This window comes from Apteryx mantelli, chromosome 23 (assembly GCF_036417845.1).
Source record: "Apteryx mantelli isolate bAptMan1 chromosome 23, bAptMan1.hap1, whole genome shotgun sequence".
Lineage (NCBI taxonomy): Eukaryota > Metazoa > Chordata > Aves > Apterygiformes > Apterygidae > Apteryx > Apteryx mantelli.
The window spans coordinates 10,181,451-10,251,597 of NC_090000.1; the positions used below are offsets into that span (position 1 = coordinate 10,181,451).

General features: G+C 55.7%; 1 protein-coding gene across 1 annotated transcript; it reads right to left on the reverse strand.

The window, feature by feature from the left end:
• Positions 1–2,766: 2,766 nt before the first annotated feature.
• On the reverse strand, positions 2,767–50,510 carry LOC136993995 (antigen WC1.1-like). The gene is made up of 16 exons (XM_067310034.1): positions 50,444–50,510; positions 49,320–49,388; positions 47,612–47,744; positions 46,899–47,185; positions 45,534–45,851; positions 45,137–45,451; positions 44,350–44,702; positions 41,194–41,221; positions 12,968–13,282; positions 12,219–12,533; positions 10,832–10,969; positions 10,012–10,107; positions 9,486–9,569; positions 8,799–8,951; positions 4,262–4,454; positions 2,767–2,854 (listed from the first exon to the last, which is right to left on the reverse strand). Exons 1-16 carry the CDS (start codon positions 50,508–50,510, stop codon positions 2,767–2,769), a joined length of 2,952 nt encoding a protein of 983 aa, XP_067166135.1.
• Between the last annotated feature and the right edge of the window lie 19,637 nt (positions 50,511–70,147).

The following is a 70,147-nucleotide window of genomic DNA, read 5'->3' on the forward strand; positions in this document are numbered from 1 at the left end:
AGTCCAACCCCCCCTGCTCAAGCAGGGTCATCTAGAGCATATTGCACAGGACCCTGTCTGGATGGCTTTTGAATATCTCCAAGGATGGAGACTCCACAGCCTCTCTGGGCAACCTCTTCCAGTTCTCAGTCACCCTCACAGTGAAGAAGTTTTTCCTCATGTTCAGATGGAACCACCTGTGTTTCAGTTTGTGTCCGTTGCCTCTCGTCCTATTGCTGGGCATCACTGAAAAGAGTCTGGCCCCATCCTCTTTATACCCTCCCTTCAGATATTTATACACATTGATAAGATTCCCCCCCTCAGCCTTCTCTCCTCTAGGCTAAACAGGCCCAGCTCTCAGTTTTTCCTCATAGGAGAGATGCTCCAGTCCGCTAATCACCTTTGTAGCCCTACACTGGACTCCCTCCAGTAACTCCATGTCTCTCTTGCACTGGGGAGCCTAGAACTGGACACAGTACTCCAGGTGTGGCCTCACCAGGGCTGAGTAGAGGGGAAGGATCACCTCCCTCGACCTGCTGGCAACACTCTTCCTGATGCAGCCCAGGATACCATTGGCCTTCTTGGCCACAAGGGCACATTGCTGCCTCATGCTTAACTTGGTGTCCACCAGCACTCCCAGGTCCTTCTCCGCAGAGCTGCTTTCCAGCAGGTCAGCCCCCAGCCTGTCCTGGTGCATGGGGTTATTCCTCCCTAGGTGCAGGACTCTGCACTTGCCTTTCTTGAACTTCAGGAGGTTCCCCTCTGCCCATCTCTCCAGCCTGTCCAGGTCCCTCTGAATGGCAGCACAGCTCTCTGGTGTATCAGGCGCTCCTCCCAGTTTGGTATCATCAGCAAACTTGCTGAGGGTGCACTCTGTGTCTTCATTCAGGTCATAGATGAAGAAGTTGAAGAAGACTTGGCCCAGTACTGACCCCTGGGGGACACCGCTAGCTACAGGCCTCCAACTAGGCTTTGCACCACTGATCACAAAAAGGGTATCTCCAAAAATAAAAAAAATGGGACTCCAAAAAGGGATGGTGCTTCCCCCAATGCAATGCCTATCCCACTGACAGCAGAACCAGGAGAAAGAGGCTCTGTCCCGGAGACCTCCCAAGAGACAGAAGCAGGTTTCTGACTCTGGCCTTGAACTGGATCTCCCTGACATCCCAGGGGGAGTTCTTGGGCACCCAGAACAGGCTTTCAAAATGGGACATAAAAGTCCTGGCTGAAGACAAGCGAAACACTCTGATGTTTGGCTCTCCCTTTCCCAAAGCAGGTAGTCTATCCTTCCTTCGTGGAGTACTGACACCAAGATGACTTGCCTTGAGGGTCGAACCCTGTTCTGTGCAAACTCTCAGCCCACCTGACTCAGTCCCCAGCTCATTAGATGCACATGGGACAATGTCATGGGCTTAGGTACAAGGGGCTTAGGCTTCAGGCATCAGTGGAGGGTTTGGGCTTTGCAGTTTGTGGTCTTAGGGAAATTTTTTGGGTGATGGCTGAGTGCTGGGCTTTGTGTTTCTGCTGAGGGTTTTGGGAATGGGCTCCATTTGTGGCCTTGGGGTTTGGGTGTGGGTGGGGGCGAGGGCTAGAGCCAGGTCTGGCTTTGAAGGCAAGCCAAGAGGGGTAGGCATTAGCTTCAGGCACAGGGTAAGAGTGAAAGAAAGAAATTAAAAAGAAACTAAATCAAAGAAACAGTTTTTTACAGTTTTCAGCTTTTAACACTCTTTGTATTCCTATCATCCTGCTTGTTCTTTTTTTTTTTTTGTTTTTGTTTTTATATGCTGGTCTTATTTTGCTGGGGATGTTTTGTGTGTGTGGTCTTTTTAAGGACAATTATTTTCAGAACTGGGGTGGGATGCAGTCACAAGATCACAGAGATCTGGTGCCAGTGTAGTTGCCTTGGTGCCCTCTGCCTAGCCCCCATCTGTAGCTCCGAGGGGCTCCAGTCTCCCGCAGGTCCTGTGTGAGAGCTGCCAGGCCCAGGCAGGGACCTCAGATACACCAGGACCTCTCAAAGTGCCGCTGGATGCTTGTGGTTAGATAGCTGAGCTCTGCCTGAAAAGGTGAAGAACTTAAAAAAATTTAAAAAAAAAATATTTTAACATGTTTTTATCAGCTGAAATGATTGACTAATTTTAATGAACTGTCAGTGTTTTCCTTTGATGAAATAATGGAAATTTTGAGGAAGGGAATGAATCTCAGGAGAAGAACTATTGATCTGCTGCTGAACTTGCATTACTACTGCTCCGTCTTATGCTGTGGTTTTAATCTCGCTAATCTTTCACATATTTCCCCATACCCTGACTACATTGATCGTTTCTAAAGTCATCTTTGCATCAGACTTTTTGGACATATGAACTTTCTCTCGTGTCCCACTTTTCTTCCTCCCCTTACTTTTAATTCACGCAGAAACCTCTCATCTCTCTAGTTGCTGCTTTGAGCTTTGGGGAGTTGAAACTTGCCTCGTTTTTCAGGAGTCTAATTGTCTCATTAGTAAACTCCTTAGCTACGTTTTCCTCTATCCTCTTCTCTCTCTCTGTCAAAAACATTTCAACATTCCTTGTGGCAAGTTCCTTGGCGTGTTGATGGGTCCCACTGCGGGCCATTACCAACAAAGCCTCCCCAGGGGCTAATTAGAGCAGGAAGCTGAAGGCACTGATTACAGGTAGGCAAAGGAAATGTGCAGGTGGCTCTGATGCCAAGGAAACCTTGATGTGTTTTATCAGGTAGACCTGCCAAGCACTGATACCCAGCCCCTGGCTATGGTGATCCTTTCCCTCTCGCTTAGCTCAGAGCTCTTTCTGGGGGCAGCGTGAGGGTGGGGGTGTGCAATCCCAAGTGCAGGACAACGATACGGCACCTCCTGGGCTCTCTGGGGACGAGGAGGCAACAAGGCCCCAGTGCTGTAAGGATATGGCATCTTCTGGTAGGCCTCAGTGGCAGAGACAGCAGCCATAGCCAAGAGGACAAAGACGTCAGTTCTATCAGAGGCTTTCAGCCTTGGCAGTGCCCTTGGCTGTCTCAACCACAAACTGTCCTACACTGTCCCAAACTTGGGGCTTTTTCCCTGTAGCCTGTAGACACCCAATCTGCTTCCCCACCTTGCTCTCACCCCTGGATCTCCCCACCTTTACTGATGTCTCTCCATTCTTGCAGGTCTTTACACACAAAGCCATGGGTTCACCACAGACTTCCTTTGGGTCACCTGTCACCACAACACAACCCTTCAAGTGACATGCCTTTTATCTAACATCCTGTCTGAACCTCTCAAGCTACAGACTGTGACTCTTTCCCCTTCTCGTGCTGCTTCCCACTACCAAGAAACCCTCCATCATCTCGGAAACCACCCTTCAAGCAGTCGTAGGCTACTACTATACTGCCCATAGCCTCCCTTTCTGCAGGCTAAAGAGGCCCAGGTCCTTTAGCCTCCCCTGTGGGTGTGGTTATTCCTCCCAAGGCACAGGACTTGCCACTTCTCTTTGGAAATCTTCATGAGGTGCTTGTTGTCCAAATCCCCTAAGTTTCTCAAGGGCCCTCTGGACTGAAGCTCCTTTGTGTCAAAAGAACCTCAAACCAGTGCCAATGGGGAAAGGGTAAAGAGAGGTGGGCTGACTGTGTGGCAGGATGGTAAAAGAGATATGCTTAGTAAAGGGGAAAAGGAGAAAAAATGAAACAAAATGTGAGGAATAGAATTTATCAGGGCTGTTTGTAGATACGTACCTGAAAGCCTACATCTGGACAATGTATACGTGGTCTAATGAATACCAAGAAGAGGGGGATAATCACTTCCCTTGATCTCCTGGCTGGTTGGGTGAGGGGACACCCACCCAAAGCCCAAACAGGCACTAACCAAACTAACCCCAGCTTCCCTGAGGTAGGAGTTCGAGCAGGAAAGCTTGAGGATCTGGGGGATTTCACAGAAGAACTGCCCAATGGCATTGTGTTGGCAGAGTGGTACTGAAAGGTGTTACTAGCGTGCAGCACAGCACTGAGAAAACCACTGCCCCAGGCAGCTGCTGCCATTTTGACACAAGCTCTGCTGCCCGGGAGGGTTCCATAGTGCAGGGGTTTGCAGATGGCAATACAGCAGTCATAAGCCACGACAGCAAGAAGAGAACCCTCTGCTGTTATCAGGAAGACAAACAGAAAGACCTGGGCAGCACATCCTGAGTAGGAAATGGCCCTGGTGTTCCACAGGGAATTGGCCATAGATTTGGGGACAGTGGTGGAGATGGAGCCAAGGTCAGCAAGGGAGAGGTTGAGGAGGAGGAGGAAGTACACGGGGGTGTGGAGGTGGTGGTCAAAGGCTATGGCTGTGATGATGAGGCCATTGCCCATGAGTGCGGCCAGGTAGATGCCCAGGAAGAGCAAGAAGTGCAAGAGCTGCAGCTCCCATGCGTCTGCAAACATCAGGAGGAGGAACTCGTTGAGGGAGCTGCTATTGGGCATTTGCTTCCTCTGGACTTTGAGGACTGTCCAAGGAGGAAAAGACATTGACAAGTTAGGAGAGACCTCTGAAGGGGGGAAAAAAGTTCCATTTCTCATTAAAAGCACCACATTACCTCTCTTTATTGGGAGGATCACTGGGCAGGTACCTTGCTTGAGCTCTTGTTTGTGCTGGCAGAGGGTGTCGTGAGGAGCAGGGACCTCTGCCCCTGGGCTCTGGAGGAGTCCGTCCTGCTGTACAGCAGGAGGAACTTGGGAATGGGGGTGAATAGCTCTGACACTCGCTATTTCTGTCAAAAGGATTCACTGTCACTTGGTGCAGAGTGAGGAAAGCTAGTCTGCCGATTAGCCTTGGTACCAGCTGTCCCATGCTCGCACCTCTCTGAGCTGGAGGATGATGTCACCCTAAAAAGAAACCAGCCACTGCTGAGAGCAGAGGAGTCCAGTTATGAAGTGCAGATCTCCAAACTTCTCTCCCTTTCTCAGAGCACCTGAGGGAGGTCTCCACACTCCCCTTCTAGCCAAGGACACACAGGGCTCTTTTCAGCTGCCCCTGTACAGCCTCCCACCACCATCTCTGTACTCTTAACATCTCTGCAGCTTCTTCATGCTTCTCTCGGATATCAGAGAGATGCTATGAGACAGATGTGCCTTTCTGGAGGGCAACTCAAAGTCTGGCAGGACACCACAGGGAAACAGTCAAATGTCCTACAGAGGGTCTCTCCTTCAGGGAGGGTCAGTTCATTTCCCAGCCCCATGGACTGGATTTCCTGGAGCCACGCAGCTTTGAAGGGGGCTGGGGCAATCTCATTCCCATGCAGGCTCTCTGTTGCACAACTTGCAGCATTGGTGTCTGAACTGCACCTGAAACCTCCCAACCCTTGAAAGCCCGAGAGAACAGGAGCAGCATGGGTAGGAGGGAAAACAAGGAGCAACATCATGATCCTGCTGCCAAAAGAGGCAAGGAGAGCGAGACAGACAGGCACTCAGGAAAGTCTTCACCTTTACCCAGTTGGGCAGGCCACCTTGCAGACAGCGATATTGCAGGGCAGTCACTCTCAGCCACCCTGTTGGGCAGCATGAAACGGGCCCGTGGAAAGAGAGATGTCCCTCTCCTCAGCCAGAGGTCTGGCTGCAGAGGAGGCAGCTCGTGCCCTGGACTCCATGGCTGTCAGGGCAGAGGCTCTGTTGGGTAAGAGAGGGGACATGGGGGGCTTTCTCAGAGGAAGGTGTCTGCATCAGAGGGACTGACCATGACTTGCCCAAATCCATCTGCCCATGACAATTCTTTTAGCAGTTCCATCAGCCTCAGAGCTGGCTGAACAGGTGCTTGTCCCACAGCAGATGGGCTGAGCAGAGCTGGCAGCCCTAGCCCTTGGGAAGGCAGTTTGGTGCTCGCCCCAGCATGGCTGTGAACAGCAGGTGAGCTCACCACAGAAGCTCCTGCTTGGTGCCATAGGGACGAGCAAACCAGGATCCAGTGCCCAGGTCGTGGGGAGGTTTGTGCTCCCATCCCCTGGTTTACAGAGGTGGTGCTCGAATCCCTGAGCTACAGGGCCACCCTGCAGCCCGGCAACAGCTCTATGGATGCACTGCCACCTCAGAGTGCTCCAAAGCTGTCATCTTCCTCCTGAGCTTCCCCTGTGCCCCAGGAGAAAGCCCCTATACTTCTTCACTCCAAATGTGGAAAGCCCACAGGAGAAGAGCATTCCCAGAGTGAGACCTCGTGGAGATGGGTGATGAACATGGCTGCTGGAAACACAACCCCCATCCCCACGGGAAACCCCTGCTCCTACTGGGCTCAGGCTCCAGCCTTGCATTTCCCACAGAGAGAAACAGGCAGGAGGCTGTTGACGGAGGGGGCTGTCTCAGGGCAGGGGCTGCCAGCAGGGAGGCTCCAGGTCCCGGGGCTGGAGGTGGAGTCTGAGCCCCAGCACCCCAAGGGCCCCCAGGGTCACCCCAGCCCTGCCCCACCACCCTGGGGACATTCTGCTGACACCATCTGTATCCCACAGCAGAGAGCAGTGCATGTAGGGCCAGATCCAGGCAGGAGGGCAGGGCAGACCATAAGTGTGGCCAGTGCAGCCCAGCTCTCCTGCAGTGTAGCTGAGGGCTGGACATGGTGACTGAGTGCCCACCAAGCCCCTGTGCAGCTCCGATTGGGACAGCAGCTGATCTGGGATGACCGAGAGGAAGGAGCAGGGTCCAGCCCTTGCTTACTCTGCACTTTGGCGCTGAGGTCTAAATCTCCAGGGCAGAAGAGGCTGGTGAGAGGCACCTGGCACACAACCAGGTCCCTGCAGAGCAGGTGTGCTGCCCATGGAGGGTCAGCACAGGGCCCAAGGCTGGAGGAGCTCCCAGCGATGCCTGGGGAAGCGCTACCATGGGAGAGGGTGCTGGTGACAGCTGCCGGCTGCCTCCTCTCCTCGAGGGCAGGATCCTGCTTTTCGCAGGCAGCCAAGCTGTGGCTGTTCCCAGTGGGGAGCCTGGCTTTCCCCTGCCCTGGCTGGGGGAATGGAGGGGACACTCACAACCCCCACTGCTGGGTGGTGGCTTGGCTGCTGGGGGAGAGGGGACATGTCCCTCCAGAGACCCAGAGCTGAAACCCTCTTACAAAGCAGAGGCAGCGCTGGGCAGCACCGGGACTGGGGGAGTTATCCTCTGCCTCCCCAAGACAGGCACCAGACCCTGGGCAGACGCATTTGATTTTGTCTCCCAGCCTGATGGTGCAGGCTGTGGGGAAGAGGTGAGCTGTGCTCTGGCTGCTGGGCAGGGAGAGCTGAGGGCAGTCGCATGGCCCCATGCACTGCAAAAGGAAACATCTCCTCCCATCACTGCCTGCTCCCGTCCCCCTGCGCCCTACACACAGATCTCCCCCTCCACAAACCCCAACTGGTGCCCCAGGCGAGGCAGCTCCTTCTTCTGCCCTTGCAGCCCAGCAGCAGGAGGGCAGAGGGTTGGGGGTGGATGGGAGCAGGAGGACGGGTGTCCCAGGGCTGCCCAGGGCCCTGGTGCCTCACAGCCCCTGCCAGGAAGGAGCCAGCTCAGGCTGTGCCAGGTGTGCTTGAGGGTCCACGAGGGCTGTGGGAGCGAGGAGCAGCCCCTGGAAATGGGAGTCCCTGTGGAGCCAGAGGAGGGGAAATCCCAGCTCTGGGTGCCCAAACAAGCTGCTCTGTACCATGTGCCAGGGCAGCGGGAAGCAGAGCTGCCTCCCAGCTGCTATGGGCAGGTGATCCCCGGGTGATGAACCCCTCTGGGTCCGGCTGGGGTGTTCAGGGCCCTGCTGTCACCTCCGGACACACGTCTGTGGGGCCACAGCCCAGAGATAACCCTGTCACTGCAGCTCTGTGGTGGCCTCCATGCCTTGGGACCAGGGTGACCCTGGTAGAGCCCCAGGGAAAAGAGCAAGCGGGGGCACTCTGGTGGGGGAGAAGACTGGCCCTCCCCGCCCAGAGGGGCATTACGGGACCCTGTAGAGAGACCCATTTTGGGTGGAAACTCTGTGTGTGGGTTGCAGGATGGAAATGTCTCTGCCAGCAGGAATATCCTCCAGCTGGCCTATTCACTGTTATCGCACTCCAGGGACCATGGGCACTTGCAGGTGCACAGCCTGTCTCAGAGCCCGCTGTTCCCAAGACGTGCCCCTTCCCCACTGCTGGTTCTTGGTGCTTTGCTCTCCCTGATCAGCCTTGGGGACACTCCCGCCACCCGGGGAGGGAGACACCAGCTCTGGATCAAACCTCCAAAGGGTTTAGTAAGAACAAATACCAATGCACGGTGTAAAAATATGGGAATAAAAATAGAGGAAAGGCCCAGCTGTTTCTGCTGCCAGTGGAAGAAGGGAGAGCGCTCTCTGGCACTCATGGCTCTCCCAGCTGCACAGGCCTCTCTTCTGTCGCCGGTGCACCCAACTGCACGGCAGCGGTGGGCTCCCCTGGCCCTGGGCTCAAGGACCGTTTGGCACCAGGGCCCTGTCTCTCAGGCTTGGTGTCCTCATGGGGATGTGCCAGAGCTGCCTCTTCAGCATCATCATACCCCGTGTCCATGGGGGGCAGGGATGGGGTGGCTCTCTTGGCTCCGGGGGCCCTGTCACTTCCTCGGGAGTGCAGGCTCCACCCTGGAAGCAGCAAGGACACTGCATTGCAGTTTTCCCCATGCGGGTGCCCCTCCTGGGCTGTATATCCCCTTCCTCCCCCTCCCCTCACTGCCCCGAGACATGCAGCCCATTATCCCACCCCACTTTCCCCACCAGGAAAACACCTTGGACAGGATCCCTCCCCGTCCCGAGAGGTCGGGCTCTCAGTAGGCAGTGACACTCTGGGCACTGGGGACGGCACCCCAGGAGCCGGCAGCACTGCCTTCCCCCTCACCTCTCTGTGCCTCCCTGGGCCCGTCTCCCTCCTCTGCTTCCCTGGGTGCTTCCCAGTCTTGCTGCCCAGGAACAAAATCCTCCCTGGGCTCAGAGACTTCCTTGGCATCATCATAGTCATCTGCTGGGTCACCTCTGGGCAGGGTGGGAACATCTGAAAGGAGAGGGGAGCTGTTGGAAATGAGAAGAGCCCTCCCGCAGAGCGGAGGAAGGAAGGAGGTGCCCGACCAAGGGGCTGAGATGCTGGTGCTGGCAGGGCTACAGGAGACCCTGCGTTCTGCCCACCTCCCCTTGGGTACAGGAGTGTGCGTGCGGCAGTGGGGATCCCTCTCGCCCAGCCACAAGGCTGGCAGTGTCGGGCTCTGCCCTGGAACTGGCTGTGAAGGCTCCCCGTGTGCCTGAGGAGATGTCGGGCCTTGGAGGCACGGCTCCTCGGGGTGAATTTGGGACCTGCTGGAGGCAGGGATGGGTTGAGCACGGGAAGTCCCCATGCGACCCCTCAGGGCACAGGGCTGCAGGTACCCAGATCCGCTGGGCACATCTGACCCTCGCCCGCTCAGGACAGCTCTGGAGTCACACATGAGGGCGATTCCTCCCCACCACGACAGTGATACTCAGTGACACCGCTGTCGGTCACACAGCTACGGGAAGGAGAGATCGACCCTTCCTCTGCCTCCCCCTCCATTACCTGGGGCTGACCCAGCACCGTCCTCCTCCTCGCTGTCCCCAGGGTCGGGCTGCAGCTTGGTCAGGGACCCCTCTGAAGAGGAGCCTGCGGAGAGGAGCAGCGGGTGTTATCGGGGTGAGCTCTGCTGACCCTGCTCATGGCCAGGGCTGCTGGGAAGGGGGACCCACACAGCAGGGACTGCACGGGGAGGAGGGCTTGGGGCTTGCCCTGCTCCCATGGGACAAACCCCATCTCAAAGGGCCTTTCAGAGCTGCCCTAGGACGGCCCCTTCTCTCACCCACCAGGTACAACCCCGGGGGTGCAGCAGGACAAGCAGAGAGGAGCTGTGCCCCTGGCTGCGATGGGCAGAGCTGGTGGGGAGGAAGCTCCTCTCCTGAGCCCAGCACTGGGCTGCTCTCCCCACAGACCCCTGGCCCCAGCGCTGCGGGGACCACTGGCCCGGGAGCTGCCGAGGTGCTGTCCTGGGTCAGGGCTGAGGGAAATGGCCCTGCAGATATGCTCCCTCCCAGCAGCGACCCACACTGACCTGAGCGACCAAACTTCGCCTGTTTCTCCCACGTCAGGCTGTAGTCAATCTCCTGGTACACGGCCTCAGAGAAGGACTCCAGAGACCTCCTGGAGCCTGGGGACAGAGGCAAGGTCGGCACAGGGACATGGGGACAGGAGACTGGACCCCAATGTGCTCACCCATCCCTTCTGCCTGGGCCAGCCCAGGACACACCCCATGGCCTGGCCCCACTGCTCTGTCCACTCATCTTGGCCACATCCCTGCTGACAACAGCATCTCTGTGCATATGGTCTGGGGCAATGGCATCCTCACGCTCTCCCTTCAGAGACAGCCCCATGCCCCTTTTCACCCTGAGTCACTCCCTCCTCAGACCCTGGAGCAGCTCCCGCAGCTCCTCTCCCTGGTGAACTTCCGTTCTCTGCCAGATGGCTCCTGGCATGGGTGCGAAGGGATGGACGCAGGGAGAAGCCCAGGGACCAGACACCTGCACACAGAGACCCCCTGCCCTGCGTGCCTCCCAGCACCGCTCTTGCCCCACGACCTCCCCACCAGCTCTGACCAGAGTGGGGCCAGCAGCACCCTCAAAGGTCTCCCGCTGCTCCCGTCTCCCCCAGCCCCTCACTGCTGTTTCTATCCTCCCCCATCACCATCTCCTCCTGCGTTTGGACTCTCTCCACCCTGCTTGCTGCTGTCCCCAGCCAGACAGTGAAGGGGCAGGGACAGGGCAGGAGGCAGCAATCCCACCCCAGCTCTGTCTCTGCCCCTCACGGACACCCCACAGCACCCGCAGGGCTGCCGAGAGGCGTCGCCCACCTGGGACCGATGGGGAAGGACCCACCTCTGCGCTGAGCTCTGGCACTTCTCACTTGCCCCACCAGCAGGGCCAGGATCAGGCACAGCAGGGCCCCCAGGATGATGCAGATGATGACAGGCACTGAGATTCTCCTGCTATCCTTCTCATGGCCCCGGGGCAGATCTGCACAGGCAGGGACATGAAGGAGGCAGCTCCTGGCCTGGGGGAGCTGGGGACCCAGGGACACCCCACTCCTTACCCCCCACACATGGCAGCAGGGGGTGGGGGCACAGAGGTGGGTCACGGGGCAGCTCCCACACTGCTGGCGGAATCACAGCCCTCCCCAAAGCTACCTGTTCCCACCCCAGGGCCTCCTCTCCAGGGCTTCGCACCCCAGCACAGAGCCCCTTCTCTCAGGCTGCAGCTCACAGCCTGGCCTGGGGAGATCATCCTCCAGGGAGGAGGAGAGTTTACCTGCTCGGGGGGGTGACATTGTCGTCCCGGGTGGAGCTGCAGAGCAGAAAGAAACAGAGATGTCAGAGCCCCTTCCCTCAGGCTGCAGCTCACAGCCTGGCCTGGGAAGATCAACCCCCAGGGAGGAGGAGAGGTTACCTGCTCGGGGAGGTGGCATTGTCGTCCTGGGTGGAGCTGCAGAGCAGAGAGAAACAGAGATGTCTGTGGGTGTGTGTGTCAGCGGACGTACCCTACAAGTCCCCTCTGAACTGCCCCCGTCTGGGTCCCTGTGACAGCACCCAGGGCCTCTGCTCTGAACCATGGGGAGGACAGCACCAGCAGCCCAGGGGATGCACCCAGGGAGCTGCAGGAGTCCCACGGGCAGAAGCCTGAGGACACCCTGCCCCACAAACTGCTTCAACCTCCCAGTGCCTCCTTGATCATGCACAGCAGCCAAACCCCCCAGTAATTCAGTGTATACCAGCACGGCACTCAAGGCTCACCCCCAAAGCGACCATGGTTAGCAGAGGAGCAGACGGATGCTCCCAGAGGGGAGGCTTTCCTGAGCCAGAGTGCTGGCAGTGCCCGGGGCAGTGCCTGTTTTCCAAACAACCCACAGCCACCAGGACCGGTGTCACTCTTCCCATTCCCTCAGCAAACCACAGCCATGAGCAGGATGCTCTGCCCAGACTTTCCAAGCTAAAAGCTGGTGGTCCTGGTGCTCTCTATTGAAAATAAAGAGCGACAGGCACCTCCGAGAGGTGTCCAAGATGAGGGCGAGGAGACCCTGCCTGCAGGTGCCTCTGCCCCTCCTTGGGCTATGCGGGGAGCTGAGGACAGCTATTGCTGATGAACGTGGGTCACCCCGAGAGCTGAAATCTTGCTCGTGTCACTACCAAGCTCTTTCTCGGCATTGCACCTTGCTGAACAGGGAGCAAGACTTGGTGTGAGCTTTGTGCCCAGGTGGCTCCAGCATTACCATTGCAGGTGATGTGGGTCTCTTCTTGTTGGTCATCACAAGACTGTGGGTTCCAGGGAGAAGAGGGGCACTGCCAAAAGGAACTGTTCCTCTTCCCACATTCAACACGATCCAGCCATGTAGGGCCAGACACCTTGCCGTACTGCTGGACTCTTTCAATGGAGCCTTCATCTCCACAGCCCAGCTCTTTGCACACCAGGGACACGGTGTCGAGAGTCATTGAGTTGGAGCAAACACTTCCCCACGTCCCGTTGTAGAAAACCTGCAGGCGCCCAGAGCAGCCATTGCTGTTCTCCAGCCTCAGGGCCACAAACTCTGGAAGGAAAGGCACAAAGTGGGGGAACAAGGTGGTTCTGGGGTGCGGAGAGAGAAACCGCAGGCATCCCTCACAATCCCCCTGGCTGTTCCGCAGCAGCCAAGGGCAGGAGAGTTACTCCAGGAAGCAGGGACCCTTCTGGACACCCCAGCACTCAGACAGGCAGAGGGCACTGCCAGCAAGTCACCATTTCAGGAAGGGAGCAGAGAGCAGTCCCTGAGGTGCAGCAGTGCCCTCCCCTCTAGCCCCTGCGCATGGCTGTTCTCTCTCCGTAACCCTGAGTAAAGGCCGGTGGGGACTGTGCATGGGTGTCCCTAGGACGGGGGCAGGAAGGGGGCTTGGGACAGCCAGGGACAGTCCCGGCCATGCCCTGCTCTCCCCTCATCCCTACCTCCCCACGCAGCAGGCTCCCACCACTGCTCCCAGCACACACCTGAGCAGACAACTCCTGCATCCTTTTTGTGGGGGCAGTTGTGCTGTCCCCAGGTCGCAGCAGGGCAGTCCCAGAGAGCAGCTTCATCCCCAGAGCAGTTCACATCATCCAGCCAGATCTGCCCGGAACCTTGCCCATAACGAGCAGAGCCGACCACCTCCACAGCCACCCCGCAGTCCAGCTGGTGGCAAACAACGGTGGCGTCAGACAGGTCCCAGGAGTCATTGCAGATGGTCCCCCAGGTGCCCTGGTAGTAGATCTCCACTCTCCCAGCACAGCACCCTGTCCCATTCACCAGCCGGACCCGCCGGCTCCCTGCAGCCCAGAGAAACCCCGGCTGTCAGGGTCTCACGGCCCTGGGGAGCACAGCGCAGCAGGGACTGTCGGAGTGACTCACCTGAGCAAACCACCCCCACGTCCTCAGCAGTTCCTGCTGGCGCTGCCTCAGGCAGGGAGATGTTGCAGAGGGTCAGGCGAGCCTCCTTCCCTCCACACTGGACCCTTCTCAGCTCCACGGGGCCCGTCCCTCCCTCAGGCTTTGGCGGGTTGTAGGCTCGCTCTGCCTCTCCGCACTGGAGCTGCCGGCACACCACGCTGGCATCGTTCACGTCCCACTCGTCATCCAGGACTCTGCCCCACGCCCCGTGCAGGGCCATCTCCACTCGCCCGTCACACCGGCTCCCTCCGTCCACCAGCCGCAGGGATCCCAAGGGCCCTGCCCAGAGACAGGGGAAATGCCCTGCACCCTCTGCGAAACCAGGCAGCCCTGCACCCTGCCATGTGTCTCCCATTTCTGATGTCCTTGGACACCCTGGAGCTCACCCATCTGTAGCCAGCTCACAGTGAGGAGCTCAGGGATGGGAGTTTTCCAAGGCATTTTTTATTTTCTCCCGTCACTAAACCTTGCTCAGTCATACGCTGTCATTGCTCAGGAAGGTGCAGAGATGGGAAAGCATGGGAGGTCTGGGCAAATCCCAGAGACACCACATATGTCCTAAATGGCACATATGGAGCAGCTCCAGCAGGAGGAAGCAGTGGCCTAGCCAATGGCCTGGGTAATGGACAGGACGAGCACAAGCCTTGCTCCCGTCTCCACCCTGCGGCTGGCACCTGCTGAGATAGCCGGGGAAGAGCCCGCATGTCTCTGCCCTTCTGCATCCCCATGGATCGGGGGGACTGGGAGCTTGTGTCTTTGGCAGGAAGCAGAGGGAGGGGGGCCTTTCTGAAAAGACACATTGAGTTTGGGGTATATGCTGCAAGAAGCCAGGGCAAATCCCAGCCCTGCTCTGCTGCTCAGCCCCAGGCATTGCTCCTGCTGGGCGAACCCAGGGCACTCCCTGCAGGCGGTGGCATCAGGGTCTCTCTGCAGGGCTCTCTGCGGCTCTGGGATGGGTCTGTGTGCTGCAGGAGGGAGCAGAGGGTCCTTTGCAGCCACAGTGAGTGGAGGTGTGCCCCGCAGCCTCGTCCCATGCCTGTGCTGCAGGAGGAGCACGGAGGAGGCCAGGCCTGATGGTGGCCCTCAGCGCCTGAACCACCTGCCTTGGGGAGGCAGAGATGCCTCCTCCCTGCTCGGTCCTTGTCTCTCACAGCGCAAAGTGGTCTGCCTGAGCAGGCAAAGCCCTTTGAATCCCTCCGTGGAAAGCCAGGGTTGCTCCAGGAAGAAATACACGTTCTTGTTGCCTTGGGCTTCCCTGCTTTGTTGGCTTGCTGTGTCACACACAAGGGGCAAGTTGGGCTAATCCTGCGTTTTCCCTGCACTCACCTGAGCAGAAAACACCAGCATCATTGTCATGTGAGCACTGGGAGGCCCCCAGGGCAGTCACAGGGCACTGTCCCAAATGGAATTCGGTCCCCTCGCAGTGGAAGCTCTCTCTCCAGACAGGGCCCGTTCCTCTCCCAAAATGCCCTCCTCCAGGAACAGACTCAGCAAATCCACAGTTGAGCTGATGACAGAGAACGTGGGCGTCGGAGACGTCCCAGCGAGACCCTAAGCTCCAGGGCTCACTTCTCCACTGGCTGCTTCACAGAATCACAGAATGTCTGAGGTTGGAAGGGACCTCTGGAGATCATCTAGTCCTACCCCCCTGCTCAAGCAGGGTCACCTTGAGCACATAGCCCAGGACCCTGTCCAGACGGCTTTTGAATATCTCTGAAGAAGGAGACTCCAAAACCTCTCTGGGCAACCTGTACCAGTGCTCTGCTACCCTCACAGTAAGGATATCTTATTTAAAGCACCCTCTTTGTAAGCTCCCTTCAGATACTTATACACATTGATAAGATCCCCCTCAGCCTTCTCTTCTCCAGGCTGACCAGTCCAAACTCTCTCAGCCTTTCCTCATAGGAGAGATGCTCCAGTCCTTTAATCATCTTAATGGCCCTTTGCTGGACTGGCTCCAGTAGCTCCATATCTCTCTTGTATTGAGGAGCCCAGCGCTGGACACAGTACTCCAGGTGTGGCCTCACCAGGGCTGAGGAGATGGGAAGGATCACCTCCCTCGACCGGCTGGCAATGCTCTGCCTAATGCACCCCAGGATACCATTGGCCTTCTTGGCCACAAGGGCACATTGTTGCCTCGTGCTTAACTTGGTGTGCACCAGCACTCCCAGGTCCTTCTCTGCAGAGCTGCTTTCCAGCAGGTCAGCCCCCAACCTGTCCTGGTGCATGGGGTTATTCCTCCCTAGGTGCAGGACTCTGCACTTGCCTTTCTTGAACTTCAGGAGGTTCCTCTCTGCCCACCTCTCCAGCCTGTCCAGGTCTCTCTGAATGGCAGCACAGCCCTCTGGTGTATCAGGCGCTCCTCCCAGTTTTGTATCATCAGCAAACTTGCTGAGGGTGCACTCTGTCCCTTCATCCAGGTCATTAATGAAGAAGTTGAAGAAGACTGGGCCCAGTACTGACCCCTGGGGGACACCGCTAGCTACAGGCCTCCAACTAGACTGTGCTGCTGATCACAACCCTCTGAGCTCTGCCATTCAGCCACTTCTCAATCCACCAATTCACTGTCCACTCATCTAGCCCACACTTCCTGAGCTTGCCTATGAGGATGTTATGGGAGACAGTGTCGAAAGCCTTGCTGAAGTTGAGGTAGACAACATCCACTGCTCTCCCCTCATCTACCCAGCCAGTCATCCCATCAGAGAAGGCTATCAGATTGGTTAGGCATGATTTCCCCTTGGTGAAGCCATGCTGACTACTCCTGATCACCTTCTTTTCCTCCACATGCTTGGACATGGCCTCCAGAATGAGCTGCTGCATCAGCTTTCCAGGGATGGAGGTGAGGCTGACTGGCCTGTAGTTTCCTGGGTCCTCCTTCTTGCCCTTTTTGAAGGCTGCAGTGACATTGGCTTTCTTCCAGTCCTCAGGCACCTCTCCTGATTGCCATGACCTTTCCAAGAAGATGGAGAGTGGCCTAGCAATGACATGCACCAGCTCCCTCAGCACTCGTGGGTGCATCCCATCAGGGCCCATAGACTTGTGGATGTAAAGTTTTGTTAAGGAAATTTCCACTCTACTCTACTTTTGCAGAGAAAGAACTGGCAAGGTCCTGCGCCCTGCAAGCAGAATATCTGACCTTGCCTTAGCCCTGTTTTTCCAACAAAGTTGAAGAACTGCAGAGAAGCCAGTTCAATCCAGCCAGCAGCACAAGAAATTGTTCAGAAGCAACACCAGAGGAGGTGCAAAATCAGCTGATGACTAATTTTAAGATGGACCATTTAAGGCTGGCACGAAACTATCTCCTACTGTAACACAGCAAGGGGATTGGTAGAACTAAGAATTGTGGGTAGATCTGGTCGATGATGTAGACTAAAGTATTGAATATGTTAGAACTTGCTATCGCTTAAAAGTTGTAAACAAAAAGCTTCTTGGGGTCCCTTCTTGTGCTCCCAGCCAAGAGGCACTTTACTGCTAGCAATAAAACTTTAAAAACTTAGAAATGTGTTTCTTGCTGCTCATTACTGGTGTCTGCGAATGAACAAAAGAGAACAGCGAATTTTAACAGGGGAAGGGACCCCAAACACCCCTAGTGCCCCAGTGTCTCCTTCCCTGTCCCAAGTGTCCCCCTGTGTCCCCACATATCTCCATGTCATCACCCTGGTCCTAATGTGTCTCCCATGTCTCCCCTGTGTTCCCCTGTCCTCCCCCCACTCCCCACATGGACACAATGTGTCCTCCATGTCCTGACCCAATCCCCATGTGACCACTATGTGTCCTCCATGTTCCCAGCCTGGCGCCCATCTGTCTCCTATGTGTCTCCACATCTCACCTTGGTCCCCTGTTTCCCCACGTGACCACCAAGTCCTCACATCCTCACCCCAGTCCCCAGAATCCCAGGATGGTTGAGGTGGGACGGGACCTCTGGAGATCACCTTGTCAACCTCCTGCTCCAGCAGGGTCACTGAGAGCAGGTGGCCCAGGACTGTGTTTCCCAGGCGGCTTTTGAACATCTGCAAGGATGGAGCCGCCACCACCTCTCTGGGCAACCTGCTCCAGTGCTCGGCCACCAGTATTACTGGCTGACTTTGTTGCTTCCAGAAGGGGTCCGCAGCTCCTTATGGCACCCTGCAGTTCCCTGACACCTCGCGGCGCCCACCCTGACCCCATGCCTGGTGGGACACCTCACCTCAGTCACCCTGAAGGTGCCCAACCACCAGTTCTGGGGCACAGCAGAGCATGGGAAATCCAAATTCGACCCCAAGAATGGGTGTTTGCACCAAGAAGGGGTCAAACACTGCAACTTGGGGGTTCTGTTCTTGGAGACATTCGAATCTCGAACGGGCCAGCCCCCAACCTCCCACATGGTGGGGAGATGTATGTGTATTTTTCTTCATATTGGGTTAAAAAAAGGCTGCAAAAACTCTCTTCTACCTCAATATTATGCAGCAGGCAGGAAGAATGAAGAATTTTTAATGTTTTTCTCCCTAGTGAATGAGAATCTCCAAATTCACTTGAACTTTTTGCTTTCTGCCTTGGAGGGAAACTCCCAAATTGGGCTTTCGACCAATATGGGACCAGCCCCTTTCGGTTATTCCCCTAAAAATACATCTAGCAATGCCAAAAGAGCAACTTTCCCAAATTTCCTTTGCTTTTCTAAAGAGCTTCGAGCAAACCCAGGAACCAGCAACTCCCATTTATGGCTATTTATATACATATTTAATCTCTATCCCTTTATAAATTTGAATGTATGAATACATAAGTAAATATCTGAATATATATTATGCATATAGTGTCATAAATAGACACATTACATATCATGCTGTATTTTCATTTAAATAAATGCAGTAGATATTTATACCTATTTCTCCATTCCTCTCTCTCTATTTCTATATGTGCATATACGGTATCTATTGTATATAGATATATATGTTTTGATGCTTGAGGACTTCCTGAGGCAAAAAAGCAGAGCAGCCAAGCAGAGCGTATCTGAGAGCACATGGGAAAAACAGTCCGGGGGAAAAAAAAAAAGCGACCAATCACAGAGCGGTGTGGAAAGACAGGAGTTGTGGCGTTAGACAAGATGGCAGTCCCTGGGAATAAAATGGGGGCAGGAACAAAATGGCGGCACCAATAGGAGGAGGACTTCCTGTCTGGATGTACTTGTGGGGACAATGGAAGGGGGAGCAGGGGCAGCCAGCCAGTCACAGAGCAGCTTGTGATCAGGTGTGTGTGTGTGTGTTACACAAAATGGCACCACATTAAGGGGGGGGGCACCACATGACCAGAAGAAGGGGTGGGACTTGCTGGGAAGGTGGGACACGTGGCTGCCTGCAGGGGGCGGGGCTTCCAATGGAAGTTGGTGTGGGGCTAATGTCACCTCTTACCCTTGGAGCAGGGAGGGAATGGCCTTTATTCCCCCCTCCCCGTGCAAACCCCTCCCCTGTGAACAGGGGACCCAGGTGTCCGGGGGGACCCAGACGTCCCAGTGTCGCTCCCCAGCTGAACCCTCTACCTGTCGGGTATGAGGGACCCAGACATCCGGGCATCCACTCCAGGCCATTCCCTCTCCCCGTGGACAGAGGACCCAGGCGTCCAGGGGACTCAGGCATCCTGGTGTTGCTCCACAGCTGAGCCCCCTCCTCCCCTGTGTAGGAGGGACCCGAGCGTCCAAAGGTCCTGGGTGTCTGGGGAACCTGATTCTCCAAGGGACCCAGGCGTCCGGGCGCAGCCTCAATAGCTGTCCCCCCTCGCCCCATGCACAGGGGACCCGGCTGTCCGGGGACCCGCTGCAAGAGCTGATCCACTGCCCTCGTGTATGAGGGACCCAGATGTCCAACTCTCCCCTTGAATCGCCACTCCCCCCCCCCACACACAGAGGGCCCATGTGTCTGGGTGGGGGAGGGGTCGGCTCTTTATTGCATGCATGCGATGTCACATGTGCTACAAGCATTATACATGTCTGGAGCATCGCAAGCCCATCACACACGTCCTAAGCGTGTCCCAAATACCCCCCCCCCGACCCCAAATCCCCTCCAGTGTCCGCCCATGTCCCAAACTGTTCCCCAGTCTCCCTCCATGTCACCACCACTGGTCCCAAGCTTCCCCCACATCCTCATCCTGGTCCTCGGAGTCCCTACATGTCCCCAGTGTCCCCCTGCCCATGCCCAGAGTTCCCATATGTCCCCTGCACCCCCATGCCCCCTGAGCCCCCCTTTGTCCCCCATTGCTCACCAATGTCCCCCTGTGTCCCCCAGATCCTCAGCCTGGTCCCCATGTGTCCCCACAACCTCATCCTGTCTCCACAGACCTCACATGTCCCCACCCTGGTCCCCAGCGTCCCTCCGTGTCCACCACATCCTCACCCTGGTCCTAATGTGTCTCCCATGTCCTCACTCTGGTCCCCTGTCCCCCATGTGTCCCCTATGTGTCCCCAGGGTCCCCATGTGTCTCCCCCATCCTTCCCCCAGTCCCCACATGGACACAATGTGTCCTCCATGTCCCCAGCCTGCTCCCTATGTGTCCCTTACATATCCCCATGTCCTCATCCCAGTCCCCACGTGTCACCTATCTGTCCCCACATCTCACCCTGGTCTCCAGTGTCCACATGTGACCTCTGAGTCCCCACATCCTCACCCCAGTCCCCAGAATCCCAGGATGGTTTAGGTGGGACGGGACCTCTGGAGATCGCCTCGTCCAACCTCCTGCTCCAGCAGGGTCACCCAGAGCAGGTGGCCCAGGACTGTGTTTCCCAGGTGGCTTTTGAACATCTGCAAGGATGGAGCCGCCACCACCTCTCTGGGCAACCTGCTCCAGTGCTCGGTCATGAGCTGGGTGTCCACCAGGATCCCCAGGTCCTTCTCTACAGAGCTGCTCTCCAGCAGGTCCCTCCCAGCCTGGCCTGCTGCCTGTGGTTATCCCTCCCTGGGGGCAGGACTCGGCCCTTTGCTTGGTTGAACTTCAGGAGCTTCCTCTCTGCCCCTCTCCAGCCCCTCAAGTTCCCTCTGAACAGCAAGAACCACTCAAGCCTGGCAGACTGTTACTGCCTGATTCCTCCCCAGTTTGTACCACGACCCCCATGTCGTGTCTCAGAGGGGTGCTGAGATGAGCTTGTCCTTTCAGAGCTCTTCATTTGGGGGACAAACCCCCTGTTTGTGGGATTTCTTCCCCAGCAAGGCTACAGGAGGAAGCTGCTCTCTGGAGATGCCTCTGTTGGCTATCCTTGGCCATTCCCAATGGCTGAAGGTATTGAAGCCAGTTATGGAGGGACTGATGGATTTTTGATGACAAGGGAGGAGTTGTAGATGTTTTAGTCGTACGCCGGGCAGAACGGGGACTGGTGGAGGCATCTGGCCCACCAGGAGGTGCCATTGCAGCATGCCTGGAGAAGAAGAGCAGAGCAGGTTTGGGGATGGTCACCAGGGTCAGCCACAGCCCAGCAATGGCCAGGCAAGATACAGCTTGGCCCAAGGGACCTCCTGCTCCTCAGCCTCTGCTCCTGCATGGCTGTGATGGGGACAAGAGGTACCAGGGCAGGGCTGAAGTAGCCCAGCTGGGAGAGTGTTAGACTGAAGATCTAAAGGTCCCTGGTTCAAGCCTGGGCTTTGGCACTGGGGTGCCCTGGTGCTCTTTTGCAGAGCCTGGCATCCAGGCCACACAGGAGCTGCAGCTCTTGCCCTTCTCAATGCTCCTGGGCATCATCAACATACAGATGACACAAGATGGACTTGGAGTCATTAGAGAGGAGAGCAGGGCAGCTTATTGCTGCTGATGTTTCAGCTACTGACTCAGCATTGCGTGGAGAAACTACTGCCCCAGGATCCAAGCTCTGGAGCCCAGGGGGGTGCTGTACTGCAGGGGTCTGCAGGTGGCCATGTGGTGGCTGTAGGCCATGACAGTGAGAAGAGAAAACTGTGCTGCCATCAAGAAGAGAACCAGGCAGCCCTGGGCAGCACATCCCGAGTGGGGAACAGCCCTGGTGTCCCTCAGGGAACATGGATTTAGGGACAGTGGTGGAGATGGAGTTTGACGAGGAAGATGTCCATGGGGGCATGGAGGCAGTGTTCACAGGCTGTGACTGTAAGGATGAGGCCGTTGCCCTGAAGGGCAGCCAGGGAGATGGGGCTTCCCGAGATGGACAGTCTCTTTATAAAGACACCCCAAGGAATGGGTTGTCCTGGATGTCCAGTTCCCAGCCCATCCCCATATCCTGCCTCATTGACTCTATGACCCATTTCCTGCTCCATGTGCATCCATTTCTCACCCAAAGTAAATCCCACCTAACTGAGCCTTTCTCCATGCCCTTCCGTGCACACCTTTCTCATTGAAGCCGTGCCACCCTTGCTCTCTCCATCACCCCAAAGATTTCCCTAAGCCCACAAACTGCAAAGCACAAACCTCCCGCTCATGCCTCAAGCCTAAGGCCGAAGCTGCTCCCCTGAAGACTCTAACTGTCCAACCATCTTGGAAGCCTAGCTCCAAGGCGTTTGGTTTCTTCGCTGCAGAGGCAGGGCAGGGTCTGTGGGGTTTAGTTTTGCAGTGGAAGCGCATGGAGCTGAGAGTAGAGGGCAGAGGCAGGGGAGGGGGAGCTGCAGGTGGAGGTGTCAGGGCGGGGCTGTAGGTTGTGAGGTCACTTGTGCTGCAGCAAGCTGATTGGTGAGGAGCAGCAGGCTGGCATTGTGAGGTGCTCAAGGGGAGGGCGGGGTCTGCCCAGGAGGGCAGAGAAGGTGGGGGAGGCCAGAGGCAGAGGCAGGTGTGCCAGACAGCGCTTGGGTGCTGATGAGGAGGTCCTCTGCATCCCCTCAGCTGACCAGCCAGAAGCTGGAGGCAGGTGTGGGAGCACATGAAAGATAAAGAGCTCTCGGCCAAGAGACAGCACATGTGTTGGGGAGGTTAGGGGTCTTCAGGTAATGGGGATGCCGCTGGCACAGGGACTGCGAGAGCACCTCTGGCAGGCCCCTATCCTAAGCCTAACCACATACCTGAAGTCCTACCCTTCCACCTTCCCTCCTTCCCCTCCTCTAGTCGCTAAGGCCAAACCCAAACTGCTGCGCTGCAGCCTCAATCCCTACCCCTTACCCTCACTCTTACCCTGTGTCTGAGGCTAATCCCTAGGCCTCATCGCTTGTCTTCAATGCTAGACCTGGCTCTAGCCCTCACCCCCACCCCCACCCAAACCCCAAGGCCACAAATGGAGCCCATTCCCAAAACCCTCAGCAGAAACACAAAGCCCAGCATTCAGCCATCACCCAAAAGAGTTCCCTAAGATCCCTAACTGCAAAGTCCCAACCGTGCACTGATGCGTGAAGCCTAAGGCCGAGCTGCTCCCCTGAAGAACCTAACTGGCTGCGCTGACGTGACGCAGTATTTATCTCTGCCCCGACCTTTGGTGCTGCCACCACAGCAGCAACGCCCTGGCCTGGCCCGGCCCTGTGCCCTGGCCCAGCCCCACACCCCAGCCCCACACAGCGCCATGTCACACTACCCCAGCCCGGCCTGAACCAGCCCCAGCCAACTGCTCCCACTGCCCTGGGCAGGGACAGGCCACTGGAGCCAGCGTGTGGCAGCCACAGCGAGTCCCTCCGGCCCAGGGTGCCCAGCCCTTGGGCGGGGCTGGCCCTGTGCCCGCCCGGGGCAGAGCTGTTCCTCACCCTGCCTGGGCCCAGGGTGCCCAGCACTGGCCCGGCCCCGGCGGGGACCTGGCACACGGCTGGTCCAGGGTGGGGACCAGCACACGTTTCCCCTGGGGTGAGCACCTGGCACACGGCTGGCCCTGGCAATGGGCACAGACCCATCGCAGCCCAGGGACAGTCCCGGGCTCTTGGCAGATCTGGTGGGGCTGTTGGCAGCAGTGGGAGATGCCTGGCCCCGCAGGGGAAACCCAGGGGATGCCCTGAGCCCCTGGACTGCCCTGGGCATGGCACTGTCCTCTCGCTGAGTGGAAATCCATTGCCAAAATCCCTAGGGCGGGGGTCACCCTGTGACAGCTGCATGTAGCAGGAAAAGAGACCTGTCTGAAGAAGGCTGAGGGGCCCTGCAGCTCCTGCTGGGCTCTGGAGAAGCTGCCGGAAACACATGGGTTAGAAATGAATCCTTGGACTTTTCCTCAGCTCCCAGTGGCTTCCCGTCTGGGAAACGGGCCACTGCCTCCTGCTCCTTCCCACTGGATCTCCTTGTACCTCCAGAATGGCAGAGCAGGCTTTGACCTTGGGAACACACTGTGGATGTCCCATGGCAGGATCTCCATGCCCTAATGCCTCTGTTTGAGATCCACACCCCTCCTGGGTCCACATTAAGGCAGTCCCCACCTCAGCTCTGCAGCTCCTGTCAGGGATGGGGTATGTTTGAGGAGGGGGATGCTGTTTGAATACACTTGCACTTGTCATCTGCATTAGGCATGGGCTGAATGGTTGTGAGTTGGCCCACCCAGAGCATGATGTGTCTTTCACTTACTTTCCAGAGACCCTTGCTACCTAGGGAGGTGTGTCTGACAACACTGTAAGGCAGCTGGTGCTGAGCCAGGTGGGTCTGCCCCGCTGGGCCTGGAAAGTTCTTCGAAAGAGCTTCTCCAAGGCTTCTCCAAAGCTTTGCAGTACAGCAGGAGTGGGCAGGGCACAGAGCACCATCATCATGTGCTGACAGATCATCAGCCTGTCCACCTAACAGTCTCATAATTCTTCTCTTCCTTCCTGTTTTCAGGAACTCTGAATTATTCAGCTTGGGACCTTCGGTGTTGTAACTGGACAAGTTGGTGGTGGGAAGCATGGCCTTCTGATTGTTTGCACACCTGTGTTCCACCTTTCAAAGAATATTGCAGAGGTTCACAGCCTCCCCAATGATAAGGCCTATGTTGCTGGTAAGAAGACAGCCTGGCACTTTTGCTTCCCCTTGGGACATCTTTGGGATGTGCACAAGTGCTGTTCAGATGTGACTGTTAGAAATTTAGAATTCCTCCACCAGGTCCTGTGAACAGCTCCATTCCTTTTTATTGTTATTATCATGAGATCATAATGCACAATACAATTATACTCCCTCTCTCTCTGACTTGCTGTAACAGCTGGCTATATGCCCAGTGTACTGGGGCTGCCTCTTCTGCTCAGATCTAGTTAAAACCCTTGGTCCATGTTTATTGCCACACCAGTCCTTGTACAGGCAAACACCAGCGTTCATACTGCCTCTTGCATTCTCCTACTACTTAGAAGTGAACCAGATGTAGAGAGCCTTGAAAGATAGATGGGGACCATAGTGAGGATGAAAACCCATCAGAGGTCAGCTTTGCTGTGACTGCTGGTCAGCGCTGCCAGCCCTGCAGATGTAGTGGACATCGGTGATGCCTGTGGGGCAGGAGGAGCTCAGAGCTGCGTTTGGAGTGGGTCTTTCCTTTCAAAGGATTCCATCTTCTCTCTTAGGGCAACATGAGTCTGGCTCCTTTCAGGGACAGGCCTCTGGCACCCAAAGCAGGCATGTTTGCTGTGCATGTGTGAGGGCGCTGGGGATGGCCTGAAGGATCTGAAGGGGTGTAGTGCAGTGCTTGTGTAATGCACTGAGTGTGGGCACAAGTACCGTGACCTGGCACCCACTTCCCCATCATGGGAACTCTCTGCCTTCTCCTCTCCTTGTCCTACCGCTGTGTCTCAGGTTCATACCAGATTGCTAGGACCTTCCCATCTCTGTAGGCAAGAAAACCTTGCTGTGCACTCAGCACATCAGTTACAGAGTGCTTTGAACTTCTCCTAGAGAGGGAGGACATCATCTTCCCGCAAGAGCTTTGCCAAATGTTAAAGAAGACAGGCCAGGAGCAGTTTCTTGCTTGAAGACCTCAAAGCTGCTGACATTCTCTTTTAGCCTGCTGAACTGCTCTGTTAGTGACTTCATTCTTCTTGTGTTGCTTCCTAGGTCGTAAGGAATTGTAAGGAGCCCCTGAAGTATGCTCACGTAGCCTCAGACATCTCCGTTCCTTGGCAAACAGTGGAGGCTTGCACAGAAGAGACCATGCGTCTTTAGTCTCGCTGCCTCGAGAGTGGCAAGAATGTTGCCCTTGTTCTGAAGGACATTGGCATGCTTGTTATTCAAGGAAAAGACGTGCAAGCGAGATTTTACAGAGACTTTCTGCAGAGGCTAAATGGGACTGAACAGCTGGTAGAAGCTCTTCTTGGGGTAAGATTTCCATTTCTCCAGTTCTGCTTCTCATGCTTTTGAAATCCTAGCAAAGTGCAAGTGAATGCACTTCTGTTGGCCTGCCATGACCTCTCTGGTCATGGGGATGGTCCTGGCCTAGAGTAATGCCAGCTTCCTGGACTGTTCTTCTCTAGCGTTCAGAGGACTTGGTGACATAGAAGACCCCGGGACTTTCTCTACTGGGTCAAACCAAAGTCCCCTCCAGCCCAGGATCCTGTTCCCATGTGCTCATGGAAAAATTCAAAGAAGAGATCACACCTATTGTGTGTTTTGCCATGAGGTGTGCACCCACATGCTGCTAGTGGTGGCCACACTGTGTCACAGAGAGAATCCTTCCAGCCCAATGCCCTTCCCCAGGTCTCTAGTGCAGGCCTGTCCTTCAGCCTGGGCTTTCAGGGGCAGCTGGAAAGGTGAGATGTGAAAGCAGTCTGAGCTCAGCCCCTCAAGGGCTAAGCCAGAGATGCAAGCAGGCTGTAGCTGGTTCCCAGCTCTGTCTCTTCCTTCTGTCTTAGTCCATGGCATTTTTTCAGTCCTTTCTCTGGGCCGGGACCATTTTTCCAGCTTTTGTTCCAGTGAGTCCCAGAGCAGGACCCTCAGCTACCCCTTGAACACACACCAGAGGGTTGGCCCTCACAGTTGTTAGCTGCTGTGTAAAGGGAAAGGAAGGGCTGTGTCACTCTGTTCCTCCATGCTGCAAAGGCAGCCATCTGAATGTTAGGAGAGACTGTGGGGTAAACACCACATCTGAGCCCTTTGTTCTCAGCTCAGGAGGCATCAACTCAAGGCAGCAGGAAAAATGCAGCAGCCAGGAACCCCAGCTAGTGAAATGCCTTCTCCTGTGCTTGCCTCCATCAACTGCTGCATTAGGAAGCACCTGGTTTCCGGGCTGAGTCTCTGGCTTCTGAGCCTTGCAAAAAGCCTGACAGGGTTATTCCCCTTTCTCATGTATTCCCCTCCAGCTGCTAGGCTGTATAACTGAGGGGCTGCTGTGAGGAACGGAGTTCTTTGTTTCAGCATTTCGGAGAGGCAGCTTCTTCTCTGAGCAGTGGAAAAGTTTGCTGCTCTTGTGAGCACTGAGATAATTTTCTTGGCATCATCTCACATGTGTCTCTTGCCTTTGCAGGTGCCAGAGATGAGGGATTCAGTCCTGTCAGGCAGCAAAGCTGCTCATTTTCAGACCCATTCTGGTCATGTCATTCTTTGCAGAGTGAGTCTATTGGCTTCTTAGCCCTGATTCCCACAGGAGATGGGAGATGTCTCCAGTGGCAGCACAGAGAAGTTGGGTTAAAATGAGCTTTCTCACAGGAACGATAGGGAAGCCCTGGAACAGTCTGATGAGGAAGCTAATGCCCCTCCGAGCACTGGAGGTCTTCCTTATGTCATTCAGCTGGCTCATACAGTCCTCCAGCATCTGGCCTAGTCTGCATATCCAAGTGTGGATTTGGGCATGCTGAGCTTTCTTCTGGGCATGTTGTGCAGCCCAGGGCGTTTCGGCTGGGGGGAATCCCTGTCTCTGTGGATGTAAACAGTTGGTTGAAAGCCCAATTCTCCTGCAGAACTGCCTTCTGCTGCAGGAGCAGGTGCCCAGCTTGTGAGCACTGATGGAGGCCCAGCTCCCCCTGTGTGTCCGTTGGCTGTATTTGCTTATGGGAGTTAAGGCTTAATATTGACAATATTAGCTTAAGGGCATAAGAGTGCTGACTGGATGGCTCAAGTCAAGCGGCAGAGGCGGCAGTGAGAGACAGTCAATCGTGCCCTGCAGGAAGAACCAGCCATGCTGAACCCCCATCACCAGTCTTTCCCTGAGATTGAGTGCAGTGCAGGTTTCCTGCTCTGCAAGTGGCAATTCCTTTCCCTCATTTATGATGCCACAAGATATCTCAGACTGAGAGGTAAGTGCCAGTGGGAAACCGTAGTGAATCCTGGTTAGGCTGTGACACAGCCTTGGGAATGCTGCAGTGACTCTCCTGGTTCTCCAGCTACGGCTGCAGTATCCCTGCGTGGGGTGCCTGAAGCCAGGCCAGACCCAGGGGTCTGGTGACAGCACAGGTCCTGCAGGTGCTGGCTGCTCTAGTGGTGCATGTTCAGAGCCTCTGAGTGTGCTTGGAAGTGGGGCTAAAAACTTCATTGCATTGTCTTGCAGGTTCAGCAGAGAACGGAAACGCAGCCAAGGGTTCAGTCAGGCTCATTGCTTCCAGTTAGGAAGAAGGAGCAGAGTGAGTGGTGAGAAGCTGGCTGAAGAAAAGCCAAGTGTTCAGGAAGTCCTCAGGTACCACCTGGCATCAGATGAGGAGGTGACCGTCTATGTTTACTTCTCCAGCATAGGCGAGGAGGAGAAAAGAGCAGCTGAGAGGCTGGGGACACAACAGACAGACTAAGTGTGTGCCAGATCCAGGAAAAGCATGGGAGAGTTGAGGGGCAGTGACCCACCGAGATGTCAGAATCCCAGTCGCAGAGCCACTGGGTTTAATGTGACATCCTGAGACTTCTGTGACTTGGGACTGACCTGGGTTAGACTTTAATACCATGCATCTCTCTGCAGCCCCAAGCAAATGCCCAGCACTCCTTTGGAGTTGGACCAGAGAGCCCTTCCATCCGAGGGGCTGCTATTTGGCACTGAGAATAGGATTACAATGTGGGCCATAGAAGTTCTGAGCAGCTACACATGAAGGGATCCCTGCAGTGTTTGTCTGCACCTTTTTGATCCTCTCACTGAATGCTGAAGCCCAGAAGCAGGTTCACCCCCAGTCTTGGCCCCACCGGACTCAGTCCCAGGCTGACCAAATGCACATAGGACCTTGTTTGGACCCAGGGGCCTGTGTCACACCACAGTGAGCATGAAAACACCATCAGAAGCACATCCAAAAATGTATGGTCTGGAATAGCCTGCAGAATTTCTCTGCCCTTCTCTCTGTCAATCCCACTTAGTATCGTTCTTTCCCACTCCTTAACTCCTCTGGGGAGAAGAGTTGCCTCCTGAGCCAGCAGGAGAGGTACCAGTGACTGCCAGCCATGCTGGCACACCCAGAGCTTTGTTCTTGTGAATTAAACCAAATCTCCAAACTGCTGTGGATCTTTCCTTGGTGTGGTGTGAACTCTGCCATTTGCAGCATGTGAACATTGGAGGGGCCCCCAAATGACCACTGAGGAGTTAGGGGTTGAGGGCACTGCCTGTTCCCAGGGCAGCTCTCTCCCAAGGTCATGCCATAGCTCTTTGTCTGCAGCTGCGGTCAGGGTGCCTCAGGGACCTCCCGCTCTTTGTAGGTCCCAGTCAGAGCAGTGGAGTCAGCCCTTTCATGGCCAGCACATGTCCTAGTGACAAGGGGACTCTGCAGGGAGGTGGGAAGAGCTGGTTTAGGCCTCCTGAGGCCGAGAAGGGGTTAAGGCAGAGCCTCCCTGTCCTGGTACCAGTCCTGGCTGCAAGATGGGAGGGGACCCTCAACTCTCATGTGCATGTTTGCTGCATTGAGGGTTGGGCTTCTGGGGGTTTAACAGGAATAATGTGGATCCCAAAGACTAGAAATGGTATCTGCTGGAAAGACAACACAGCTAGGCACAAACCATCCCAGAGGTTCCTGCAGAGCATTGGTGACAACTTCTTGACACAGGTGGTGGAGGAGGCAACAAGGAGAGGTGTGCTGCTGGACCTCGTACTAACAAAGAAAGAAGGACTGGTGGAAGATATGAAGGTCGGGGGCAGCCTTGGCTGCAGCGACCATGAGATGGTGGAGTTCAGGATCCTGTGAGGAGGAGGCCGGACACTAAGTAGGATCACAACCCTGGACTTCAGGAGAGCAAACTTTGGCCTCTTCAGGGACCTACTTGGAGGAATCCCATGGGTTAGGGCCCTAGAAGGACAGGTCGTTCAAGAGAGCTGGTTAATATTCAAACATCACTTCCTCCAGGCTCAAGAGCGGTGCATCCCTATGAGTCAGAAGTCAAGCAAAGGAGGTAGGAGACCTGCATGGATGAGCAAGGAGCTCCTGGCAAAACTCAACTAGAAGAAGGAAATGCACAGAAAGTGGAAAGGGGGAGAGGCCACTTGGGAGGTGTAGCGAATGATTGCATGGACTCAAGAGGTGGTGCATCTTGAGACGTTTATTGTTTGCTTCTGAGCATATTTATACTAAGAAGTTTGCTGCTTCAGCGGTTTTACAGATATATACTATTCACGTCACAGATACGCTTCGCTAAGCCAATCACCGTGCTGATCACACTCCTGTTCATGCACAAGCTAGCCAATCATCACGCTGATCATGCGGTGATCATACCCCGTACCTTGTTACTTTCTTCTCCTTTCCCATACGCTTTGCTGCTTGTAACTTCCCACCAATTTAACCCTGTCATGACCCTCCACAGGGAGGAATACAGGAACATTGTCAGAGTATGCAGGGATGCAACGAGAAAGGCTAAGGCCCTTTTGGAATTAAATCTGGCAAGAGATGTCAAGGACAACGAGAAGGGCTTCTTCAAATACATCAGTAGCAAGAGGAAGACTAGGGAAAATGTGGGCCCACTGCTGAATGGGATTGGTGCCCTGGTGACGAAAGATGCAGAGAAGGCAGAGTTACTGAATGCCTTCTTTGCTTCAGTCTTTACTGCTCAGGCCAGCCCTCAGGAACCCCAGACCCTGGAGGCAAGAGAGAATGTCTGGAGAAAGGAAGACTTTCCCTTGGTGGAGGAGGACTGGGTTAGAGATCATTTAAGCAAACTTGACACCCACAAATCCATGGGCCTTGATGGGATGCACCCACGAGTGCTGAGGGAGCTGGCGGATGTTATTGCTAGGCCACTCTCCATCCTCTTGGAAAGATCATGGAGAACAGGAGAGGTGTCTGAGGACTGGAAGAAAGCCAGTATCACTGCAGTCTTCAAAAAGGGCAAGAAGGAGGACCCAGGAAACTACAGGCCAGGCAGCCTCACCTCCATCCCTGGAAAGCTGATGCAGCAGCTCATCCTGGAGGCCATGTCCAAGCATGTGGAGGAAAAGAAGGTGATCAGGAGTAGTCAGCATGGCTTCACCAAGGGCAAATATTACTCAACGAGCCTGATAGCCTTCTATGCTGGAATGACTGCCTGGGTAGATGAGGGGAGAGCAGTGGATGTTGTCTCCCTTGACTTCAGCAAGGCTTTCGACACTGTCTCCCATAACATCCTCATAGGGAAGCTCAGGAAGTGTGGGCTAGATGAGTGGACAGTGAGGTGGGCTGAGAACTGGCTGAATGGCAGAGCTCAGAGGGTTGTGATCAGCGGCACAGTCTAGTTGGAGGCCTGTAGCTAGCAGTGTCCCCCAGGGGTCAGTACTGGGCCAAGTCTTCTTCAAATTCTTCATCTATGACCTGAATGAAGACACAGAGTGCACCCGCAGCAAGTTTGCTGATGATACCAAACTGGGAGGAGCGCCTGATACACCAGAGAGCTGTGCTGCCATTCAGAGGGACCTGGACAGGCTGGAGAGATGGGCAGAGGGGAACCTCCTGAAGTTCAACAAAGGCAAGTGCAGAGTCCTGCACCTAGGGAGGAATAACCCCATGCACCAGGACAGGTTGGCGGCTGACCTGCTGGAAAGCAGCTCTGCAGAGAAGCACCTGAGAGTGCTGGTGGACACGAAGTTAAGCATGAGGCAGCGATGTGCCCTTGTGGCCAAGAAGGCCAATGGTATCCTGGGGTGCATTAGGAAGAGTGTTGCCAGCAGGTGGAGGGAGGTGATCCTTCCCCTCTACTCAGCCCTGGTGAGGCCACATCTGGAGTACTGTGTCCAGTTCTGGGCTCCCCAGTACAAGAGAGACATAGCACTACCAGAGAGAGTCCAGCGAAGGGCTACAAAGATGATTAGGGGACTGGAGCATCTCTCTTATGAGGAAAGACTGAGAGAGCTGGGCCTGTTTAGCCTAGAGAAGAGAAGGCTGAGGGGGGGATCTTATCAATGTATATAAATATCTGAAGGGAGGGTATAAAGAGGATGGGACCAGACTCTTTTCAGTGGTGCCCAGCGACAGGACGCGAGGCGACGGGCACAAACTGAAACACAGGCGGTTCCAGCTGAACATGAGGAAAAACTTCTTCACTGTGAGGGTGACAGAGCACTGGCACAGCTTGCCCAGAGAGGTTGTGGAGTCTCCTTCTCTGGAGATATTCAAAACCTGCCTGGATGCGGTCCTGTGCCACATATTCTAGGCAATGCTTCTTGAGCAGGGGAGTTGAACTAGATGATGTCCAGAGGTCCCTTCCAACCTCAACCATTCCGTGATTCCGTGATTCTGTGACATGGAAGCTCACAACCAGAAGGGATGTGGCCATGATAGTCTGTGGCTGCCTTGGCTGTAGAGATCATGAAATAGTGGAGTTCAAGATCCTGAAGCGAGCGAGGAAGGAGAGTAGCAGAGTCAGGGCCTGGAGTTCAGGCGAGCAGACCTCAGCCTTGTCAGGGAACTGGTAATGGGGGATTCCATGGAGGCAGGTCTGAGCGGCAAAGGAGCTTGAGAAAACTGGCAGGTGTGTAAGAATAGCACCCCCACCCCAGGCACAAGAACGGTCCACCTTGCTAGGCAGGCAAACAAGCAGAAATATCATGAGACTGGCTTGGCTGACCCGAGAACTCATGGTGGAACTCCAGTGCAAAGAAGGGAGTATACAGGAGGTGGAAGCAGGGACAGAAAGAGATCTTGGGTGTGCGGGGATGGTGTCAGGTATAGAAGAAATTCTTAATACTTTTGGGTTAGGTCAGAACAGAAGCTTTATTTACTATAGTTAGCTATAGGGGAGAGCAAACGGCAACTGTGGTCACAATAAACCTCACCACTATGGTCTCTGCATATCAAACAGGAACAAGGCTTTTTAAGTTCTTTCTTACTTCTTCAAGAAGTTTCTTAACCAATCAAAGATCACAGTCAAAACCTTTCCTTTTACGGAATACTATACATCTGTTGGGCCTCGAGACCGGCTGGATCCAGTTTTAACTGGTAACTCTGACCCATGAAGGGAAGTGCCAGAACAGTTAAGAAACATCCATCATAGGCCTCAGTCGAGTTCCTTTTAAATCCCTAAGCAGTACAGCAAACCTTGAAATGCATTACGTGGTCTGTATATACACACAAGCAACCCATGGGAAAGCCAAAGCTCAGCTGGAGACTTGCAAGAAGAGCTTCCTCCGCTCAATGAGTACTGGAAAATACGGGTACCTTGCTGAATGGGGTGGTTGAATTAATGAGAGCAAAGCAGGTCAGGCTGAGCTCCTCTGTGCTTTCTTTGCCTCAGTCTTCACCAAAAGGTCTCTGGGCCTCTGTGCTTAGGGAGAGGGTTCAAGGAGGAGAAGAGCAAGCAGCAGTGGAGGAGGATGGAGTGAGGGATCTTTGATCTGACTGGGCAAGCTCTCGGCTGCCCTGGCTGACCTCACAACAGCTGCCCTCCTGCCTGCCTGCTGCTGGCTTATCACAGTGCTGAGGCAGGAGTGACCTCACAGTCAAGGTCCCAGCCATGTCCTCTTCTCCTCCTCTCCCTCTTCTCTCCCCCAAATCTGTCACCTGTGCTGGGGGAATGTTCTGATGCCCTTGCTGAGATCACAATGCCTGCCCGCCTACCTGATTGCTGATGGCCTATGAAGTTGCTGTGATAAAGATGACCTCACAGTTTGTCTGGGCCTGAAAGGCACTAAGAGGCCTTAATGTTCCTGACCAGCCCCACGTGGGGCCTCCACTAAACCACTAGCCCTGGGCCCCGGAGCCCCATTTCAGCTCAGCCTGGGGGCTTCAGTCCCTGCCTGAGCTGTGTCATAGAGTGACAATCTCCAGCTCAGCCAGAGCCATGACTGACCCATGTGTGACTGGACAGCAGTGATCTCGATCCTGGCCCATGGACTGACTTTCTGGCCTGCCCTTGGTCCTGCCTTGTTACCATGGACCTGCCTGCTGATCACAGGGCTGTGTCTGACCCAGGTTACTCTCACCAGAACTGAACCTGACTTCGACCCTGATCTTGTGACTGGCTTCCCAGCTTGAACTTGAACCTGTATTCCTTCTATGCTACAGTACTTCTAATAAAATCCTACAAAAGCCCTGCAGGCCATAATGCTGGTGAACCACATCACGGACAGGGTCTGCACAGTGCGCCATGCACTGACTCAAGCTCTGCGCCAGAGTTTATCAGCTTGGGGTTCCCAGCATCAGAAGAGACTTTTTTTTCTTTTTTATAAAATAATTTGCTATAACCTTTTTCTGGGATGCTAATAAGATAGTATCTTTCTTAAGAGAGAGAGTTTGTTCCTTTCTTTGGGGACCAAAAAGAACCAGCTTTTGCTGGTGCAAAGCAGAAGTGCTGGCTGCAGAGGCACTGGGTAAGAGGGAGGTAGATCCCATGAGGATGAGGTGGATGATTCAAGGCAGTGGCTGGGGGGGGGGGGTGTCACAAAAGATCCCCCAAAGGTGAGCACAGTGGTAGTATTCTGACTCAGTGCCAATCTAGGCAGTGTCCAACTTTGATGAAATATCAGCGTGTCAGCATGCTCTTCTCTGGGTATCAGAAGGGAGAGAAACAGCACAGAGGGGCCTTGCTGGAGCCCCTAATGAACATCCCTCTGCATCAGCTCCGTGCTGCTGACAGAGCACTAAGACAGGGTAGAAATGCAGTGATTCCCTGGGGTCTAGCAGGGAGGTTAAAAACTGACAGTAAAACTGAATTCACAACAACCCCAGATCACCAACTGGCAGCCACTTTTGCTCTCCAAATTTACCTTCCTTTGCATTTCCTGAACATTGCACACAGACTTTGCTTTTGTGTCCTCTATGCCCTCTGCAGCAGCTCTCAGCACAAATATCTCGATCCTCCCCACTTTCCTTACCCAAACCTACTCACTCATCGGGCTGCCCTGTGCAGCGCAGCTGCAGCACCTTGCAGCCCTCTGTCCGTGCACAGAGGGCAAAGCCCTGCTCCTGCCACCCCACAAGCTGCTTTGGTCCTCTTGCCAGCTCTCGCTGCTGCTGAACCCTGCTCTCCCATTGGGATCTCAGCTGCAACTGTGACCAAGGACATCCTGCTCTGTCTCAAGTCTCAGCTTCTCCAGTCTCAGCCGCACAGTTGCTGGAGTGGGGACTCATCCAGCCTCTCTCACTGCCCCATGGCACCGCACCCTGCCTTCTCCCCATTCAGTGATGAGATGTGCAGACACGACCACCCACAATGGACAGGCACTCTTCCCTCTTCTGTCCTTCCCATCAGGGAAGAGCATGGCACCACCATTTCAGCTCAGGTTCAACAGGACGCTCATGCATCCTCCATGCTGCTCTCCAGCTTCTCTGGCCACCTTGCATGGTCCAGGAAGGACGTCCCAGAGCAACGTGCATGTCCCAGCCAGCAGCAGATCTGCTGTCCTAGAGCCAGCTCCCCAGGGATGTAGCTCCAGAGAAATTTGGCTTTTGTTGTGACCAAGTACAAGTGAGAGGAGTGGGGAGAAAGGGAGTAGCCATCCAAGCAAGGGGATTGTCTTGCCAGCTCTGAGAATGAGCTTGAAAATGCTTGTCCGTAGGGGCAGGGACTGCAGGACTGCCACTGCGCCAAAAGACTCCTTCCAGGCTGGTTTTGAGCCAGGAACAGGATCATCCTTGATGAGGATGAAGTTTGAGGCCATGTGCACAGAGCAGAATAGAGTAGCAATCCCTCTCCTTAACCTCTTGGCCACCTCTTCACCATGCTGTTGTTGTCAGTTTGTATTTTTCAACCTGGGATAAAACAAATCCAGCTACAGTGTGTTCTTCTGGACTTCTGGTTTTGTTTTTGAACATCAGAGCTGACCAGAAGGGAGAAATCTGAACGATGTGTCCTGTGTTGTTGTAGGCAAGAGCTGAATCAAACAGTCCCGCCGACTCCCTTCTGGTGCAGGGAGGGGAATTTTCCTTTTTCCCTCTGGGTTTCCCAGGCCAGTTCCTGGGAGGGGAAAAGAGCATTTTTTTGAGCAGGGGAGGTGCAGGGAGGTTCCCAGCACATCAAGGGGCTGGTGAAGACACGGCCATGAGATGCTTTGAGAAAGTGGAATTCATTTGTGGCTGTTCATGCTTCCCTTCCTTCTCTTCTCTGGAGGATGACACAGGGCATAATGGACAGCCTTCTCTAAAGCCTGATTTGTTATATTTTGGCGGTAGTAAAGTGTGTGCCTTGTGCTTGGTGCTGATCCTTACCCTGTTGATCATCTTGTCTCTTCCCTCCCAGTGTAAGACCCCTCAGCAAGACCCATCTCTGCACACACACGCACACGCACACGCACACGCACACATGCACACAGAGAATTTTGTGAGCAAAATCCAGGGTTCCGGGCAACATGGTGCTGCCAGTCATGCTGCTAAAAGGACACTGTCCCTGGGTGGGCTTAAACCACGAACCTTTTGGTTAACAGCGGAACGTGCTCCCCCACTGCACCACAGAGACCCCAGCCTGGGGCTGTCCTGGAGCAGCTCTGGCCGGTGTCAGGACGGTCCTCAGTGATGCAGGAATGGGAACGTCCCTGAGCCCAGGCACATGCCCAGCACCAGGGAAGGGGACACTGCCCTTCGCCCACTGCCGGGTGCTGGAGGGCAGAGCGGTGCAGGGGGGAGGCCTGGTGCCTGGCTGAGGGGCTGTGGGCAGTTCCCTTCCCAGCATCAGCTCTGCCTGCTCCCGTGGCCCCTCCACTGCACACACAGGGGCCAATCGGAGCTGTGGGCACCTCACCTTGGGGAGGGCCTTTCCCTCACCTCGTTTGCTGCTGCTGCTGGTGTTGGGGACAGATATGATGCACACAGGAGTGCTGCACAGAGTGGCAGAGGTAACTCAGGGAAGGGGTTTGCTCCTCTCCATCAACCCTCCACTGGGAGGGCCAGAGCGTGGGAGCAGCGCCTGCAGCAAGAGTCTCCTCCTGCCCCATAGACAGCAGAGATGTTGAAGGGGCAGTAGTCTGTGGTGCAACCGTGGTCCAGGAGCAGTCCCCAGCTGAGAAGCCATGCCAGCTTCCCCCATCCCAGCCTATGGGCCAGCCAGAGGGTTCAAATGCTGTTTTCTGCGGAGGCTCTCAGGGCACCAGGGGTCAGCAGGGCTGTGCTTGGCAAAGGGCACATCATGGGACAACAGTATGTCCCAGCCCTCAGCAGGCTGTAAGGGGATGCAGGTCAGTGGAAGAGCTCCTGCTTTGCATGCAGGAGGTCGTGGGTGCGATTGCCCTCATTTCCAGGGGTGCTTTTGTCCTAACTCTCCATTGTCCCCACAGGGGTGAAGGCCGGGAACTGGATGCATTGCTCCTCTACAGAAATGGTGGACTTGCCCTGTGACGGGATGCCCTGTGGGAAGTGGAGCTCCCCATGTAGGAAGTGACCAACTGGCACACCATCTGAAATGACACACAACCCTGTGGGACAGGAGGGCGTGGCATGTATAGAGGCAACAGGACTGGATGCTGGCTGGGAGGCTATTTTAGCTGTAGCAGTAGGATTGCCCTGGGCAGGCAGGCAGGCAGGTGGTGTGAGGGCATCAGGCTCATCAGATGCACCTGACCATGGGAGATGAGAGCTCAGCAGGAGGGCAGAGGGGAGGCAGTTGGAGGTGACCACTGGGATGTCTCTGGTGAATCACTCCTGTCCCAGCAGCACCCAACCAGCAGCAGGTGAACAGGCACTGGAGTCACTGCAGGTGGCAGGAGCTGATTCAGCAGCTGGGGAGGTGGGAGTGGGAGCAGGAGAGGCAGGAGAAAGCACAATGGCTGGTGTGGTGGTTGTGAGGTCACTTCCATTACACTTAGCTGATTGGCCTGCAGTGGGCAGGCAGGCATTATGAGGTCATCAGTGGCATCCCAGAGGCTGTCCATCAGCAAGGAGAGCTTGGGAGGAGGTGAGAGGGAGGGAGAGGTGACGGTGACATTGGTGGGTTTGATTATGAGGTCTCTCCTTTCACAGCAGTTTATTGGCCAGCAGCAGGTGGGCAGATATGTGAGGTCATCAAGGGCATGACAAAGCCCATGAGGGAGATGTGAGAGGCTGGAGGGAGAGGCAGGTGACCATGATAGCTCTGGCATAGTGATTGTGAGATCACTTCTATGCTGCAACCAGATTGACCAGCAGCAGGCAGGCAGGCAGGCAGGAAGGCAGGTGGGCACTGTGAGGTCATTGAGGGGAGGAGAAAGCCCCCAGGAGAGAGGCGAGCTCCTGAAGAGGAGAGAGGCAGAGGCAGGTGAAGGTGGCATGGCTGGGAGCTTGTTTGTGAGGTCACTTCTACTGCAGCAATCTGACTGGGCAGCAGGCATGCAGGCAGTGTGAGGTGAGGAAGCAGATCAGAAAGCCTTCCCCATGGAGATGAGAGCTCAGGGGGAAGGCAGAGGCAGGTTGAGGGACATGCCTGGGTTGTTGATTGTGAGGTCAATTCCTTGCACCAGCTGCATTGGCTATTAGCATGTAGGTCATCAGGGAGGTGGTGTGAGGTCATCAAGAGCATCAGAAAACTCCTGCCAGCAGAAAGGAGAGCTCAGGGGTAGGGGAGAGGGGCAGGCAGGTAAAGGGGGACCAGCCTGGGATGGTGATGTCACTTCCTTTGCCCTGTGGCAAGATCTTTGGAATTGGAGTTATGACTGTGATACAAGGATGATGTTCAGATTTGTCCGATATAGTTCTCTTTCAACAGATCCTGCATGCTCTGCAGTGGTTGCATAGGACCATGGCCAGCTGGCTAATAAGGATTCACTGGAACAGCCCCATTCAGGGACTCTCATCCAATCCAGCTGAAGATGCTGTTGCAAGGACACCTGTGGCAGTGAATACCATCAAGAGCTAGACAGCAGCCAACTACCCTGTTCAAGAGGTTTGGATTCCCCACATGAGCATTACCTAAGTAACAGATCTCAAGGAATTCGATTTTTTTTAAAACAAATGCTGTGTCCAAGAATGTCTGTGAAGCAAATGCATCATTCTGATCCATCACCTTCTGGTAGTGGGCTCGGGCACTTGTGTGGTGCCCCTCTGCTCCTGCTGTGGGCGCTGTGTGGAGCTTCAGAGCAGACGCACTGTCTCCTGCATCCAAGGCCAGAGATTTGGCTGCGGGTCTGCCCTTGGTTCTGGCAGATGTCTCTTGGGGATCCCAAAGACATCATGCTGGTGATGGAACAGGGTCATGTCTTCAGTTTTGTCACTCTTTGCCCATGTCCATGCACATGAGTGTGGGAGCAGAGCCTGGCAAAGGGAACAGTCCCATCGCTCCTAGGGACATGCTTTCCTGCAGGCTCTGGGGATGGTCTGGCGGGCCTGGGCTGGGCTGGATGGTGCCAGCACAAAGACGCTTTCCCCGAAGCCCTTCTGGCTGCAATCCTGGGTACATCCCACCTCCAACCTTCTTGGACGGCTGTGGTCCTGACCAGCCTGTGATGGTAGTCATGCTGTCGCAGGCCTGCTTCCAGGCTGTGACTCAGCCTGGGTGTGGTGGAGAAGAGTAAAGTGCCTGTCCTGTGCCTCTTCCCTGCCAGCTCTGCCCTCCGGCACGTGTTGTGTTTCTTCCTTCCCCTAGCACCAGGTGAGGGCATGTTTCATCCTTGGGCAGATGTGCCAGGGAGGGACAGGACCCCTGGCTATCTGGGCATCCTCCCCTCTGCAGGAGCTGTGTGGCAGGGAAGGGGCCTCTCCCCAGCATGCTGAGCACGGAGGGGCCCCTGTGCCAGACCTTGGGGACAGCATGTCCTTTGGTGGGGGCTGAACCCAGCCCCACATGTGTCTGTGCGGCAGGGCAGGGGCTGGCACAGCCCCAGGGCTGGCTGAACAGGTGCTTGTCCCACAGCAGATGGGCCATGGGGCTGAGCAGAGCTGGCAGCCCTAGTCCTTGGGAAGGCAGTTCTGTGCTGGCCCCAGCATGGCCACGAGCTGCAGGTGAGCTCACCGCAGAAGCTCCTGCTTGGTGCCATAGGGATGCGGAAACCAGGATCCAGCAGCCAGGTCCTGGGGAGGTTCGTGCTCCCATCCCCTGCTCCCACTAGGCTCAGGCTCCAGCCATGCATTTTCTGCAGAGAGAAAGGGGCAGGGGGTGGGGGATGGAGGGGGCTGTCTCAGGGCAGGGGCTGCCAGCAGGGAGGCTCCAGGTCCCGGGGCTGGATGTGGAGTCTGAGCCCCAACACGCCGAGGGCCCCCAGGGACACCCCAGCCCTGCCCCACCACCCTGGGGACATTCTGCTGACACCATCCGTGTTCCCCAGCAGAGAGCAGTGCATGTAGGGCCAGATCTGGGCAGGAGGGCAGGGCAGACCATAAGTGTGGCCAGTGCAGCCCAACTCTCCTGCAGTGCAGCTGAGGGCTGGACATGGTGACTGAGTGCCAACCAAGCCCCTGTGCAGCTCCGATTGGGACAACAGCTGATCTGGGATGACCGAGGGGAAGGAGCAGGGTCCGGCCCTTGCCTGCTCTGCACTTTGGCCCTGAGGTCTAAATCTCCAGGGCAGAAGAGGCTGGTGAAAGGCACCTGGCACACAACCAGGTCCCTGCAGAGCAGGTGCTCCAGCATGTGTGCTGCCCATGGAGGGTCAGCACAGGGCCCAAGGCTGGAGGAGCTCCCAGCGATGCCTGGGGAAGCGCTACCATGGGAGAGGGTGCTGGTGACAGCTGCCGGCTGCCTCCTCTCCTCAAGGGCAGGATCCTGCTTTTCGCAGGCAGCCAAGCTGTGGCTGTTCCCAATGGGGAGCCCAGCCACTGGGACCGGGACGCACACAACCCCCACTGCTGGGTGGTGGCTTGGCTGCTGGGGGAGAGGGGACATGTCCCTCCAGAGACCCAGAGCTGAAACCCTCTTACAAAGCAGAGGCAGCGCTGGGCAGCACCGGGAATGGGGGAGTTATCCTCTGCCTCCCCAAGTCAGGCACCAGACCCTGGGCAGACGCATTTGATTTTGTCTCCCAGCCTGACGGTGCAGGCTGCGGGGAAGAGGTGAGCTGTGCTCTGGCTGCTGGGCAGGGAGAGCTGAGGGCAGTTGCATGGCCCCATGCACTGCAAAAGGAAACATCTCCTCCCATCACTGCCTGCTCCCGTCCCCCTGCGCCCTATACACAGATCTCCCCCTCCACAAACCCCAACTGGTGCCCCAGGCGAGGCAGCTCCTTCTTCTGCCCTTGCAGCCCAGCAGCGGGAGGGCAGAGGGGTGGGGGTGGATGGGAGCAGTAGGACGGGGGTCCCGGGGCTGCCCAGGGCCCTGGTGCCTCACAGCCCCTGCCAGGAAGGAGCCAGCTCAGGCTGTGCCAGGTGTGCTTGAGGGTCCACGAGGGCTGTGGGAGCAAGGAGCAGCACCTGGAAAGGGGTGATCCCCGGGTGATGAACCCCTCTGGGTCTGGCTGGGGTGTTCAGGGCCCTGCTGTCACCTCTGGACTCACATCTGTGGGGCCACAGCCCAGAGATAACCCTGTCACTGCAGCTCTGTGGTGGCCTCCATGCCTTGGGACCAGGGTGACCCTGGTAGAGCCCCAGGGAAAAGAGCAAGCGGGGGCACTCTGGTGGGGGAGGAGACTGGCCCTCCCCACCCAAAGGGGCATTACGGGACCCTGTAGAGAGACCCATTTTGGGTGGAAACTCTGTGTGTGGGTTGCAGGATGGAAATGTCTCTGCCAGCAGGAATATCCTCCAGCTGGCCTATTCACTGTTATCGCACTCCAGGGACCATGGGCACTTGCAGGTGCACAGCCTGTCTCAGAGCCCGCTGTTCCCAAGACGTGCCCCTTCCCCACTGCTGGTTCTTGGTGCTTTGCTCTCCCTGATCAGCCTTGGGGACACTCCCGCCACCCGGGGAGGGAGACACCAGCTCTGGATCAAACCTCCAAAGGGTTTAGTAAGAACAAATACCAATGCACGCTGTAAAAATATGGGAATAAAAATAGAGGAAAGGCCCAGCTGTTTCTGCTGCCAGTGGAAGAAGGGAGAGCGCTCTCTGGCACTCACGGCTCTCCCAGCTGCACAGGCCTCTCTTCTGTCGCCGGTGCACCCAACTGCACGGCAGCGGTGGGCTCCCCTGGCCCTGGGCTCAAGGACCGTTTGGCACCAGGGCCCTGTCTCTCAGGCTTGGTGTCCTCATGGGGATGTGCCAGAGCTGCCTCTTCAGCATCATCATAGTCCGTGTCCGTGGAGGGCAGGGATGGGGTGGCTCTCCTGGCTCCGGGGGCCCTGTCACTTCCTCGGGAGTGCAGGCTCCACCCTGGAAGCAGCAAGGACACTGCATTGCAGTTTTCCCCATGCGGGTGCCCCTCCTGGGCTCTATATCTCCTTCCTCCCCCTCCCCTCACTGCCCCGAGACATCCAGCCCATTATCCCACCCCACTTTCCCCACCAGGAAAACACCTTGGACAGGATCCCTCCCCGTCCCGAGAGGTCGGGCTCTCAGTACGCAGTGACACTGGGGGAATGGGGACGGCAGCCCAGGAGCCGGCAGCACTGCATTTCCGGGGCTTGCCCTGCTCCCGTGGGACAAACCCCATCTCAAAGGGCCTTTCAGAGCTGCCCTAGGACGGCCCCTTCCCTCACCCACCAGGTACAACCCCGGGGGTGCAGCAGGAGAGGCAGGGAGGAGCTGTGCCCCTGGCTGCGATGGGCAGAGCTGGTGGGGAGGAAGCTCCTCTCCTGAGCCCAGCACTGGGCTGCTCTCCCCGCATACCCGTGGCACCAGCGCTGCGGGGACCACTGGCCCGGGAGCTGCCGAGGTGCTGTCCTGGGTCAGGGCTGAGGGAAAGGGCCCTGCAGATGTGCTCCCTCCCAGCAGTGACCCACACTGACCTGAGCAACCAAACTTCGCCTGTTTCTCCCACGTCAGGCTGTAGTCAATCTCCTGGTACACAGCCTCAGAGAAGGACTCCAGAGACCTCCTGGAGCCTGGGGACAGAGGCAAGGTCAGCACAGGGACATGGAGACAGGAGACTGGACCCCAATGTGCTCACCCATCCCTTCTGCCTGGGCCAGCCCAGGACACACCCCACGGCCTGGCCCCACTGCTCTGTCCACTCATCTTGGCCACATCCCTGCTGACAACAGCGTCCCTGTGCATATGGTCTGGGGCAATGGCATCCTCACGCTCTCCCTTCAGAGACAGCCCCATGCCCCTTTTCACCCTGAGTCACTCCCTCCTCGGACCCTGGAGCAGCTCCCGCAGCTCCTCTCCCTGGTGAACTTCTCACTCTCTGCCAGATGGCTCCTGGCATGGGTGCGAAGGGATGGACGCAGGGAGAAGCCCAGGGACCAGACACCCACACACAGAGACCCCCTGCCCTGCGTGCCTCCCAGCACCACTCTTGCCCCACGACCTCCCCTCCAGCTCTGACCAGAGTGGGGCCAGCAGCATCCCCAAAGGTCTCCTGCTGCTCCCGTCTCCCCCAGCTCCTCACTGCCATTTCTATCCTCCCCCGTCACCATCTCCTACTGCGTTTGGACTCTCTCCACCCTGCTTGCTGCTGTCCCCAGCCAGACAGTGAAGGGGCAGGGATAGGGCAGGAGGCAGCACCCCCACCCCAGCTCTGTCTCTGCCCCTCACGGACACCCCACAGCACCTGCAGGGCTGCCAAGAGGCGTTGCCCACCTGGGACTGATGGGGAAGGACCCACCTCTGCGCTGAGCTCTGGCACTTCTCACTTGCCCCACCAGCAGGGCCAGGATCAGGCACAGCAGGGCCCCCAGGATGATGCAGATGATGACAGGCACTGAGATTCTCCTGCTATCCTTCTCAAGGCCCCGGGGCAGATCTGCACAGGCAGGGACATGAAGGAGGCAGCTCCTGGCCTGGGGGAGGTGGGGCCCCAGGGACACCCCACTCCTTACCCCCCACACATGGCAGCAGGGGGTGGGGACACAGAGGTAGGTCATGGAGCAGCTCCCACACTGCTTGCAGAATCACAGCCCTCCCCAAAGCTACCCGTTCCCACCCCAGGGCCTCCTCTCCAGGGCTTCGCACCCCAGCACAGAGCCCCTTCCCTCAGGCTGCAGCTCACAGCCTGGCCTGGGGAGATCAACCCCCAGGGAGGAGGGCAGGTTACCTGCTCGGGGAGGTGACATTGTCGTCCTGGTTGGAGCTGCAGAGCAGAGAGAAACAGATGTCTGTGGGTGTGTGTGTCAGTGGATGTACCCTACAAGTCCCCTCTGAACTGCCCTTCTCTGCGTCCCTGTGACAGCACCCAGGGCCTCTGCTCTGGGACACACGGAGGACAGCACCGGCAGCCCAGGGGATGCACCCAGGGAGCTGCAGGAGTCCCACGGGCAGAGGCCTGAGGACACCCTGCCCCACAAACTGCTTCAACCTCCCAGTGCCTCCTTGATCATGCACAGCAGCTGAAACCCCCAGTAATTCAGTGTATACCAGCACGGCACTCAAGGCTCACCCCCAAAGCGACCATGGTTAGCAGAGGAGCAGACGGATGCTCCCAGAGGGGAGGCTTTCCTGAGCCAGAGTGCTGGCAGTGCCTGGGGCAGTGCCTGTTTTCCAAACAACCCACAGCCACCAGGACCGGTGTCACTCTTCCCATTCCCTCAGCAAACCACAGCCATGAGCAGGATGCTCTGCCCAGACTTTCCAGTCTAAATGCTGGTGGTCCTGGTGCTCTCTGTTGAAAATAAAGAGCAACAGGCACCTCCGAGAGGTGTCCAAGATGAGGGCGAGGAGACCCTGCCTGCAGGTGCCTCTGCCCCTCCTTGGGCTATGCGGGGAGCTGAGGACAGCTATTGCTGATGAACGTGGGTCACCCTGAGAGCTGAAATCTTGCTCGTGTCACTACCAAGCTCTTTCTCGGCATTGCACCTTGCTGAACAGGGAGCAAGACTTGCTGTGAGCTTTGTGCCCAGGTGGCTCCAGCATTACCATTGCAGGTGATGTGGGTCTCTTCTTGTTGGTCATCACATGACTGTGGGTTCCAGGGAGAAGAGGGGCACTGCCAAAAGGAACTGTTCCTCTTCCCACATTCCACATGATCCAGCCACGTGGGGCCAGACACCTTGCCGTACTGCTGGACTCTTTCAATGGAGCCTTCATCTCCACAGCCCAGCTCTTTGCACACCAGGGACACGGTGGTGAGAGTCATTGAGTTGGAGCAAACACTTCCCCATGTCCCGTTGTAGAAAACCTGCAGGCGTCCTGAGCAGCCATTGCTGTTCTCCAGCCTCAAGGCCACAAACTCTGGAAGGAAAGGCACAAAGTGGGGGAACAAGCTGGTTCTGGGGTGTGGAGAGAGAAACAGCAGGCATCCCTGACAATCCCCCTGGCTGTTCCGCAGCAGCCAAGGGCAGGAGAGTTACTCCAGGAAGCAGGGACCCTTCTGGACACCCCAGCGCTCAGACAGGCAGAGGGCACTGCCAGCAAGTCACCATTTCAGGAAGGGAGCAGAGAGCAGTCCCTGAGGTGCAGCAGTGCCCTCCTCTCTAGCCCCTGCGCATGGCTGTTCTCTCTCCGTAACCCTGAGTAAAGGCCGGTGGGGACTGTGCACGGCTGTCCCTAGGATGGGGGCAGGAAGGGGGCTTGGGACAGCCAGGGACAGTCCCGGCCATGCCCTGCTCTCCCCTCATCCCTACCTCCCCACGCAGCAGGCTCCCACCACTGCTCCCAGCACACACCTGAGCAGACAACTCCTGCGTCCTTTTTGTGGGGGCAGTTGTGCTGTCCCCAGGTTGCGGCAGGGCAGTCCCAGAGAGCAGCTTCATCCCCAGAGCAGTTCACATCGTCCAGCCAGATCTGCCCGGAGCCTTCCCCGTAACGAGCAGAGCTGACCACCTCCACAGCCACCCCGCAGTCCAGCTGGTGGCAAACAACGGTGGCGTCAGACAGGTCCCAGGAGTTGTTGCAGATGGTCCCCCAGGTGCCCTGGTAGTAGATCTCCACTCTCCCAGCACAGCGCCCTGTCCCGTTCACCAGCCGGACCCGCCGGCTCCCTGCAGCCCGGAGAAACCCCGGCTGTCAGGGTCTCGCGGCCCTGGGGAGCTCAGCGAAGCAGGGACTGTCAGAGTGACTCACCTGAGCAAACCACCCCCACGTCCTCAGCAGTTCCTGCTGGCGCTGCCTCAGGCAGGGAGATGTTGCAGAGGGTCAGGCGAGCCTCCTTCCCTCCACACTGGACCCTTCTCAGCTCCACGGGGCCCGTCCCTCCCTCAGGCTTTGGCGGGTTGTAGGCTCGCTCTGCCTCTCCGCACTGGAGCTGCCGGCACACCACGCTGGCATCGTTCACGTCCCACTCGTCATCCAGGACTCTGCCCCACGCCCCGTGCAGGGCCATCTCCACTCGCCCGTCACACCGGCTCCCTCCGTCCACCAGCCGCAGGGATCCCAAGGGCCCTGCCCAGAGACAGGGGAAATGCCCTGCACCCTCTGCGAAACCAGGCAGCCCTGCACCCTGCCATGTGTCTCCCATTTCTGATGTCCTTGGACACCCTGGAGCTCACCCATCTGTAGCCAGCTCACAGTGAGGAGCTCAGGGATGGGAGTTTTCCAAGGCATTTTTTATTTTCTCCCGTCACTAAACCTTGCTCAGTCATACGCTGTCATTGCTCAGGAAGGTGCAGAGATGGGAAAGCATGGGAGGTCTGGGCAAATCCCAGAGACACCACATATGTCCTAAATGGCACATATGGAGCAGCTCCAGCAGGAGGAAGCAGTGGCCTAGCCAATGGCCTGGGTGATGGACAGGACGAGCACAAGCCTTGCTCCCGTCTCCACCCTGCGGCTGGCACCTGCTGAGATAGCCGGGGAAGAGCCCGCATGTCTCTGCCCTTCTGCATCCCCATGGATCGGGGGGACTGGGAGCTTGTGTCTTTGGCAGGAAGCAGAGGGAGGGGGGCCTTTCTGAAAAGACACATTGAGTTTGGGGTATATGCTGCAAGAAGCCAGGGCAAATCCCAGCCCTGCTCTGCTGCTCAGCCCCAGGCATTGCTCCTGCTGGGCGAACCCAGGGCACTCCCTGCAGGCGGTGGCATCAGGGTCTCTCTGCAGGGCTCTCTGCGGCTCTGGGATGGGTCTGTGTGCTGCAGGAGGGAGCAGAGGGTCCTTTGCAGCCACAGTGAGTGGAGGTGTGCCCCGCAGCCTCGTCCCATGCCTGTGCTGCAGGAGGAGCACAGAGGTGGCCAGGCCTGATGGTGGCCCTCAGCGCCTGAACCACCTGCCTTGGGGAGGCAGAGATGCCTCCTCCCTGCTCGGTCCTTGTCTCTCACAGCGCAAAGTGGTCTGCCTGAGCAGGCAAAGCCCTTTGAATCCCTCCGTGGAAAGCCAGGGTTGCTCCAGGAAGAAATACACGTTCTTGTTGCCTTGGGCTTCCCTGCTTTGTTGGCTTGCTGTGTCACACACAAGGGGCAAGTTGGGCTAATCCTGCGTTTTCCCTGCACTCACCTGAGCAGAAAACACCAGCATCATTGTCATGTGAGCATGGGGAGGCCCCCAGGGCAGTCACAGGGCACTGTCCCAAATGGGATTCGGTCCCCTCGCAGTGGAAGCTCTCTCTCCAGACAGGGCCTGTTCCTCTCCCAAAATGCCCTCCTCCAGGAACAGACTCAGCAAATCCACAGTTGAGCTGATGACAGAGAACGTGGGCGTCGGAGAAGTCCCAGCGAGAGTCACAGAGGGTCCCCCAGGTTGCCTGCACCTGCATCTCCACTCGCCCCGAACACGCCTGAAGCCTGCAAATATTGCAAAGCAGAGAGAGGGCAATTGGAGAGGATGGCTTTGTGCTCTTGCACCACCAGTAGTCAAAGAGGGAAATGCCACAGAGACGCAATCCCATCTCCTTTGCCTGCATCACTGGAAGATTACAGACAACTCCATGCCTCCTGTACTCACACCATGCTCAGCATGGTCACTTCCACACTCCCCTACCCCACAGCACACAGCTCACAGCAGGCATTTCACACCTTCTCCCTGAATGCTCACGTGTGCAGGTGACACCAGCGTCGTTCGCATGGGTGCAGGTCTGGTTGCTGAGGGACCTCCAGGGGCAGGAGGAGAGGAGGGATTCATTCCCCACACACTGCAGCTCTCTGTCCCAGATGGGACCGACCCCCTCTCCAAAGTGAGCTGCCCCGGGCACGGACAGGGCTCTGCCGCACTGCAGCTCCCTGCAGATAACTTTGGCAGCTTTGAGATCAAAGTGTGAGTCACAGACTGTTCTCCACTGTCCTCCATCTCTGATCTCCACACGTCCTGAGCAGGGGCTGTCCCCTCCAGCCAGCTGCACAAATCCTGGAAAAAACACCAATGGCAGGCAGTTCCCAGAGGCTTCTGGCAGTTACATACCCACTTCCCACATCGTTTCCAAGGCAGCCACATCCAAAATGCCCCGTGAACATCCCGGCAGCAGCCGTCAGTGGGTGCTGATGACACAAACCCTTCAGGGCCTCCCTCACCTCCTCTCACACCTGCACAGTGCTCCAGGGCTTGTGTCAATCCCAGAACCACAGCCACAGGCACTGCTCAGAGAAAGGATGCTGCCCCAGAGGCCTGGCACTGCCTGCTACAGGGTCCCCTGGCACAGCAGCACCTGGTCCAGGAAAATGGGCCCAGGTGCTCACGGCTCCTGCAGCCTGCTCAGCCCCTCTGGAGCTCAGGGCCAGGCTGGGGAAGCACCTCGGAGCCCTGTTCCCAGGTGCTCACGGCTCCTGCAGCCTGCTCAGCCCCTCTGGAGCTCAGGGCCAGGCTGGGGAAGCACCTCGGAGCCCTGTTCCCAGGGCTGTCCTGGGGTGTTGAGGTGTCTGGGAGGGGAGACACGTGCCAGGCACAGAAATGGTGCAGCTGTAACTGGGTCGGTGTCTGGGCCAGCTGCCCCCTCTGACGTGTGCCCAGGGAGGAGTGTCCCCAGGCAGGGCCACAGCACGCTGCCAGGGGTGCACATGGAGCAGGCCAGCGACCGGGCAGAGGAGCAGGAGACCACAGGAAGCCCTGGGCCAACACCATCTCTCACTGCAAAAGCAGGTGCAGATGAGGGTCAGTAAGTGTTGGCAAAGCCCTGTGGCACAGGACAGCGTGGGGAGCCGTGGGCAGGCAGGAGTGGCTGGAAAGCAGCCAGCAGGGGGCCCTGGGCACAGGGTGCAAGGTCCTACCCGCTGCCCTGCTCCTCTGCTCCACGCCCTGCTCTTCTCCCCTCTGAAAAGGCCCTTTGGTTCAGCTGAGGCACTCCTGTCTGTGAGGGGAATGACCCGAGGGGAATGACCCTGGCCATCTCGTGCCATTGCCCAGCTGTGGGGTGACGAGCAAGTCGTCCCTGGTGTCTAGGGCATGGGGACCCTCAGCACTGCCCGATGGGTCCTGGCAGAACAGGCGGAGATTGATGGAGACCAAAAGACCCTGTGGGGCCGGGTGAGGGGTTCATCTTCAGCCCGAGGCACCGCCTGAGGGTGGCTGAGCCCCTTGTCCCCTGCAGGGACATCAGCAGCAACAGTCCCAGCTTGGCAGCAAGAGGAGCCACGTCAGGGCCTGCACTGGTACCCACACATTTCTCCTTCAGGGCACAGCCCAGTTAATGCCCTGATCCCAGCCCCGACCCCAAACGGGAGGGATTGACTGACTCCTTACCTGAACAAATCACTCCAGTGTCCCGACCATGAGTGCAGAAATGTTTTCCCCAGCCAGCATGACTGCACTCAGACAAGGCAGTCTCGGTGCCTCGACACTTAAGAGCGCTCAGCCAAATCGGGCCAGATCCTCGCCCAAAATGTGCGTTCCAAAAAAACTGGAGAGCAGATCCACAGCCTAACTGCTTACAAACCACAACAGCATCTTCCATGGTAAAGCCATAACCACACACCGTCCCCCACTGACCCTGGTGTTTCACCTCCACTCTCCCAGCACAGCGACTGCCTCCAGCCTCCAGCCTCAGCTCCGCAGCACCTTCAAACAGACACAGGACCAGTTAGGAGAGCACAGAGCCCCATTGCTACCACTGTGTGGGGTCCCCTGCCTGGGACCAAGTCCCAGGCACTGGGGTGGGAACCCTCTCCCCTCTCCGGGCTGTCCCGGGACAGTGCTTGGGTCCCTCCTCTCCCCGCAGGCTGCGCTGGGCTCGGCTGGGGGATGCCCAGCTCTGATCCTGCTGGGACATTCACACCCCACAGCCCTCGGCACCTCCTCCCACCCCAGCAGCCCAATCCACCCTGCCCATGCCCACGCGGACACCGTGCCTGGCCCTGCACAGGGCACCCACTCCTCCACAGAAAAGTGCCCCATGAGCAGCCCTGAACCCCCAGACCTCCCCACACACTGCTGCTCCTCCCAGGGCCCCAGCCCCATGCCCACCGCCTGCTCTGGGAACCACCCAAACCCACCCACACCCTGCAGGGTTTTCCACATCCCCAGGGAGCACTGAGATGATCCCCATGATCCCTCCCAACCCACGTCCCCTCCTCGCACATGGGCATGAGCCCAGCCCCTGCTCTTGGCCAGGACTCCTGGGAAGGACACCTCTCTGCTGGGCTGTGGGTGCAGGTGTCCTGGTCCCCTCCTCCCTGCGAAGCACAAACTGCCTTTCCTCAGGCCAAGCACACCCTGAACCCAGGGCAGTGAACACCACAGAAAGCCTCCTGGGCACCCTGGGGGTTGGCTGTGCCCTGGGGATCGATGAGCGCTGCAGTCACCAGCTGACCCACTGCCAGCTCCAAGGGCACAGCGCTGGGGGAACAGGGGGTCCCCAGAGGATGCCCAAGGATGAGCTGTCTCTAAACACACTCAGGCAATGACTGCCACAGCAGCACAGCAGCCCTGGAAGCACAAAAACCCTTCTCCTACCCAGAGAGGCAAAAGCAAAGGCACAGGCTGCATGGACTTGAGCACCTTCTTCCCCTTGCCTCTTTGGGCTGGGGGAGGAAACCCCATTTGCGGAGGGATCCCAGTGACCTCACTGGTGCCCGTTGGCCCCAGGGCTGTGGGACAAGGAAGCAGGCACTTACCCCTGCAGAGCTGCACCCAGAGGAGCAGCCACAGCACCCGAGGGACGAGGACTCCCTTGGCCTCCATCCGCAGCCTCCTGCCCTGCTGGCACTGCCCTGCTGCAACCCACTCCTTGCCACAGCTCCTGGGGACTCGCAGGGGACAACAAAGGCAGGAGGGCAATATATAGCTGCAGGTGCTGGCCCAGCTGCAGGAGGAGCCAATTGAAGCAGCAGGCACCTTTTTAGACATTATCAGGAGCCATCTCCCTTCTGACACAGCCCAGCCCTCCAATGAACTTCTCCAGTGCCGTTCATGACCATATATGAGGGACGGCTCCGATGCGGATGTCACATCGCTGCACTGGCGCATCGTCATGGGACCCACCCCTGTGGGACAGGGCAGATCGTGGTGGGGAAATGGCTCTGCCGCCCCTTGTACCCCAGTGTGGGGACTGGGAGCTTTGGGCATCTCGTCCGCTGTGTGTACCCAAGTGTCCAAGGTGTGAGTGTCCCGTTGTCCCTGTACCATGGGGACCATGGAGCTGGGACTGCCCCTGGGGAGGGCAGTGTCATGAAGGGAAGGAAACAGCCCCAACCCTGCTACAGCCCCACTGTGCTGGGAGCAGCAGCAGTGGTGAAAGGCCTCGTTATCATGGCCAGAGCCCCTTCCCGTGAGAATGGGCTTGTCGATCCCTTCCCGCACAGCCCTGCAGTGGGTGCCTTGGCTGGGAGCAGGGAGCTGGGGCATTTCACTCCCCTCACAGCAGACAGGGAAGCCCAGGCGTTCAGAGCCCTCCCTACTCTCAGGGTGTTCACCCAAGGGCCCGTTATTCCCTCGTGGGGGCTGATCGGGAGATCAAAGCCTTGCCTGCAGGTGCACAAACCACAGCCCATGTGACGTCAGCAGCCCCTGTGCCACACTCTCCCTGCAGCAGTGCCTGAGCCAGGAAGACGGTGGTTTCTCTCTGGGCTCAGTGCCCCAAGCAGTGTCACAGCAGGTCTCCACTGTGCCATCTCCAGCCCTGAACCTGCTCCCAGGGATGGGGCTGCAGGGGCTGCTGCTGCTGACTTTGCAGACACAGGTGCTGCACCCAGGTCCTGGAGGGGGATTTTTTCTCCTCAGGCGACCAAACTCCTCCCGGGCTTGTGGATTCAGGGCCAGGCAGGGGCATGGCTGTCCCCTGTGCAGCAGGGTCCCAGTGCTCACAGCTCGCAGCCCACAGCCACTGGCACTCGGCACCTCTCCATCTCTCTCTAACTGCCCTCTCATTGCACACCACCATTTATGCAAAACAGCACACACATTTCAATGCAGATTTCTCCTTAGGAATGCTGCATCTCACACCATCACACCATTCTGCTATTGCACATCTTTATGCATTTCAATGCCATTACACTTTCACATACAGTTATGTCTTTTACTTTTCCACTTAATGAGTGGATTTCTGTTGAAGAATTTGGGGACATTGTATTAGGCTCTTTGAATAGTATTGTGGCTTGCTTTCTTCATGTTACTGTATTATTTTCTCCTTTAATGGGATGCTGGCCTTAGCCTCTCAGGAGCACTTTGCACTTAACTTATTTACCTTCCTGTCCCGTCCTTTCCCAACAGGCACGTGGCTTGGATATTGATTGTGAAGTCACTGGTTCCATAGGGCCTGATGGGCCAGCAGCAGGCACATGGCTGCGACACGTGCTTTTGAGGGCATTCCTGCTAGAGTAACTGATAGGCCAGCAGCAGCCACACGGCTTGGACGCTGGTTCTCAGGTCATTACTCCCTGAAGAGCTCACAGGCCAGCAGCAGACACAGGCCTTGGATGTTGATTCTGATATCACTTCTCCCACATTCCTTGATAGGCCAGCAGCAGGCACATGGCTTGGATCTTCATTCTGAGGGCACTGCTGCATTAGCATGGCGCATCAGGGACACAGAGGGGACAGGACTAGACATGGAAGCAGTCAGGGGCCCCCCCCCCCAAGGGCCTGAAAACACAGCAAGGGCCATTCTCCATCCCTTGAAGTTGCTTTTGTTCCCCCAACGGCTTTGAAAATGCACTTGCTCTGAACATCCATTTTCAGCCCTGCTCATGTTCAGTTCCCACCTCAAGGAATCTCAGGAAGTGCTCCCAAGGGGCTTCCCAAGGACGAAGCTCTCCTCTCCCTTGTGCCTAATCTGCTGCCAAAAAGAGGCTTCTGTGCGCATTTTTCCCAGGCCTTCCTTTGGCGCTGACATTACCTCCGTCTCCTCCAAAAGCCTTTGCACTCATTCTCCAAGCAGAACATCCTCAGACAGAGCATTGGACATGTTACTGTCCCAGAGGTGATATTCAAGCAAGTGTACACATGAAGAACAGAGACCCAGTATAGCCCTGCAGGAAAATCTAACAAGCTCCCTGCTATTGGACAGGGGTAATTTCTACAGCACACACAGCCTGCAAATCAGAGATTACTAACGCCACTGCTCACACCAGCTCCGGACTCATTTAGTGGCCTATCAAAGTCTTGCTGGCTCCCTGGCAGGCTTCAGCCTTCTAGTCTGAAAGAAGGACAAAGTCACACTCAATGTCCACAATTGCCAGAGGACAACATCCTCATTTTAAAGGTACCAGTACTAAAGAATGATAAAGGAATGGAATAAATTCATGTGCATGCTGCTGCCCGATGAGCTTCTCTGACAGAAGTGTCCTCACAGAAGACATCCAAGCCTTTTGTCTCTGACAGAACTGACCCCACCAATGCTTACACCCACCATATGCCTTCTGCTGACCTGTGCACTTCAGAGACAGAAGTTTCCGCAAAAGAACTTCTCCAGCCATGAACATGCTGCTGGCCTATCCGCTTCTCACACAGAAGGGACTTCACTGTGATGTTTACAGCCATGTGCCTGTTGCAGGCCTAGATGCTGCCAGGACAGGAGTGGCCTCCAAGGCAATTCCCAGCCATGTGCAAGCTGGTGGCCTCTCAGGTACTCAGAAAGAGCTGGCCCCACAGTCAGCTTCACACCTATGTGCTTCTTCCTGGCCTGTAAGAATCTGAGATGGAAGTTACCTCACTGGAACTTCCCCAGCCAGGAGCCAAATCCTGCTTATCAGCTGCTCAGGCAGAAGTGATCTCAAAAGCATATATCCCAGCCATGTACCCGCTGCTGCCCTACCAAGAGCTAAGTGTAGAAGTGACCTCACATTCACCTTTCCAGCCACAGCTCTGCTGCTATCCAATCAGTTCATCCATCACAAGTGACCTCACCATCAATATCCAAGCCTTGTTCCTCCTGCTGACCTATTAGGTTCTCAGGCAGAAGTGACCTCAGAATCAGTAGTGGAGTCGTGAGCCTCCTGCTGGCTTATCAGCTACTGACAAAGAGTTGACTTGACATTGGTGATTTTCTGGCATAGCTCTCATACATAGTCATAACCTCACTGCCCACACCCTGGCCACACGGCTATTGCCACCTGCAGCTCCCCCTGCCCTCCCCCAAGGCTGAGCCAGCTACTGAACTGCCTCCCTGATTCACCTCGTGGCCTCATAATGTTCATAGTGCAGCAAAACACCCAGTAGGTACCAGTTACTGCCCCAACAGAAGATTAGCTTCTGCCTATGTAGTACCCGCACCTCCCCTGTGATACTTCAGAATTGGAGAACAACCTGCAAGTAATGACTGGTGACATTTTCTAACTGGACAACTGCATGGGAGCAGCAATCATGAAGCTGAAGACAGCAGGGCCTCATGTCTGAGTCAGAGCAAGAAGCCGGCCCTCAAAGAACTCACAAGTCTGCTTCCTTCCCAAATGATGAACAAACTCAGCAAACCCTCTACACATGAAGCAGAAAAGGCGTTGTCCTATTTTATGCTTTGATCTTCCCGGAGGAAAGCAGCTGGCTCCCTGGAGGAAAGCAGCCCTGTTGCCAGCAGTGCTGCCCCCACCTGGCATGAGGGCACCCGCTAGCATTTTAACGCACCCACAGCCCAACCAAACCCACTCGCACTCTCTCTCCCTCTCCTCTCCCCTTCTCTCCCTCTCCCCTCTCCCATCTCTCTTTCACATGGTTTTCTCCCTCTCTTGTCTTCCCCTCGCTCCCTCTCCCCTCTTCTCTCTCCCCTCTCCCCCACCCAGGCCCCACCGCTTCCTCCCCTCCCTGAGGGCCCTGCATGCTGGACTCTGATTGGCTGACAGTGCCGTCAGTCCAAGGGAGCCCCGCCCTACTCCTCTTGCCAGCCAACAGGAGGGCCGCACTGGGGCGGTGCCATGGCAACCTTTCAGCCAGGAGAGGTGGCCATCAGCCCCCCTACCCCACTCGGCAGGATGGCGCCATCTTAGAGGTGGCTGTGTGGGGCGTCGGGCGTCTCGGGGCCTCAGGGAGAGGGTGTGGGGGGAGGCCCCAGGAGAGGCTGTTCAGGGCCGTTAAGGCCTGTCTGTGCCCTCAGGGCCCTGACTCACACGCACAGGGACACACCTGGCAAAAGGGTCTCTCCGCTGGCTGCTCCCGGCCAGGGGCCTTTCCAGTAGCTGGCCCCAGACCCCACGGTCCCTGAGGTTGCTGGCACCCTCAGCTCACAGGCCCCAGGACCGCTGGCCCCTTCTCCAGTCGTGGCACTTTGACCTCCATTCACACACATGCACACAGAGTAGAGAGCCCCTCAGCCCGGAGAACAGCTGAAAGGGGAGTCAAGAGAAGACAGGAGGGGCTGCAGTTACCAGGCACAGACATGGCCAGACAAGCTGACTCACCAGGCACCTGTTCACAAGCAACCGGCACCTTTTATCCCCTTTGCCCTCTGTTTCTCCACATTGCTTCTTCCCTAAGCCAGTTTGATCCCTCCCTTTCACCATCTTTGCTCCTTCCCCAAAATGTCCCGTAATAAGTCTCCCTCAACTGCAAAATGTTCTTCCTGGCATCCCCTATTGAGTCCCACACCTCTGCAGGCAGTAACCCCCTGCAAGGGGGTCTGCAAGGTGGTGCAGGGAGACCATTGACTCATGCGGTGGGTGTCACACCAGGACAAGGGGTTGAGGAGCCGGGTTCAGGTGCTCTGTTGGTTCTGATGAGGTTATGGGGGGTTCCTCTGCCTGTCATTGTTCCTCTGCTCCTCTGTGTTTGTGGAGATTAGCCTTTAGTCCCATAACCTATCACAAACCAGGAAGGAGAGGAAGAGCTGCCTGCTTCAGCAAGACATGCTTGGATCAGCTAGTAACTTGGTGCATTGCACTGCAGATTGAAAAGTCCGGTGAGAAACTGAATCGCAGCTAAATACACTTGGAAAAGCAAACAAGGCTGAAGAGGCTTCTGAAGTCTGGCATGCTCTTAATGAAACTTCACTTTGTAAACTGGACAAGCCGCAGTTCTCCAAGTCACCGTGGCTTTCCTCACATTGTACAAGTGATAGCCCTCATCCTTCTTGTGCAAACAGCAGTGTGAACGAGATGAACAGGAACAAACAAAAGTGCTCTAAGCCTTGGACAGAATGAGTCTCCCTACCCATTTCTTTGCAGCTTGGATGTTGGATTATCCTTTGATGAAAGACCTTCATACTAGAGCCTCTTGTGTCGATGGCCTCTGTGGTGCTTCCCCTTGTGACTTTCAGCAGATTTGTGCTCCTCTGCAATTGTCTCAGTACGAGAAACTCCTTCGGTATTAATCAGTTTTTGTTCCATGCTTTCAAAAGTTGAAATGTTGTTCGTACCCTGGTGGAGTTAGGACACTGAAGAAGAATGGACTGCAGACCAGCTGAAGTAATTGTAACATTTCTGCATTCCTGTCTGGGGCTTAATTCTCAAGGGGCCCTTTGGGCAGCCCAAGCTGGCATTGTTTCCTAGGAGATTTGCAGTGTAACAATAGTGGGGTGCCTTGTCTAACGTAGGTAGTCATGGAAGAAACTTTACACCCCAGTTAAGAGAAGAATAGAGAGTCTTTGTATGTGAGGAAAGCAGTTAGCTGCCAATGACTTATTACTATCATGCAGAGCAGTTCAAGTACTGTTAAAATCTGCCATATTTTCTTCCTAATATCTTACTATGATCTTCAGAATTTCTCTGTTTCTTCTACAGAAGTGGATTTTTCAGTGCCCTCAGCAGGAGGGAAAATGAACCTAACTAGAGTGTGTAGTTGCAAATTCTCAAACACTTATTCTTCAATCTCTCTATAAAGAGTGAACATTTGAACTAGTATTTCCTTAGTTTTTAAGAACCTGCATAAGTGTGAATGTGACTCTGCCGTTGTGTGCATTCCATATGAAGATGTCCTACTGCTTCTATTTATTCTTTCAACCCTTTTTCCACACTTGCTTTTCATTGCTGTGACATGTGCAACTTTGCATTAGTTGTGCAGAAGCAGTATTACAAAGCAGTGGATGACATGAAGGTGATGGAAGATCTTGAGGTTTTCAGTGATGCAGAAGAAGTAAGGATTCATTTCATTTATTCTTTTTGTATAAGTAATGTATTTCTGTCAGCAAAATAATGTAAATGTGCTTCTAATTTAGCTGAAATAACTTCTTCCAGAGAGCAGCACTATCTGAGAGAACCTTTAGTTTTCCTGGCCTATCAGGTACTCAGGCAACAGTGACCCCACAATCAACATCCAAGCCATGTGCCTGCCACAGCCAATCAGTATACATGGAGAAGTGACTTCACAACCACATACTCCGCATATGTGCCTACTGCCGGGGTATCAACACTCACACGGAAATGACCTCACAAGAACATACCCCTGTCATGTGGCTGCTGCTGGCCTATCAGGTAACCAGGTAGCAATGACATCACAAGCAACATCAAAGCCATGTGCCTGCTGCTGGCCTATTAGCACTCCTGCAGTGATAAACACATTCCCATGCCATGTTCCTTGTTCTGATGTATGGCAGTGACCCCACCCAAGGGCCTGCTACTGGCCTATCAGGTACTCATGCAGGAGTGACCTCACAACCATATATCTGACCCAGCTGCCTGCTATTGGCCTAACTGGTGCTGAGACAGAAGTGCCCTCAGAAGCACATACCCAGGCCATGTGCCTGCTTGTGGTGTATCTGATATTCAGAAAGAAGAGACCTCACAATCAACATCAAAGCAGTGTGCCTACTGATGGCCTATCAGGTACTCAGGAAGCAGTGACCTTACATGCAATATCCAAACCATATGCCTGCTCCTGGCCTATCAGGTACTCAGGCAGAAGTGACCTCCCATTCAATATCGAACCCCTGTACCTGATACTGGCCTAGGAGGTAATTGGGCAGCAGTGTCCTCGCAAGCAACATCTAAGCCATGTGCCTGCTGCCTGCCTATAACTGATGCAGATAGCAGTGACCTCAGGCAACATCCAAGCCATGTGCATTTTGCTGGCCTATCAGGTAGTGAGGAAGCTGTGACCTCACAATCACTAGCCAAGCCATGTGCCTGCTGCTGGCTTTTCAGTACTCATGCACAAGTGACCAGAAAACCACTTACCTCCGCCATGTTCCTGCTTCTGGCCTATGATGTACTCAAGTAGCAGGGACCTCAGAATCAATATGCAAGCCAAGTGCCTACAGTTGGCCTATCAGTACTCATGCAGAAGTGACCTCACGACCACATATCCCAGCCACGACTGTGCCTGCGACTATCCCAGTGCCTGCGACTGCCTACCTGCTCCAAGTTTCTTTTTATATGGCTGGGGCTCTGGGCAAACACTGCTTTTGCTGACCTCTGTGAGGTGCCCAGTCACAGGACTGTTTCTGCTTTTTCTGCTTGAAAAGTCCATGCTAGCGAGGGAAGACCGCAGTACCTCCGTATCACTTCCTCCCTCCCTGAAGTCCGTGCAGTTTTTATCCCAGAAGCCTTGCATAAATCAGCTGGCAAACTTCTTCAGTCCTGTTAACACTTTACTCACTCATCACCCAGATTTTACCCTAAGCTCCAGGGCTCACTACTCCGCCGGCTGCTTCAAAGAATCACAGAATGGTTGAGGTTGGAAGGGACCTCTGGAGATCATCTAGTCCTAACCCCCTGCTCAAGCAGGGTCACCTAGAGCACATAGCCCAGGACCCTGTCCAGATGGCTTTTGACTATCTCTCAGGAAGGAGACTCCAAAACCTCTCTGGGCAGCCTGTACCAGTGCTCTGCTACCCTCACAGTAAGGATATCTTATTTAAAGCACCCTCTTTGTAAGCTCCCTTCAGATACTTATACACATTGATAAGATCCCCCTCAGCCTTCTTTTCTCCAGGCTGATCAGGCCCAGCTCTCTCAGCCTTTCCTCATAGGAGAGATGCTTCAGTCTTTTAAGCATCTTAATGGCCCTTTGCTGGACTGGCTCCAGTAGCTCCATATCTCTCTTGTATTGAGGAGCCCAGCGCTGGACACACTACTCCAGGTGTGGCCTCACCAGGGCTGAGGAGAGGGGAAGGATCACCTCCCTTGACCTGCTGGCAACACTCTTCCTAACGCAGCCCAGGATACCATTGGCCTTCTTGGCCACAAGGGCACATCGCTGCCTCATGCTTAACTTGTTGTCCACCAGCACTCCCAGGTCCTTCTCCACAGAGGTGCTTTCCAGCAGGTCAGCCCCCAACCTGTCCTGGTGCATGGGGTTATTCCTCCCTAGGTGCAGGACTCTGCACTTGCCTTTGTTGAACTTCAGGAGATTCCTCTCTGCCCATCTCTCCAGCCTGTCCAGGTCCCATGGCAGCACAGCTCTCTGGTGTATCAGCCGCTCCTCCCAGTTTTGTATCATCAACAAACTTGCTGAGGGTGCACTCTGTTCCTTCATCCAGGTCATTGATGAAGAAGTTGAACAAGACTGGACCCAGTACTGACCCCTGGGGGACACCGCTAGCTACAGGCCTCCAACTAGACTGTGCCGCTGATCACAACCCTCTGAGCTCTGCCATTCAGCCAGTTCTCAATCCACCTCACTCTCCACTCATCTAGCTCACACTTCCTGAGCTTCCCTATGAGGATGTTATGGGAGACAGTGTCAAAAGCCTTGCTGAAGTCTAGGTAGACAACATTCACTGCTCTCCCCTCATCTACCCAGCCAGTCATCCCATCAGAGAAGGCTTTCAGATTGGTTCAGCATGATTTCCCCTTGGTGAAGCCATGCTGACTACTCCTGATCACCTTCTTTTCCTCCACATGCTTGGACATGGCCTCCAGGATGAGCTGCTGCATCAGCTTTCCAGGGATGGAGGTGAGGCTGACTGGCCTGTAGTTTCCTGGGTCCTCCTTCTTGCCCTTTTTGAAGGCTGCAGTGACATTGGCTTTCTTCCAGTCCTCAGGCACCTCTCCTGATTGCCATGACCTTTCCAAGAGAATGGAGAGTGGCCTAGCAATGACATGCACCAGCTCCCTCAGCGCTCGTGGGTGCATCCCATCAGGGCCCTTGGACTTGTGGATGTAAAGTTTTGTTAAGGAAATTTCCACTCTACTCTAGTTTTGTAGAGAAAGAACATGCAAGGTCATGCACCCTGCAAGCAGAATATCTTCTCTGACCTTGCCTTAGCCCTGTTTTTCCAACAAAGTTGAAGAACTGCAAAGAAGCCAGTTCAATCCAGCCAGCAGCACAGAAAGTTGTTCAGAGGCAACACCAGAAGAGGTGCAAAATCAGCTGATGACTACTTTTAAGACGGACCATTTAAGGCTGGCACGAAACTATCTCCTACTGTAACACAGCAAGGGGATTGGTAGAACTAAGAATCGTGGGTAGATCTGGTCGGTGATGTAAACTAAAGTATTGAATATGTAAGAACTTGCTATCGCTTAAAAGTTGTAACAAAAAGCTTCTTGGGGTCCCTTCTTGTGCTCCCAGCCAAGAGGCACTTTACTGCTAGCAATAAAACTTTAAAAGCTTAGAAATGTGATTCCTGCTGCTCATTACTGGTGCCCGCGAATGAACAAAAGAGAACAGCGAATTTTAACAGGGGAAGGGACCCCAAACACCCCTAGTGCCCCAGTGTCTCCTTCCCTGTCCCAAGTGTCCCCCTGTGTCCCCACATATCCCCATGTCCTTGTTATAGGTAAACGTGACAAATCGTAATGACCACTCTAACTGGGTTGCATTAATTCCAATTTAATAAAATAATTGAGCAAGTCACAAGTAAGCAAAACAGCGCTGGGCGGCCGGGGAGTCTCTGCTCCACCAACGGCGCGCGAAATTCCCCCGCTCACAGTCTCCTTATATGCGGCTCTAGTTCCGGGTATACGTGGCACTTCCTGTAACTTCTACGGTTGCGCCGACTGTTGCTAGGAGGTCTTCTTCAGCCCTCTGGTGGTCGTGGGGATGAAGGCTGGAGTCTTCCTCGGCATTGTGAGTGATGACCTTCAGGTCGTGTGCACACATTTCACAATACAGTTGTGCAATACCGCCATATTAGGTAATCTAAACTAACATTGCAGTTTCGCTAGCTCAGTGGAATCATCTCGGGTGGGGGACATGTTCTCGTTACAGGATGTTGTAGTTTAGCCCGTACTTAGCACCTAGTTTCATCGTAAAATCACTTCCTGAGTTGATGTAACAAATTAGCACATATCACATCCTCACCCTGGTCCTAATGTGTCTCCCATGTCTCCCCTGTGTTCCCCTGTCCTCCCCCCAGTCCCCACATGGACACAATGTGTCCTCCATGTCCTGACCCAATCCCCATGTGAACACTATGTGTCCTCCACATTCCCAACCTGGCCCCCATCTGTCTCCTATGTGACCCCACATCTCACCTTGGTCCCCAGTGTCCCCACGTGATCCCTGAGTCCCCATGTCCTCACCCCAGTCCCCAGAATCCCATGATGGTTGAGGTGGGACAGGACCTCTGGAGATCGCCTCGTCCAATCTCCTGCTCCAGCAGGGTCACCCAGAGCAGGTGGCCCAGGACTGTGTTTCCCAGGCAGCTTTTGAACATCTGCAAGGATGGAGCCACCACCACCTCTCTGGGCAACCTGCTTGTCCTTTCTGAGATCTTCATTTGGGGGACAAATCCCCTGTTTGTGGGATTTCTTCCCCAGCAAGGCTACAGGAGGAAGCCGCTTTCTGGAGATGCCTCTGTTGGCTATCCTTGGCCATTCCCAATGGCTGGAGGTATTGAAGCCAGTTATGGAGGGACTGATGGATTTTTGATGACAAGGGAGGAGTTGTAGATGTTTTAGTCATATGCTGGGCAGAACAGGGACTGGTGGAGGCATCTGGCCCACCAGGAGGTGCCATCTGACCAAGCGTGGAGAAGGAGAGCAGAGCAGGTTTGGGGATGGTCACCAGGGCCAGCCACAGCCCAGCAATGGCCAGGCAAGACACAGCTTGGCCCAAGGGACCTCCTGCTCCTCAGCCTCTGCTCCTGCATGGCTGTGATGGGGACAAGAGGTGGCAGGGCAGGGGCGAAGTAGCCCAGCTGGGAGAGTGTTAGACTGAAGATCTAAAGGTCCCTGGTTCAAGCCTGGGCTTTGGCACTGGGGTGCTCTTGTGCTCTTTTGCAGAGCCTGGCATCCAGGCCACGCGGAAGCTGCAGCTCTTGCCCTTCTCAATGCTCCTGGGCATCATCAACACACAGATGACACAAGATGGACTTGGAGTCATTAGAGAGGAGAGCAGGGCAGCTTATTGCTGCTGCTGTTTCAGCTACTGACTCAGCATTGCGTGGAGAAACCACTGCCCCAGGATCCAAGCTCTGGAGCCCAGTGGGGTGCCAATACTGCAGGGGTCTGCAGGTGGCCATGTGGTGGCTGTAGGCCATGACAGTGAGAAGAGAAAACTGTGCTGCCATCAAGAAGAGAACCAGGCAGCCCTGGGCAGCACATCCCAAGTGGGGAACAGCCCTGGTGTCCCTCAGGGAACATGGATTTAGGGACAGTGGTGGAGATGGAGGCAAGTGTGAGGAGGAAGATGTCCATGGGGGCATGGAGGCAGTGTTCACAGGCTGTGGCTGTTAAGGATGAGGCCGTTGCCCTGGAGGGCAGCTAGGGAGATGCCCCAGGGAGATGGGGCTTCCCGAGATGGACAGTCTCTTTCTAAAGACCCCCCGAGGAATGGGTTGTCCTGGATGTCCAGTTCCCAGCCCATCCCCATATCCTGCCTCATTGACTTTATGACCCATTTCCTGCTCCATGTGCATCCATGTCTCACCCAAGGTAAATCCCACCTAACTGAGCCTTGCTCCATGCCCTTCCTTGCACACCTTTCTCATTGAAGCTGTGCCACCCTTGCTCTCCATCACCCAAAGATTTCCCTAAACCCATGAACTGCAAAGCCCGAACACTCCACTCATACCTGAAAGCCTAAGGCTGAAGCTGCTCCCCTGAAGAGCCTAACGGTCCAACCGTCTTGGAAGCCTAGCTCCAAGGTGTTTGGGTCCTTCACTGCAGAGGCAGGGCAGGGCCTGTGGGGTTTAGTCTTGCAGTGGAAGTGCATGGAGCTGAGAGCAGAGGGCGGAGGCAGGGGAGGGGGAGGTGCAGGTGGAGGTGTCAGGGCGGGGCTGTAGGTTGTGAGGTCACTTGTGCTGCAGCAAGCTGATTGGTGAGGAGGCCAAACCCAAACTGCTGTGCTGCAGCCTCAAGCCCTGCCCCCTTACCCTCACTCTTACTCTATGCCTGAAACAAAATGAAATGCAGCAATTTCCCTCTGAACATGAGGAAATGCTTCTTGACTGTGAGAGTAACAGCACTGGAACAGGTTGCCCAGAGAGGATGTGGTTTCTCCTTCCTTGGAGATATTGTAAAGCCATCTGGACAGGGACCTGGGCAAGCTTCTCTAGGTGGACCTGCTTGAGCTGGGGGGTTGGACTAGATGATCTCCAGAGGTCCCTTCCAACCTCAGCCCTTCTGTGATTCGGTGAAGCAGCATGCTGTGGGGCAGTGAGCCCTGAAGGTTAGGGTAAAAACTGGTGTCAGAGGGGTTTGGATCTATTGGTGTGCCCTGATGAACCCAGGGAAGAGCTCACTGGAAATTCCTGCCTTGAAGATGGCAATTGTCTTCTCCCCATTTAGGATGCTCTCAGGGATGTCAGAAGGAAAGCGGAGGGCCAGCTGGGAACTGTAGTCCTGCTCCCACCCTGACATTCCCCCGCCTCCTCTGCGGGGTGCATGGCCGCACCGGAGCACCAGACCTTGGGGCACGCACGGCCCCCGTCCCAGCGGGCTGGGGCAGCGCAGCCGGGGTGCACAGGGCCCGGCCCCCCGGCGCTCTCAGCCCCACACGCTGCCCCACCACGGCCACCCCCACCAGGCTCCAGCCGCCTCCAGGGCCTGGGACTCCCTCCCGCAGGGCAGGGCAGGCCGGGCCCCACCCATGTTGCCTGGCAACGGCAACCACACCCTGCTGGCTGCAGGTCACCTGCCTCCTGCTTCCTGCCCCTGTGTCGCCTGGCAACTGCACCCCATTGGCTGCAGGTCACCTGGCCTCCTCCTGCTGCCCCGCCCCCACGTTGCCTGGCAACCGTGGCCCTGCTGCTGCTGCCAAGGGCTGCCCTGGGCTCTGCTGCCCTCCTGATACTGCCATAAAAAGCAACAAAAAAGCAAAAAAACCCCTTCTCCCTCCGAGTGATTTTACCCCTCCAGTACTGTCCTCCCCTTCGTGCTGGCACTGGCATTTGATCCACTCTGCAGCAACCTGGACTGGTGGGGAACTGAGCTGGGTTAACAGCGGGTAACTGCAGGTTTTGTGAAAAAGCTGAGTGGGCAGGGAAGGAACCATTTGTTTGTGCTTTTTCCTTTATCTGATTAGATTTCCTTCTTCAAGATCAAGGCCCATGATCATGCACGTTGATCAAGTTACAGTGCTGCTTGGCATTTTACAGCAATGCAGTTTGGGGTCCTATTGCAGGAGTACTGTGCGGCAGTGCTGACATGACACAGTATTTATCTCTTCCTCGACCTTTGGCGCTGCTGCCACAGCAGCAACGCCCCGGCCCGGCCCCACACAGCACCATGTCACACTGCCCCAGCCTGGCCCAACCTGGCCCCAGCCAACTGCTCCCACCGCCCTGGGCAGGGACGGGCTGCTGGAGCCAGCATGTGGCAGCCACAGCGAGTCCCTCCGAGCCGGGGTGCCCAGCCCTTGGAGGGGCTGGCCCTGTGCCTGCCCAGGGCAGAGCGGTTCCTCACCCTGCCTGGGCCCGGGGTGCCCAGCGCTGGCCTGGCCCCAGCCGGGACCTGGCACATGGCTGGTCCAGGGTGGGGACCAGCACACGTTTCCCCTGGAGTGAGCACCTGGCACACGGCTGGCCCTGGCGATGGGCACAGACCCATTGCAGCCTAGTGACAGTCCCGGGCTCCTGGCAGACATGTGGTGGGGCTGTTGGCAGCAGTGGGAGATGCCTGGCCCCGCAGGGGAAACCCAGGGGATGCCCTGAGCGCCCAGACTGCACTGCGCATGGCACTGTCCTCTCGCTGAGTGGAAATCCATTGCCCAAATCCCTAGGGAGGGGGTCACCCTGTGACAGCTGCATGTGGCAGGAAAGGAGAGCTGTCTGAAGAAGGCTGAGGGGCCCTGCAGCTCCTGCTGGGCTCTGGAGAAGCTGCCAGAAACACATGGGATAGAAATGAATCCTTGGACTTCTCCTCAGCTCCCAGTGGCTTCCCGTCTGGGAAACCGGCCACTGCCTCCTGCTCCTTCCCACTGGATCTCCTTGTACCTCCAGAGTGGCAGAGCAGGCTTTGACCTTGGGAATACACTGTGGATGTCTCGTGGCAGGATCTCCATGCCCTAATGCCTCTGTTTGAGATCCACACCCCTCCTGGGTCCACATTAAGGCAGTCCCCACCTCAGCTCTGCAGCTCCTGTCAGGGATGGGGTATGTTTGGGGAGGGGGATGCTGTTTGAATACGCTTGCACTTGTCATCTCCTGGGTGAGGCATGGGCTGAATGGTTGTGAGTTGGCCCACCCAGAGCATGGTGTGTCTTTCACTTACTTTCCAGAGACCCTTGCTACCTGGGGAGGTGTGTCTGACTACACTGTAAGGCATCTGGTGCTGAGCCAGGTGGGTCTGCCCCCCAGGCCTGGAAAGTTCTTCGAAAGAGCTTCTCCAAGGCTTCTCCAAAGCTTTGCAGTACAGCAGGAGTGGGCAGGGCACAGAGCACCATCATCATGTGCTGACAGATCATCAGCCTGTCCACCTAAGAGTCTCATAATTCTTCTCTTCCTTCCTGTTTTCAGGGAGTCAGAAGTATTCAGCTTGGGACCTTCAGTGTTGTAACTGAACAAGTTGGTGGTGGGAAGCGTGGCCTTCTGACTGTTCACAGACCTGTGTTCCACCTTTCAAAGAATATTGCAGAGGTTCATGGCCTCCCCAATGATAAGGCCTATGTTGCTGGTAAGAAGACAGCCTGGCACTTTTGCTTCCCCTTGGGACATCTTTGGGATGTGCACAAGTGCTGTTCAGATGTGACTGTCAGAAATTTAGAATTCCTCCACCAGGTCCTGTGAACAGCTCCATTTCTTTTTATTATTATTATCATGAGATCATAATGCACAATACAATTATACTCCCTCTCTCTCTGACTTGCTGTAACAGCTGGCTACATGCCCAGTGTACTGGGGCTGCCTCTTCTGCTCAGATCTAGTTAAAACCCTTGGTCCATGTTTATTGCCACACCAGTCCTTGTACAGGCAAACACCAGCATTCATACTGCCTCTTGCATTCTCCTTCTACTTAGAAGTGAGCCAGATGTAGAGAGCCTTGAAAGAGAGATGGGGACCATAGTGAGGATGAAAACCCATCAGAGGCCAGCTTTGCTGTGACTGCTGGTCAGCGCTGCCAGCCCTGCAGATGTAGTGGACATCGGTGATGCCTGTGGGGCAGGAGGAGCTCAGAGCTGTGTTTGGAGTGGGTCTTTCCTTTCAAAGGATTCCATCTTCTCTCTTAGGGCAACATGAGTCTGGCTCCTTTCAGGGACAGGCCTCTGGCACCCAAAGCAGGCATGTTTGCTGTGCACGTCTGAGGGCGCTGGGGATGGCCTGAAGGATCTGAAGGGGTGTAGTGCAGTGCTTGTGTAATGCACTGAGTGTGGGCACAAGTACTGTGACCTGGCACCCATTTCCCCATCATGGGAACTCTCTGCCTTTCTCCTCTCCTTGTCCTACTGTTGTGTCTGAGGTTCATACCAGATTGCTAGGACCTTCCCATCTCTGTAGGCAAGAAAACCTTGCTGTACACTCGGCACATCAGTTGCAGAGTGCTTTGAACTTCTCCTCGGGAGGGATGACATCAGCTTCCCGCAGGAGCTTTACCAAATGTTAAAGAAGACAGGCCAGTAGCAGTTTCTTGCTTGAAGACCTCAAAGCTGCTGACATTCTGTTTTAGCCTGCTGAACTGCTCTGAGCTTTCTCACAGGAACGATAGGGAAGCCCTGGAGCAGTCTGATGAGGAAGCTAATGCCCCTCCGAGCACTGGAGGTCTTCCTTATGTCATTCAGCTGGCTCATACAGTCCTCCAGCATCTGGCATAGTCTGCATATCCAAGTGTGGATTTGGGCATGCTGAGCTTTCTTCTGGGCATGTTGTGCAGCCCAGGGCGTTTCGGCTGGGGGGAATCCCTGTCTCTGTGGATGTAAACAGTTGGTTGAAAGCCCAATTCTCCTGCAGAACTGCCTTCTGCTGCAGGAGCAGGTGCCCAGCTTGTGAGCACTGATGGAGACCCAGCTCCCCCTGTGTGTCCGTTGGCTGTATTTGCTTATGGGAGTTAAGGCTTACTATTGACAATATTAGCTTAAGGGCATAAGAGTGCTGACTGGATGGCTCAAGTCAAGCGGCAGAGGCGGCAGTGAGAGACAGTCAATCGTGCCCTGCAGGAAGAACCAGCCATGCTGAACCCCCATCACCAGTCTTTCCCTGAGATTGAGTGCAGTGCAGGTTTCCTGCTCTGCAAGTGGCAATTCCTTTCCCTCATTTATGATGCCACAAGATATCTCAGACTGAGAGGTAAGTGCCAGTGGGAAACCGTAGTGAATCCTGGTTAGGCTGTGACATAGCCTTGGGAATGCTGCAGTGACTCTCCTGGTTCTCCAGCTACGGTTGCAGTATCCCTGCGTGGGGTGCCTGAGGCCAGGCCAGACCCAGGGGTCTGGTGACAGCACAGGTCCTGCAGGTGCTGGCTGCTCTAGTGGTGCACGTTCAGAGCCTCTGAGTGTGCTTGGAAGTGGGGCTAAAAATTTCATTGCATTGTCTTGCAGGTTCAGCAGAGAACTGAAACACAGCCAAGGGTTCAGTCAGGCTCATTGCTTCCAGTTGGGAAGGAGAAGGAGAGTGAGTGGTGAGAAGCTGGCTGAAGAAAAGCCAAGTGTTCAGGAAGTCCTCAAGTACCACCTGGCATCAGATGAGGAGGTGACCGTCTATGTTTACTTCTCCCGCATAGGCGAGGAGGAGAAAAGAGCAGCTGAGAGGCTGGGGACACAACAGACAGACTAAGTGTGTGCCAGATCCAGGAAAAGCATGGGAGAGTTGAGGGGCAGTGACCCACCGAGATGTCAGAATCCCAGTCGCAGAGCCACTGGGTTTAATGTGACATCCTGAGACTTCTGTGACTTGGGACTGACCTGGGTTAGACCTTGATACCATGCATCTCTCTGCAGCCCCAAGCAAATGCCCAGCACTCCTTTGGAGTTGGATCAGAGAGCCCTTCCATCGGAGGGGCTGCTATTTGTCACTCAGAAAAGGATTACAATGTGGGCCATAGAAGTTCTGAGCAGCTACACACGAAGGGATCCCTGCAGTGTTTGTCTGCGCCTTTTTGATCCTCTCACTGAATGCTGAATCCCAGAAGCAGGTTCACCCCCAGTCTTGGCCCCACTGGACTCAGTCCCAGGCTGACCAAATGCACATAGGACCTTGTTTGGTGGACCCAGGGGCCTGTGTCACACCACAGTGAAAACACCATCCAACAATGTATGTTCTGGAATAGCCCGCAGAATTTCACAGAATCACAGAATCGCTGAGGTTGGAAGGGACCTCTGGAGATCATCTAGTCCAATCCCCATGCTCAAGCAGGTCCACCTAGAGCACATTGCACAGGATTGCATCCAGGTGGCTTTTGAATATCTCCAGAGAAGGAGACTCCACAAACTCTCTGGGCAACCTGTGCCAGTGCTCTGTCACCCTCACAGTGAAAAAGTATTTCCTCATGTTCAGATGGAATTGTCTGTGTTTCAGTTTGTGCCCGTTGCCTTGCGTCCTGTCTCTGGGCACCACTGAAAAGAGTCTGTCTCCATCCTCTTGACACCCTCCCTTCAGATACTTGTACACATTGATAAGATCTCCTCTCAGCCTTCTCTTCTCCAGGATAAACAGGCCCAGCTCTCTCAGTCTTTCCTCATAAGAGAGATGCTCCAGTCCCCTAAGCATCTTTGTAGCCCTTCGCTGGACTTGCTCCAGTAGTGTCACATCCCTCTTGTAGTGGGGAGCCCAGAACTGGACACAGTACTCCAGATGTGGCCTCACCAGGGCTGAGTAGAGGGGGATGATCACCTCCGTCCACCTGCTGGCAACACTCTTCCTGATGCACCCCAGGACACCATTGGCCTTCTTGGCCACAAGGGCACATTGCTGTCTCATGCTTAACTTGGTGTCCACCAGCAGTCCCAGGTCCTTCTCCGCAGAGCTGCTTTCCAGCAGGTCAACCCCCAACCTGTCCTGGTGCATGGGGTTATTCCTCCCTAGGTGCAGGACTCTGCACTTGCCTTTGATGAACTTCAGGAGGTTCCTCCTGCCCATCTGTCCAACCTGTCCAGGTCCCGCTGAATGGCAGCACAGCCCTCTGGTGTATTAGCTGCTCCTTCCAGTTTTGTATCATCAGCAAACTTGCTGAGGGTGCACTCTGTGTCTTCATTCAGGTCATTGCTGAAGAAGCTGAAGAAGACTGGACCCAGTACTGACCCCTGGGGGACACTGCTAGCTACAGGCCTCCAACTAGACTCTGCGCCACTGATCACAACCCTCTGAGTTCTGCCATTCAGCCAGTTCTCAATCCACCTCACTGGCCACTCATCTAACCCACACTTCCTGAGCTTCCCTATGAGGATGTTATGGGAGACAGTGTCAAAAGCCTTGCTGAAGTCAAGGGAGACAACATTCACTGCTCTCCCCTCATCCACCCAGCCAGTCATCCCATCAGAGGAGGCTATCAGATTGGTTCAGCAGGATTTCCCCTTGGTGAAGCCATGCTGACTACTCCTGATCACCTTCTTTTCCTCCACATGGTTGGACATGGCCTCCAGAATGAGCTGCTGCATCAGCTTTCCAGGGATGGAGGTGAGGCTGACTGGCCTGTAGCTTCCTGGGTCCTCCTTCTTGCCCTTTTTGAAGACTGCAGTGACATTTGCTTTCTTCCAGTCTTCAGGCACCTTTCCTGATCTCCAGGACCTTTCCAAGAGGATGGAGAGTGGCCTAACAATGACATCTGCCAGCTTCCTCAGTGCTCATGGGTGCATTTCATCAGGCCCATGGACTTGTGGGTATCAAGTTTGCCTAAATGATCTCTAGCCTGATCCTCCTTCACCAAGGGAAAGTCTTCCCCAACACCCAGCAGCTCAACAATGCGGAGTTAATAACACTGTGGCTTTTCCTGAGGAGAGACCCCTTTGCTGCTTATTCCTTGGCTGTTTCAACACTAATGAAAAAAAAAACTGCCTAGGTTTCACAAAAATGTTACAAGGGTGGGAATTGCTGCTTTTATTCCTAAAAATCTCCTACCAGATGTTCTCTGGTCTCTCATAGTCTTCTCTTCTGGTCAACTTCACCGAGCACTAGGTCCCCCCCAGCTTCTGGAAGAATCTTC

Coding starts and splice junctions, on each gene's coding strand:
- LOC136993995 (XM_067310034.1), bottom strand. CDS start 50,510: ATGGAGGCCAAGGGAGTCCTCGTCCCTCGGGTGCTGTGGCTGCTCCTC. Junction 49,389..50,443: donor CTGGGTGCAGCTCTGCAGGG/GTAAGTGCCTGC, acceptor GTCTGTTTGAAG/GTGCTGCGGAGCTGAGGCTG. Junction 45,452..45,533: donor CGTGGGGGTGGTTTGCTCAG/GTGAGTCACTCT, acceptor TCCGGGCTGCAG/GGAGCCGGCGGGTCCGGCTG.